Source organism: Delphinapterus leucas, chromosome 8 (assembly GCF_059928025.1).
Source record: "Delphinapterus leucas isolate spDelLeu-1000000601 "Yukka" chromosome 8, BTC_Dleu_Yukka2, whole genome shotgun sequence".
NCBI lineage: Eukaryota > Metazoa > Chordata > Mammalia > Artiodactyla > Monodontidae > Delphinapterus > Delphinapterus leucas.
The window spans coordinates 18,992,289-19,062,007 of record NC_143136.1 but is presented as its reverse complement, the minus strand read 5'-3'; the positions used below and the strand labels follow the sequence as shown (position 1 = coordinate 19,062,007).

Genomic DNA, 69,719 nt, shown 5'->3' with positions numbered 1-69,719 from the left:
TTTGGGGATAGAGGATAGGGTGGCTGAATGTCCCTCTGGGACTCCTTTGTCCCCCTGACATTTAAAGGCAGTGTGATGTGATGTACAGAACAAAAGACTAGGAGTCAGAGGTTTGAGTCCCTACTCTACATTTACTAGCTGTTGCTCTAAGACAGTTATTCAACCTCTCTGAATTTCAGTTTTCTCATCTTTCAGATGGAAACAAGAATCTCAGATTTGTGGTGTCTTATCAAATGGCTATAATAAGAATGACAATATTATTTTTGTTGGGGTAACTACCATTGCTATGGTAGTCAGACTATTAATAAATTTTGACAGAGGGATTAAGGGACCGAGACAAAGTCCAGAATGGAGCCCTGAGCTGCTCTGACCAGCTCTGCTGGCCCCTGAGGCAGTAGGGAGCCCTAGAGGTCTGGGTCTCCCATGAGCAATCTGTGACCTGGGTGACATGTGTTTACTCCTTGCTGCCAGGCCTCGGCCCTAGTGGGACCCACGTGCCTCTTTCTGGGATGCCAGCCAGGGGACTTGCTTCAGCTGCTGGTGGTAGATACTTATGCCAGCCCGGCCCAGCACAGCAGCATTCCTGAGTCTAGGCATTTGGGCCAGGAGACCAGTCCTCTCTTGGGACTCCCCACCCCAGGGATCCCCCTGCCCCATCAGGGAAGAACAGCTGAACTTGCCTCCTCATCTCACCTGCTTTGTGATGAAGGGTGGAGAAAGGTGCATCTTGGGGGCACCTTAGGACACTAGGCATGAAGAATCTTCAAACTGTGAGGACATGGAATAGCAGGCACGACATTATGCCAAAGCCTGTACTGACATCCATGCTACGATATGTAGTGGCAATATGCTGAGACTTGCAGCAAATCTGGGCCCTGCTCTTTCCTCACGGTGGGACCTTCAGACCTTTTTCCCTCGTCTGTCATATAGGAACTAAAGAGGCTGTTGTATATGGTGAAATCACATATAGGGATGTGCTTTGTAAACTGTAAAGCACAGTATACATATAAGGTGGTCCTGAATCTGGCCCTTAGGCACATGGTTACGGACATGGCCAATGGACAGATGTGTGTACAGGATGGACCCTAGAACTTGTCTATCTGCCTCTGTGTGTCAAAGGTAGAAAACCAAGGGGAAAGAGTTGGAGAATTGGGAAGGTGATCATAGGAAAGGAGAATGAAGCCCAGAGTTTACCATCAGAGCCTGGGACCCTTCCCTACTTTCCCCACTCATCTCCCCATCTAGTGTACCCCCAGATCTCTCCATGTTGCAGGATGATAAAGGATAGTCCTGCATGGAGCCTCCCTGACAACTTTTGCTGTGTTGCTAAGCAACTTGGCCTCCTCTTCCAGAAAAAGGAACCCAGGGTCTGGCCTTCCAGCCTCCCTCAGCTACTTCCTCCTTCCCCAACCTCACAGAATCTCAAGGAAGGAGCTTCTCCGACTCATGGAAGGAGAAGTGGGATGCAGTGTTGGGGGATTAGACTGGGGGAGGTGGTTTGAGCTCCCGGGGCAGGTCTCTGTTCTGGGCTGGTCAGTGCTGGGGGGATGACATTTTTGGAGTGGTCCTCCAAGCTGGAATCTTTAGGCACATACTCTGCCCTTGCAGCAAACCAACAAGGTGGGTATAATCAGCGTTTCCATTTTATAGATGAGGCCACTGAGGCTCAGAGAGAGTAAGTAGCCTTCTCATTCCTACAGGGAGTAGACAGAGGTTGGGTTGGAATCCATGTCCATCTGGGCTCCCTCTACTCCATCATGCTATCTGAGATAAATGCAAGGGTCACATTGGCCACAAGACTTCTAAAATGTATTTCTCACTCTGTTATTTGTCTGGAACCCAGGTGAGCACTGGAATTGGGAACCTAGCCTGGGAGTGGGCTGAGATTTGGGGAAATAGTCCTGCCACTTCCTGGGCTTCTCAGAATCTCAGAATCTGCTCATTCCTCCATGAGAGATGATCGAGGGAATAAGGGATGGGGAAGGGAGTGAAAACTGGGCTGCTGGGGTTGAATCACCTTGCTACCATTTAGCAGCACTGTGATTCCAACCAACTTATTTAATATGTTGTGCCTCAGTTTTCCTCATCTATAGAATGGGAATAATACTAGACCCAACTCCAAAAGGTTGTGAGGATTAAATGAATGTAAAGCTCTTCCAATAATGCCTGACACACAAGTGTTCAATAAGTATTAGCCTTTGTTATTACTTCTAGGACACTTTAATGTATAAAGCTCTTTCACATCCTTAGTGGTTAAGAGAACTCACTGCCTCTGAAATCAGACTGGGTTCAGACTCTGCTCTGCCCTTTCTCACCATGTGACTTTAGACTTAACCTCTCGGTGCCTCAGTTTTCTCATCATAAAATCAGGGAAATCATAATGTCTGTATCGGAGGATTGTTGTAAGGATTAAATGTGATTTGAGTATTAGTTATGGTAATGTTTGTTGCTGTTAAAAGGACACCTCCAAATTAAATGTAACAGTCCAATGCATGCGGTTGAGTGATTTCTCTCTCTATGATGGATCCTTTCATAATGGAGCTCTGCCATCTCTAAGGAACTAGTCGTCCTCTAAATCCAGGTGGCAGAAAGGGAATAAGAGGGTATGGAGAAGGCACATCCATTTCCAAATGTTTTGGCCTAGGAGCAACACATACTATCATTTTCATTCATATTCTGTTGGCAAAAACAAGGCACATGGCTCCTACCAAGATGCAAGGAGGGCTGGAAAATTAGTCCCTGGCTGGGCAATCACTTCCCAATGACAACTCCACTACATGAAGTGAGGAGCATGCGGCTTGGGGTGGGGAGGGGGGTTGAGCTAGCTGTGTCTGTCACTTTGAGAAAAATATTAGGATATTATTAAATGTGTTATAGAGTGTGAGAAGTGTGTTAAGTGCTATTGCTAATACTATTTTTATTTAATCCACATACTAACCATAGGAAGTAAGCATTACAATTATCCATATTTTAAAGGAGAAAATGAATTCTCTGAGTGGTGTGGCCATATTCCCAAAGTCACACAGCTGGTAACTAGCTGAGATCCTATCATTTTAAATTCAGTACATTCTCCAGTTACCCCATAAAGAAATGGAGGATGCACTGAGTATAGGAGGCTGGCCCATGTGATGGTTGTGGCCACATAACCAGTCAAGAGGCTTGTTCTTGGTGAAGCTCACCAGGTGGGTGACTGGCTTAGAAAAGTAGATGTAGCCACTCAAGATCCTTCCCAGGACGCGTGGAGGGCATCTGATTGGGACTGGAGGGGAAGAGGTAGGTGCTTGCTTTGTTTGGGGTTGTTTTACTTGTTTGTCTAATAATAGAAAACACTGATATGTGTACAAAGGTACTTACATAATCATGTATTCTTTCAACCCTATGAGGTAGGTTCTGTTATTATCATATCCATTTTATGGATGGAGTAATTGAGGCACAAAGAAGTAAGAGTAAATTGCTCGAAGTCACGCAGCTAGTAAGTAACAGAGCCAGCACTTGAACCTAGGATGTCCAGCCCCAGAGCCCTTGCACTTAACCATCATGCCTTTTGTTTACAAAGAAAGGAAAGGAGGAAATAGCAAAGAAGATCCAGTAGGAGAGAATTCTCAGAAATAGAAAAAGTTACAGTCAATGAGACATTGGGCCACTTGCCTCAAGACCCACCATCCCAGGAAAGAGGAGGGTCAGGGGAAAATGTTGCTGACCAAACTGATGTAGGAATTGCCACCAAAGTCAAGTTGTAGTCAGACCCTCAGCCACGCCCTAGAGTACAGTGATCTACTCAAAGGTTGTAGGAACACAGTTAGGAAAGTGAAGGCTTGCAAAAGACAGTGGGGCAACAGAACAGTCTGATTTTTTTTTTAAATCAGACAGAGGCACTAACTAACTAAAGACATGCGTAAGACAAGTCATCAATATGTCCATTATAACCTATCATTTTCTGCTACGACTAGACAATTAGATGGAGTATGTCTGCGATGGGTAGGCTGCAGGTCACATCCACACGAAGAAGCTTTCCAGGAATGCCCAGTGAGAGGGGATCTGGTGTGATGGGTGAGGACTTGAGCTCTGGGGTCACAGGCTGAACAAGTCACTTAACTTCTCCAAGCCTCAGTTTCCTCATCTGAAAGTGGAGGTAACCATCCCCACCTGGCAAGGTGTGGCCAAGTCAAAGGAGAGACCACAGGTAAAGCATTAGCATAGGGCAGAGCCTGGCGCAGAGTCAGGTTCAATGAATGGTAGGACACATTTTTATTATCAGCAGGTCTACTTGATGTGAATTATAAAAAGAGGTTGAGGAACAAGTTAAGTGCATTTCAAAGACACACTGAAGGGAAAATGAAGGCCAAAAAAGCAGAAGGCTCTGAGAAAAGCACGTCACAGTGAGATCTAATGCATTTTGATGTCTGTCTATGGTCACATGGGCTTATGTATGAGAAAATGCTTTGTAAGCCTCGGTGCCCTAGGTGATATCATTGCTCTGTGGCTGTGCAGGTCTAGGGCAGTGTGTGGGCATGGATGTCCTCACACAGCATGCTAGTTGGACTTCTGATTCCATCTGCAAATGACGGCAAGTGGAGCTTGGTCACAAGGAGCACGCATTACTGGAGGACACACGGGTCTGTGTAATCCCGGGAGGGCGGGGGAGTGATCCTACAAACACAGTGACCAAGGCCACTTGGGATGATGGAGAAACCACTCCGAGCACTGGGAAAAGGCCTGGTGAGGAACCAGAGGCACAGGTCCTAGAACAAGCCGTGAGACTTTGGCCAAGTTTTTTAACATCTTGGGCTTTGGTTTACTCATCCTCCAAGTGGATAAAGCAATCCCTGCCCTATCTTCCTCCATGACCCTAGAGGGGGATCAATAAAACAATGGATGTGAAAGTGTTTTGTAAACTCTGTAGTGCAAGCATGTGGCCAGGGGTGGGGAAATGAGCCACATTTTCACCAATGACATGAGTGAAGAGATAGAGAAAAGGCTCAGACCTTCAGGGAATGAGAGAGGGGCTGGACCCTGGATTGGGAGAGAGAAGCAATGGTGGGATCAATATCTTAGGGAGCCAAGGACCAAGAGGTTAAGGGTCAATGAGGACAGGCCTGGATCATAGGAAGCTGAGTGTGGTAAGAGTGTGGCTTCATCAGGAGTAGAGTCAACCCAAGACCACAGTAAATGGAATCCCAGAATTATCTGAAGGTTAACTAGTTAACTAGCAAGTCAGTTGACAATCTGGGACCAGAACTCGGGTTTTCCAATGCCCAGTCCTATATATCAGCTTCCCAAATTGGTTCTTCGTGCAGGAAAGAATAGAGGGGCAAGGTGAGCTTTAAGGATGTGATATCACAGGTAAGAAGACCCCCTAATCTAACAAGGCCTCCCCCAGCTTCCCAACGATGTCTAAATCCCTCCTTTACCAACTCACTCACAGGACTTCAAGTCCTAAGGTTGAAGTCACCTAGTACACCTCCCCTCTCAACCTCCAAGGAAGGGTCTACTGAACACTCCAGTGACAAAGCGCTCCTCATCATGGTCCATAGCAGAAGGTTCTCCATTAGATCAGGGTGACATATATGTCTCACTGTAGTTTTCTACCACGTGTCCCAGTACACGCATCCAGGTGCTCTGCCACAGGACATCCCTTTGAATGATTGAGGACAGCTCCCATGCCTCTTTCCCCACTATGATTTTCCAGACCACATCTCCCGTGGTTGGTTGTCCAGCATTGTTCCTCCTCACTTCCTGGGTCCACTATTCTGTCTATTTGGTCTTCTCCTGAAAGTGTTATCTAACACTGTGTACAATATGCTGGGGGCACAATCATTATAGCAAGTGGATCATTTCCTGCGTCCTAGGGTGCCATAGCTGCATCAATGTGTCCTCAGATCACAATGGTTTTTTCTGCATTTACCATACAGGCTCCCGTGTAACATTGTGTTAACTAAGACACCACTAATTTACACATAGGCTCTACAGAGCACCACCCTTGCATGTCTCACACTCTAGCCTTTAGAGATCTAAGTACAGGACCTCACACTTCTTGCCAGGAAATTTAACCTTTTTACATTCAACCCACAATTCTTAGCAGCCCAGATCTTTCTGGAACCTGGTTCTGTCTCCCCAGTGCATTCTTTCTCCCTCCCAGGTTCTGCCCCATGCAAAGAGGCCCTTTGCCTCTCCCTCTAAGTCCCTGAGGCCCTCACCAGGGTGGATTCCTCCCCTGGCCATCTGCTCCTTGGAATACATGATCCCACACCTTCTTACCCCATGAGGTCTAGAGAGCATAACAACGGCATGGACCATGCTGATACCAGAATGTTAAGGGACTAAAGCAAGGTACCATTCAATTCCAAAGGGCACAGAGAAAAAGGAGATTAAGACAAAGCGTTATAAATAGTGGCCTTTGTGTAATGAGACTGTACGTGACTTTTCCCCATGTTTCATTACATGCTTAATTCAACTAATATTTCATGGAGCCCTTATTGTGTATTTTCCAGATTTTCTATGCTGAGTGTGTTATTTGGAAAACCAGAAAAAAATAAAGTGAAGATGAAATGAAAAGAAGTAAAGACTCTTCCCCTAGGTGGACCTCGATGATTTCATTCCCTTTGGGAAGGGGCATTCAGACCCTCCCTGCACTTAGTTCTCCTGCCTTCCCCCTGCATTTTCCCTTCCAGCCCATGGGGCACAGGGAAATCTCAACTGCCTTGTGGGAACCCAGGCACTCTCCCACCAACTAGCGAGGAACCTTTGGTCCAGGAAGAGATATGGCTCCTGGGAAAGACACACTAGGACCATGGAGAAGGGGGAGCAATGGGCTTGCCTTGGTGTGCAGCTCAAAGTTCTGGCTATCACTTCAGGTACCTCCCCCGTGTTGTTTCCGCCTAAAGGAACGCGCTCAAGGCAGTTTTCCTGCCAACAGGTTTTGTAAAAGGCGTGGAGAAAGCATAAGAGCCATGGCCCCCGGTGGGCACAGTATTCAAACGGCCTCAGGTGGTGAGGAAAATGGCCCTGCCAGGAGGATGACCCACTTGACCCACTTCCCAGACTTCTCGAGGTCGGACCTGGGGTGCAGGGCTAGGGTTCCCCCCCTTTCGCCCTCCTCTCTGAAAGCCAAGTTTGGCCTGAAGTGTCGGGTTCTCAGTTTAGCTGCAAAACCTGGCCCTGGCTTACCCTCCTGAGACCAGCAGAGGGCGCGCGCCACCCTCGAGAAGGAGGCTGCAGCCGCAAGCCCGGAGGGGAGGGGCAGGCGCAGAAGGGGAGATTCCCTCCTCCTGAAAACGAGGAGGCAGATCCAGAGAAAAGATAGTGCTGGAGATAGGGGGACGGGGGAGGGGAGCGTTTGTGAGTGGGAGTGAGAGAGAAAGTCTGAGTGAAGGTTTGATGGGGAGGAGAGGAGAGGTGGGGAAGGGGATGAAATGGAGGGACTGAGGAAAGATTGAGATGGTGTGAAGATGAGACAAGGCGGGGTGGAGGTTGGGAGGAGGTGAGGAACTTGCGTAAGGATGGGTGGGAAGGTGGCATGCCGCTGCGCGTTGGGAGGGAAGTTGGGATGGGGTAGGGGGAAGGGGCAAGTGGAAGGCCGGATGAGGCAGGCTGGGCTCGACTGCCAGGTAGGAGGGGCGCTGCAGCAGGAGCCCATGCACTAGAGGCTCCGCGCTCCCCTCCAGTAGCACCCAAGGCTGCCTGCCGTCATTCTCTCGAGCTTTCCCTTGGCAGGCCTTTCTGCTCAGGCCTGAGCTGGGCGTCTCACTACCTTTTCCACCACCACCCCCACGCCCAGCCCCCGCCAAGGTTTTGGTGCAGCTAAGAACAGAGAGAAGAGGCAGTGGGGAGCTTGGGAGCTTTAATAGGTCTGGAAGGGAATAGAAACACAAGGCAGTCCTGTGGGAAGTTGGGGGCGGGGGGAAGGGGGCCCGGAAGCTACCTAGAAGTGTCAAGGGAGACGCGGCCCTTACCAAGCCCACTGAGGTGCCAGGGGAGGAGAAGGTGGACTCTGCTGGGCCTCGGCCATACTGGAATTGGGGCAGCTCCGTGGGGGACAAAAAAAAAGAGAGAGAGAGAGAGAAAATTTGGAATAAGAGAGGGGTCACAATTGAGGGGCTTCCAGGAGCCAGAGGGAAGTACAGATGGAGGGGAGGAAAAATCAGGGGAGACCCGAGAACCCCTTTCAGGGATCTGAGGTCTAGAAGAAGGTTAGAGGAAATGCAGGCACAGTCACCCTCCCTCGGGGGTTGCGGGATGAGGCGGGGGGGGGGCAAATCCGGTGTTAAAGGAAGATTGAGGCGACTACAGGCCCCTTCCCCCGGGGGGGTGCAGCGGGCGGAGTAAAATCTGAGGTTGAAGGAACGGCGGCGGAGGCGCCGGCCCCTCTCCGGGACGTGGATGGGATTGAGCGAGGCTCTGGGCGTCTGGGAGAGGCCACGGGGCATCAGGCCGCCCCGTCTAGTGGTAATGGCCCCCCAGGTGCGAGGCGGCGGCCACCGCGCCGAAGGGCCCGGACGGGGGCTGCAACCCGGGGCTGGGGTAGAGCGCGGCGGTGGCGGCGGCGGCGGCGGCGGCGGGACCCGGACCCGGCCAGTAGGAGAAGCCGGCGGGCGCGACGCCGGCCGAGGCGGCCATGAGGTTGAGTTTGGAGAGGCCGGGGAAGGGCAGTGGGGCCAGGCTGGGCTGCAGCTTGTAGAGCGCGCCTTCCTGGGCCGCGGCGGCCGCGGCGGCGGCGGCGGCGGCGGCGGCGGCGTGAGCGTGCGCGGGGGGCGGCTGGCAGGCCTGCGCCAGGCCCTGGAAGTCGAAGCGGTAGGCGTAGCGCTTGCCGTGCACCTTGCTCATGATGTTCTTGTCGTAGTAGTAGCGCAGCGCGCGGCTCAGCTTGTCGTAGTTCATGTTGGGCTTGCTCTTGCGCTCGCCCCAGCGCCGCGCCACCTCGTCTGGGTCCGTGAGCTTGAACTCGCCGTGGCCACCCTCCCACGCGATGCAGCCGGCGTTCGCGCGGTCAGCCAGCAGCTCCAGCAGAAACTGCCACAGCTGGATCTGGCCGCTGCCTGTGGGGAAGCGGGGCAGTCAGCCACCGGCGGGATGAGGGAGGCTAGCGGCGGGGAAGAGGTGAGGTGGGAGACGACCTCCCTCCCCGCCGAGTCGGGGGTGGGGACCGATATCAGGGAGGAAAAGGGCACGTCCAGCTGTGTAACTGGGCACAGCTGGAGCGGCTGGCCAGGGAGGGGCTGATCAGCAAAGCCGTCCCTAGCCAGTACCGCGCTTTTGCACAATGGAAACGAGTTTCCCACTAAGGAGGACGCAACCCCGCGGGCGCACAGCTTTATGAGAATTGGGGTGAGAAAGGGAAGCATCACCTCCTCTGTATAGAGGTAGAGGCGCTCCAAGGCACAGGGCTCTCGGAGGTGAGCAAAGGTGGGATATCAGCCCTTCGGCTTAGTGCTCTTACTCGGTGCAGAGCCTGCACAACCGCACAGGGTAGCCTACATAGGTGGTTAGACTGCCACATCCCAGCTGGACCACGTCCAGAGATCCAGAGGGAAGAAGCAGGCCTGCAGCAGGATCACCCCAGCCACCGGACAAGGCATACAGTTGGACCCCCTGCCCGAGGTGGAGACGAGGCGGTGGCTGGCTTCCTCGAGGTACCATATCAGACAAGAATGGGCACAGTGGCTCCCTAAGGGTGAGAGGAATGGCAGCCTCTGAAGTCTCCCCACCCTTGCCGGCGTCTGGTGCTGGGGCTACTCCGGTTCGGCCTCTTTTTTCGAAACAGGCGGGATTCCCAGGGTACCAAGGTGTCGTAGTTCCCTGGGGGCGTGATGCGCCGCTCTGAGAAGAGGAGAGGAGACCGGGAAGCCTCTCTGCTTGGCTCCCTTCCTCCTCCCATCTTTGGCTAATCTCCAGACTCTTCTGCCCCGTCTGGATTTGGGGAGTTGCTAAAAATGGCCAGGAGGCTTTCCTGGGTAAGTGGGTAGTGAGAGAGAACTCCTGCTTCTCTGTCTTGGAGCCTCAATCAGACAGTTGGAGAAAAATCTTGATAGCATTACCCGCCCTCCCCCCCCCCACACTCTTTCAGAATAAAGGATTTTCCTCGAAACTGTCTGATTGTTTTAAATTGAGCCTGCTGAAACTCTTCTTTTTTCAACAACTCGCTCAGGACCCAGATGCTGCCCTCCAACATCATTTTGATCCAAGTCCCTCCACACCAGCCCGGTGAGGAGCTGCCTGGCTCCAGGTCAGGAGTGTTGAATTTTAGGGTCAGAAGCAAGGGAAGATTTGGGTTAAAATGTGCATCTGGTACTGAGGGGCGTAGAGGCTTGGAAGCTCATTCCTGTTGGGTGTTGTGTTCCCTTTTGGATAAAGCAGTTGCCAACCTTGTTTTTCTGGTTACGGTAACTTGGTGAGATCTAGGGTACCGACTGGGTGGGGACCTGTGGGGAGGCTTGGCCTGGAAGGCCGGCCAGGTTCGGCTGCCAACATGGCAAAACCGAGGATAATTTAGCCACCAGCAGAGAGTGGGTGGCCAACCTGGGAATCAACTGCAACGGCCCAGAGCACTTGGCTCACAGAGCCTGGCATGGGCCAGTGGGGCAGGTGGGTGCTGGCCCTGGTGCTAATGGTGAGTCGGCCTGGAGTGGCCAGGGAATAATTCTCCGGGTCACCTTGCTGGGCGGTGCCGATGCCTTGGGCTCCCGCTGCCAGTAGGGAAATGACACCAAGCACCTCAGCCCCAGCCCCACAGCAGGAAAAACATTCCCAGCTGAAAAGGGGGTGGGGGCAGGATCTTCTTCTGCCCTGGCCATCGAGTTCAACCCTGGGTCTCAGAAGGTGCAGGAGCCAAAGGCCAAATGAATGTTCCCCCCACCCCGAGCCTCCCCACAATCATGCCCCGACCCTCTGCTTCCCAAAGCCCAGCATTGCATATCTCTCCCACCCTCTGTTCAGGTGGCAGTGGCGCCTGTCCGTATGTGGTGGGTACCCCGGACCCGATCCACTGTCTTCGCCTCCGCCCGTCCACCCCGCCGGCCAGCTCACCTTTTTGTACCGCGGGGCTCAGCGGCCCCCACCCCGGGCTCTTTCCTTCCTTGAAGAGACCGTCTCCGACGGGATCTGTGGCAGCAGGAGAAAACAATCAGGCGGATCGAGGCGGAGGTTGCCGACTTGTCCGAAAGGGCCCCAGGCCAAGGCTCAAGAGGGAACAGGAGGTGCCTTGGCTCCCCGGCGCGAGGCTGGGGTCCCGATCCGTCCGGCTCCTCCTCCCGGAGCCTGGCCCGGGCGCGCGCCGCGCGGAGCCCCTCCATAACGCCCAAGTCAGGAAACGCGTCCAGGAAAAAGGAAATCCGCTTTCTGAACGGGCCGGCGGGAGCCTTATAAAGCCGAGCGGGGTTTGCGCCAGCGAGCCGGAGCGCGCAGAGCCCACCGGAGAGGAGAGGGCGCCTGGAAAGCTGGGCTGGTGGGAACGCTCGGAGCACGGAGGTGAGGGGCCACGAGGGTGCACGGGAGACTCCCGGCTGACCACAACCTCCCAACACTGCACGCGCGCTGAGTCCCCTGCCACACTGTAGACCTCTGCTCCCCCTGCCAGGCTCTTTCAGCCGCTGAGCTGGCGCTCTTGGCTTCCCAGGCTCCCAATCTGCTCACTTCAGGTCCTTTAAATCTCACACTAAAACCCCAAAGCGCTCCATCTGCCTTTAAGGTCTCCCAGCGCCCTAGACTGCTCAGTTCTTCCAGAGATCCGATTCTCTGGACCGCGCCCCCTTCCCTTGGACCGCAGTATCCCCTTTCCAAGCCCCAGCCCAGACGTCCCGCCCCGGGTCCTGGTGCCTCCAGCCCCCGGCTGGTCCCTGGTACCTGGCAGGTACATGTTGATCAGCAGGGGCTGGGAGGCGCCGCTCTGTCTCATCGCCGCCAGGGCCTGGGCGGTGGGAGGTGGGGGTGGGGGGTGGGAGAGGGGGATCGCGTCAGGCTTTGCGCTCCGGGGCACCGATCCCCGCCCGAGGCGACAGCGGGTGACAGGGAGAAGGAGCTGGGTCCAGCAAGGCCTGGCGGGAGGGGGCTGCCCGGGTGTGGCGGGGGATGGAGGGGTCCTGGAGCGATGCTCCCAGCTACCAGGCTGCTCGGAACCCTCCGGGCCCCCGCGCGGGCAGGGGCCGCAATTTCCGTTTTAATTAAAGAGCTGCAGCCTCGGCCCCCCGGACCCCGCCCCCGCCCCTCTTATCGCCCCATCGCAATAAAGTCTCCGACTTGCCGCGCGGCAGCCAAGCGCACCCGGCAGCCCCCCGCACCTCGCAACCCGGGAGACGCGCGGGGGATGGGTCTGGGCCTCGCGCTCTGGCAGGGGTCAGGAGCCCATTTCTTTTCCGCCTCCCTGACTCTGAGCAAACAGGATTGGGGCGGGGTACCCGGCCCCACCTCGGACCCCCGGGGCCACAACGGGGTGGGGGGCTCCCTCCTTCTCACCCATCCCCCCCACACACCTCACCGCTCCACTCTCCTCCCCTCTCCCCACCCCACCCCCACCCGGGTTCCCGTCTCCAGGCTGCGTTATCTGCATCTTCACTTTTAAATTTCCGCTTCCCTCCCTCTCTCCAGTCGCTGCGCTCCGGGTCGGCAGCCGTTGCTCCCTTTATCTACCCCGCTTCCTCCATCCCCGCTACTCCTCCCTCCTCTCCTCTCCCACTCTCTGCTCTTCCCTGGAGACCCGATCTCCTTCCCTGTCTCCCTCTTGTTTTCCCCGGTTTCCTGCCTTTCCGGGGCTCCCAGGCCTCTGGGCCAGCGCTGGGGTGTCTCCCTCACAACTTTTAGTGGCTTGTCCTTCCTCCCCCTTTCTAGGTCTCTCCTTCTTCTTCCATCTAGTCCCTCCTCCTCCCATCTCCCTTCTGTCTCCTCTCTACCTCTCCATCCCATCTCTCTCTTTCCCTTCCTTTTCTCATTCGTTTGTTCTCACCAATTTATGGCAAATGGGTGACTCGTGATCCCCCTTCCATCCCCCTCAACCATTTCTCTTCTATCTTTCCCCATCCCTTGTCATCCCAGCTTACCATCTACCCTCACAACTATTCCCATCCTGATTATCCCAGAACTAGGCTGCAGTTGGCACCTTGCTCTAGCAGGAGTAGAGGAGTTAAAACAGGTGCGCCGTACAAGGTCCCCCAACCCAGAGGGAGTAGAAGTAAATACACTCCGAGAAAGGGGCAAAGGTGGGTATTAGCAAAGCTGATGTGGTTCCCAGGTGGCCTTGAGTCTCTGGGTACCTGTGGGGCTTCCTGGCTCTGGAGGGGCACACTAAGGAGGGATGCTGGCTGAAGATGAGTCTCTGAGACAGGAGCCCACCTGCAGCCATGCAGCACCCGGTGACTCTGGTCAGAATTGATAATCTCAAGGCCTTTCTCTCCCACTGCTTGACTTCAGGAGGTGAGGAGGCCTGGGACTTCAGGGCACTTGGATGGAAGTGGGCAGGTTTTCTGCAGGATCCCTGGTCCTGGGTTGCCTGACTGAGGATGGCTGGGAAGTCCAGCTGGGGGAGGGGTTTCTGTGGGGCCTCTTGCATTCTTCACTTGCTGTTAACTCCTGGGGTGTTCCTCCTTGCTGGTGGAGGGTACAAAAATCAGAAGGAACCAAGGAGGAGTTGAGTGGGAGGTGAGTCTAGGGGAAAATGGGGGGGGGGGAAATCCCAGGACCCTAGAGGATCCTAAAGGGACAGGGGTGGAGGCTTCAGGATGTGCAGGTGGAATCTGGTGGGGGAAAGATGAGAGGTTGGGATGCTCCCTAGGAACAAAACTCAGGGCTTTGAGGGAGCAGAGGGTCTTGAGGGTCCGGCCGAGGTCTCACTCCCTCTCCTTCATGCTTTCTTGTCACTTCCCCTGATAGAAAATGAGGAACAGGAGGCCAGAGTTGCAAGAATGGGGAGGCAGCAAGTTTCAGCACTAATGCTCTGAGTGGAAGGCAGAGGCAGAAGGGAGAGGCGCTTAGAGTGGGCATCTATCTGGACATCCCAGCTCCGAGCTGATGAAGGATCAACAGCTCAGGCTCTGCCCCCACCCCCACCTCACTGAGGACTCAGGGACTGAGGGGTAGGTGGGCTCTGCGAAGAGTTTGTGAGGGAGTGAGGGGCATACCCCTACTGTACCTGGGTCTTGGCTGCACCAATGGAAAGGATATGACCTCCTCTGTGCCCTTTGGCCTTTGGCTGAGTGCAGCCAATGAGCAAATCCAGGCAGCTTCCCTGCCATCATCCTCCCACCTGGCTGGGTGTGAGCCCCCCCGTGTTCTGCAGACCATCAGCCTGCCCAGAATAGAGGGATGGTAGGAAGGTGAAAACACTCAGGCCCAGCCTGGCCTCTGCGCACCCCCTCCTTATTTGCTAATGTTGGGAGCAGAGTTGGACCCGTGGGTCTAAGAAAACCTAGAAGGTCCATGCTGGCAAAGGCTGCAACAAATATTAGCTCCCCCAACTCCTTCATTGTACAGGTGGGGACACCTGTAGAGACAGGGCGTACCCTGGCAGGGTCACACTGCCCGTTCCTGAAAGCATCTTGCTGGGTGGTTCTAGTAACCATGGACATTCCTGGAGGGAGGGCAGCTCAGCTGATGGTAGATACCAGATCTCCCTATGCCCACTGCCTGCCCCCAATACAGGCAGTGCAGAGATGGGCTGCTGGGCTCTGAGGCCAGTTTGTCTGGGTCTGGGCTCAACTCCAGATCCCTCATTTCTTAGTTGCGTGGCTTTTGGAGAAGTTACATAACCTCTGTACCTTAGTCTCTTCATCTGTAAAATGGGGATTATAGTACCAACCATACAGAATTATTAGGCTTATATAACACACGCTGAGTGCTCAGACAAAGCTGCATATATTTAGCTGTTGTTACTATTATCATGCCCCCAAGGGGACAGTTAGGAGCCTGTGACCACACAGGAACCCCAGGCTCCTCTGGAGCCCACAAACGTTTGGGGCTCTGCTGAGGCCTGAGGCTTTTGGCCACAGCTCAGGTCAGCCTCCGGTTAACAGCCTGGATTTGGGGTCTGGAGCCCTGTGTTCAGGTCCTGGCTTTGTCACCAATTATGTGGATGACCTCATCAAGGCTTCTCCCTCTCAGAGGAGCTGCAGTTTCTTCATTGGTGAAATGGATGAAGAATGGAAGCTATTAGGAGGATCAAATGTGACAGGGGCGATGGACTTCAGAACCCATCTAGGTATGAAGCAGAATTCATACCCCACCTAGAACTCTGTCCTTGGTCCCCTGACCCAACCCTGAGATCCATGGGGAGAGGCAGGGAAGGGAGGTCCTATGGTAAGTGCCCTAGTTCTTTTCTGAACCACAAGCATTTTCAGGCAGTTCTCCTTGAATCCTCACAACAACCCTGTGAGAGAGACAAGGCAGGACTCATTAGCCCCAGTGTATAGGTGAGGGAATTGAGGCTGGGGGATGCTATGTGACTGGGTCCCGGGTGGTCCGACCTCTCGCCCGGGACTCTTCCCAAGGCAGCAGATGCCTGACTGTACACAGCTGGGCCCCTGGGAAATGCCCAGGTCCAAATCTGACTTTTCTCCAACATCGCTTTGACTCCCCTGGGCTGGGGCAATGATCTGGCCCACTCCTCCCCATGGATTGGTCCACCAGGGGCTTGTAAACTCAAGCATCCCTGAGAGACAGGATGAAGGGCCTCCCAAGGACCTTGAAGGCCCTGCCTACGTGGGTGAGATTATCATAAACTGAGCCAAAGAGGGAGCTGGAAAGAAGCCACATTGGTGCCACGGACTCTGATGGCTGCTGCCACATTCAACCCCACCATGGCTGTGGGCTTCTACCACCTGCCCCAGAACCCAGGCTCACTGTGGTCAGTGGCTCAGGGGTGGCCTCTCCAGCTCACTAGTCCTCTGAAGAGTGGGGAGGAAGAGGAAGAATGAAGAGGGAGTTTTGGAGACAGCTGAGAGGCAAGGTACGCAAATGCTTTGTACAATAAATGCTGGAGCTCAATACCACGAGGGATTGTTATTCAAAGGGTCTAGGGCTTGGCTCAGAGAGAGCACATCTCCTCTAGGAGGCAGTGGGACCTCCCAGTAATTACCCCTCTCACACCCTTGCTCCTCTATAAGGCGGAGATTCTACAAAGCTGGGAAATGGGTGCAAGTTTCCCTTAGGCTGGATAGGGAGCCAGGGTGAAGATAGAGGCTCGAAAAGGTAGGGGTGGGGGTCAGAGAGGAGCCCAGCAAGGCTGCTGCACAGAGCTAAGGAGGTCCTGCCCCGAATGCTGGTGCCTGGCCCAGGGGGTGTGTGAAGGTTGGAATTCAGCTATGAGCCCTGCCGTGGAGCTATGTGCGCCCAAACCAGAGGATGGCAAAGGAACTATCTGGGCTAGCGGTACCCCTGGTCCAAGCTGAGAGGCCTTTGCCAAGGAGAGGTGTGGGGCTGGTTGCATTTAACAGGATCCCCAGGATTCTTACCAGCATTTTCATCTTAGACCCATCAGCCACATACATCCTAAACCAGTGTGTGCTCCATAGTCAGGGTCCTGGAGCCAGACGGGAGGGGAGGGCTGGCAGAGGAGGACCCTCAGAAGGATAAGGATGGAGATTGCAAAGCAAGACACCAAAAAGGAGGCAAGAGGGGCAGGCAGGTTCAGGAGCCTTTATTGAGGGTCCTCATGGGAGGCGCCGGGGCTGTGGAGCCTAGTGCTGGACTCTCCGAATGGACTGCAGCTGCCCAGTGTGGGCCTGCGTGCCGAATTCACTGTAGTTACGGAACTCCCCGCTGTGGCGGTCCTGCTCCAATACATACTGGTAGCCCCGGTAGCCTGGGTACTGGTAGGCCACCCACCTAGGCCAGTGAAGGCACAGGGGTGGTAAGTAGGCTCTGCCCCCACCCCCCCATGTCCTCCACGGCTGGTCCTCCTTTCTCAGCTCCGAATCCCCAGCTCCAAAACTATGGCTTCTGTTTTCCCTACATGGATCTCTCCCTGCCCTGTTCACTGCTCCAGGTCTTCCTAACACCTTCTTCATCTTGTCTCCTATTCCCACCCTCCATTGCCCCCTCACCCATGTTTTCAATCCCTTCCTCTACCCCACGTTGCCCCCCTGACTCATTCTCCTATTACCTGCCCCATCCCTTCCAGTCTGTCTCCATCATCTCACTTCCCCTTGCCTCTCAGTCTCCCATAACCTCACTCCCCCTGTCCCCTAGCCCCCAATGTCTCTCTTAACTGTGTCTCTTAGCACCCCCATCACTTTTCCCCACCCTCCTCCCTGGTCCCCACCCTCCTTCCTGCTCTTCTTCCCTGTTCCAGTCCCAGGACTCACGCTCCAGAGCTGACTTTGAGGGAACCCACATCCTTGCTGGCCCAGCCCATGGAAGGCAGGGATGGGTAGTCATCATTGAGTTCAAACTTGCAGCCCTGGAAGTTTTCCCCCTCAAAAAGTGTCACACGGCTGTCACTGTGGTTCTGAGGCACAAGAAAGTAGGGGTGGACAGGTCAGGCCCTCCAAAGAGGATACATTCTCAGCCCGACTTCCCCAACACTCTGCCCAGCATAAGCTGTAATGACACAGGGTCAGTAAACACACCCAGAGTTCACTCCATCAGCTCCATATCAGTCTGGGAAGCTGGGATGCTCAGAGGTCCCCAGCCTGGTCCCTTCTATGGCTTTGGATTGAGGTGGTGAGACTGAGGGGGGTGTTCCCAGAGACACTTCCACATCAGGGGTAGAGAGCATCTTTTGACATATACATGTTTTGCAGGAGGAAAATCAGAGGTCCTGAGGGAAATCTGGTCCACTAAGCAAGACAGTTTCCCTAAGGAAGCATTGACTATCAATCCCCTGCCCCGCAGCCTGGGCATAGCCTCTCATAGGGTAGGACTCAGAGAAGGGTGGAGAGAAAAGTCGGAACGTACAGGCCGGGGCATCAGTGTTTGTTGAGTCTGGGCTCCCATTGTCCCAGGGCCTTCCCCCTGCAGGGCTCCTTGGTCTCCTGGGATGGAGAAACTGGGCTAAGTCAGCACCTGCTTTCTGTCCTCCACCACACAGCCCCAGGCCTCACCAGTAGGGTAGATAAATCGGCAGAAATGGGAAGTGAGATCCTCCCCTCCAGTGTATTTGATTCATTACCAACCCCTTCCCCCCAAACACACACACAGAGACTAACCCCTTCTCAGGCTTGATCCCTGATTGAGTTCTATTCTCATGTTAACCTTTGTGACCAGGGTCAAATCACTTTGCCCTCTGAGCCCCATTTCCACACCTATGTATGAGGTTAAGAGCAGTCACCCCACCTCACAGTGCTGTGTGACAACAGAAGCGCTCGCTGACATGTGCGGACCTGTGGACGACTGGGTGTGAGGAACGGGACTCAAGACTGGCACGGTCTCGGGGCTGTCCGTGGTGCTGATTTCCGATGCTTGGCTTAGGCCCACGTTCCAAAATTTCTGAGACCTCTCTGGTTCTGGGAAGTAATGCCACTCCTACCCATCTAGGAGTTGTGTTTACACCCCCCGTACAGTGAGTGGACAGTCTTTCCAGGTACTGTGGTGGGGCCAGGGCCTGGAGCTAGGAGCTAGGATGCAGAGGAGGAGGGGGAGGGCTGTGCTCACCGCGCAGAGCACTGGCCGGAAGGACAGCAGCTGGTCGCTGTGGTGGCCGCCACTGCCGCTCCAGGCACTCCAGCGAGGATAGTCGCCTTTCTCCAGAATGAACTGCTGTCCCTGGAAGTCGGGGTACTCGAAGGCCACCCAACTGGGGAAAGATAATGGAAGCTGCGAGGCATCTGCCCCAGCCTCATTCATTCCTCCCCCTCCCCCTTGCTTTTACAGAACCGATCTTTGTCTCCACCCAAGGCCTTTCCCTTAACACACCCATCACAAGGCAACCCAGCCCCTCTAGAGGCTAAAGACCCTAAACCGGCTGCTATCTGGGGTTTGAGGGGTCCAGGCTTCCAGCTCAGGGCCCCCAGGCTGCAAGGAATTTTCCAGTCCTCGAAGATCACCCGACCAAGCACTCCTACCGCAAGGATTTTGGCCCCTGCAAAGGTAGGTGTAGGAACCCCCCTAACCTGCGGTAGCAAACTGCAATAGCTCAGGGGCCTCAGCTTTCTTGAGGGCCCCAGTCTCTAGGAGACCGGGGTGGGGCGAGCGGAAGGGATTTGGCTTCTTTTGCTAAACGAAGCTTAGGGCCATCTAACTTTGGAAGGGACAGAATTACACTGGGAACCCCTTCAGGGTTCAGGCTGGCCCCACGGAGTCCCGCAAAGGGTCGCTTCTCGCCTTTATCCCTTTAGCTCACACGAGGATACAATCTGTCTCATGATTTGTTTTGGGGCAGGTGGGGAGTTTTGAGGACGGCTAGATATGTTCCACGTTGCTGGGTCTCTCTCAGCCAGGGCTTACATACGGTCTGGGGAATGGAGGACTGGGAGCCGAGGATCCCGTCTCGCAGCTTGCGCCAGGGGAGCCTGGCGCCCCCCAACCCAGCCCAACCGCGCCGGGGCATCACTCACGCGCCATTTTCCACCTTGACCGAGCGCACCCGGCGCAGGCCTACGCGCTCGCCGATGTTGGTGCAGTCGCTCAGCAGCCGGCTGCGGCGGCCCTGGAAGTCCTCCTCATCCCAAAGCGTGAGGCTGGCGGGCGCTGGGCCCTGCGCGGGGGCGCTGCTCATGCCGCTGCAGACAGGGACGGGACCGAGCGCTCAGCGTCTCGAGAGCCCATTCCCCGCCCAACCCCGCCCAACCCCGATGGGAGGTGAAGGACCGCGGGCTGGACCCTGGCCGCTAGCGGCTTTTCCCCATCTCTTCCTCCCCGGCCCGAAGAGACCGCGCCCCAGCACCGAGTATTCACCGGGTGGGTGAGCGCGGTACTGACGGAAGCGGAGAGGCTGCGCGCGAGCTGGGCGGGCGTGCGGGGCTTTATACTAGGCCTCGCCCCCTCTCCGCACCCTCTCCCGCTGCGGTGGGGGGGGAGCTGAGTCAGCGGGCAAGCTGCGGTCAGCTCTGGTGTCCCCGTGGCAGCCGCGGCCTCTCCCGCAACCGCTGACCTGGCCGCAGCCCTCGGGGATTACAATAGAAAGTGCTGAGACACATGTCCGGCGCTCGCCACAGCCGAGGCTGACTCCGCTTTTTCTTTTTGGGGGGCCTGAGCCAGGCCGAGACCTTCAGGGATAGAGGTACCAGGCCACCCGGTGGCCACCCCGCTAAAACCGCGCTTTCCTGGCTCGAGATGTGGAAGTTCTTCCCAGCGTCTAAACTCCTTTTCTTTAGAGGTCGAGGCCTCTCTTTGGGGCGACGCTAGGGAGGAAGTAGACAAGGCTCCCCATAAGAGACTTTCCTCACGACCCTCAGCCCTCTTTTCCCTGGAGGGTGGGCCATCGCGGCCCGTTTCTTCCCAAGATCGAGTCTCCGGACCCGGTGCTGAGCTCCCGATGTTTTCTTGCGCGGAGGTGCTGAGAAGAGGCGATGACCAGGACTCGCCGCAAGGCGGCGCTGAGTGCAGGAAACATAAAACGCCCAAGGGAAGGCACGGATTTGCAAAGCGTTCAGGGAGTGGCTCGCTACCGAACCTCTCAACCTCAGCGCAGCCGGAACCGTGGCGCTTCCAGCCACCCGACAGAGCTCCCAGTTTTGGGGCCTCCGGCCACGACGTCAGCCTGAGATCTAGGAGCTGATTATTGAGCGCCTAGTTCGGGCCAGACCCTCTACTCAGAGCTTTTACGTGCGTGATCTCAGCTAATTGTAACACCGACCAGCTGAGGCAGGCGGTGTTATTGCCTTGCATTTCACAGATGATCCTGCGGCCCAGAAGGGTACCGGAAGGCAGTCGGGGAGGTGTCACAGCTGAGAAGCGGCCCAGTTGAGGTGTGAACCTGGGTTTCTGTTTTGACTATAAGGCTTACTTAGGCTCTTACCCCCGATCCCACTGCCTTGTAAGGTCGGGGGAGGAGGGAAGGTTGGGTGTGGGGAGGGAGAAATTTAGGGGGAAAGGCTTGAGGCCCCAGGGAAGTTCTAGGGAGAAATTTCCTCACCACTTGCAACAGAATTTCCTAACCCTCATGGCTGTCAAGGAGACACAAAGGCTCCTGGCAGAATTGTGAGTGTTCCTTAATGGAGGGCGTATTCCAGCAGAAGCGGAGGGGTGAGTAAGAAGGAAACTAATATTTTGTTGTTCCCATGAACCAAGTGCTTCTCTTTTAGACTCAACAGTCCAAAGTGGTAAGTTTCGGTGAACAGATGTGGAAATTGAGGCTTGGGAGGTACAGGGCCTTTTCCAAGTCCACATGGCTAGCTAGTGTCAGAGCAAGATTAAAATTTAGACCTTTTGACTCCAAAGCCAGTGCTCTTGCCACCCAACCTCCTGTGACTAAAAGGGCTCACAGGCCAGATGCAGCTGCCCCAAATCCGGAAGTCTAGTTATGCTGGCTTCTATGGTTTCTCCCAACTGCCAAGCTCACTCCAGCCTCAGAGCCTTTGCATTTGTTTGCTCCTGTTACCTGGAGCATCTTAGTCTCAAGATCTTGGCATGCTGGCTCCTCTCTTTACCACCTGGATGATGCTGTTCCTGGTATTTACTGTCCATCACATCACCCTATTTTCTTTATAGCATTTATTACTCTGTAAAGTTGTCTTTTTCATCTTTTGTGTATGGCTGTACTGAGTGTTTCCTTTTGTACTAGACTGTAAGCTCCATTTAAAGGGGCAGGGGCTGTGTCAGTCTCATTTTCAGTTGTTATCCTCCAACCTAGCACAGTGCTGGACACATAGTAGGTGCTCAATAAAACTTCTCGAATGAGTGAGTGAACAGGGTGGTCAGGTTGGGCCAAATGTCCATGGGGGAAGGGGTGTAGAGGAAATTCTCCAGTGAGAGTGGGGGGTGACGGTTTGCCCATCCCACAGACCTCCCCACCCCTGAACAGGCACTGGGGGAAATTAGAGTCTCCATTGAGTCTCACTTTTCACTGGTGAGTAATTGCTGTCAAGGATCACAACGTGTGTGAAGGTGAATGCCAAAAGTACAAGGCCCTATAACATAGAGAGTAAAGCCCAGTTTGGAGGTTTTAAGTCAGAGCAGGGACAGCCACAACCAGGTTTGACTGCAGATGTGGTCAGAACCATGCGCAGTCCCCTGACTCCCTATGCTGGAGGGGGTTTGGACAAATAGGGTATAATTTTCCCCAAACCCCAAAAGGGGAAATACAAGCTATAGAGGGAGGCAAGAAACAGTCCTGGGCTGTTCGTGACCCGGCAGTTTGTCTCGGTTTCACAAGTTAGGGCTATCGCAGCGGTGAGAAGTGAGGGACCGAATCTCTTCCCTTCCTTCTCTCTTCCTCCCCCATCTCTATCTAGCAATTCTGGATTCTGCCACCAGGGGGGGCGCGCGGGCCGCTCTGGGTAGAACGCCGGAGCGTTGGGGACGGGGGGCGGGGAAAGGAAGGGGGAGTTGATCTGAGTCTGAGGTCGGGAGGGGCGCCCGTGGCGAGTGTGTCAGGCTGTGCGTCTGCGCTGGTCAGTGACGCGGTCACCCAGTCTAGTCCCGAGGGTGCGGGGGTGGCTGTCAGAGGGTGGACGCTGTGTTTTCGGGAGCTAGTGCTGGGAGGGCAGTTTCCGTGTTGGTGGGACCACCGTATTCCACAGGAGGAGTGTGTGTGTGTGTGTGTGTGTGTGTGTGTGTGTGTGTGTGTGTGTGTGTCATCGCTCCTCTCCTAGTCCTATATTCTGATCTTGGCTCTGCACTAAGTAGCTGTGTGGCACTAGCTGGCTTCTCCCCTCCTCTGACTCAGTTCCCTCATCGGGAAAATTGTGTGTAGGTCCCACTGCCAATACAGGAGAGTCCATGGCTTTCAGTTCTACCTGTCTTCACCAGCTCTCTCAGAAATGGGCACACCCACCGACACTGCCAATAGCCAGTTACCCAGATCTCTAGACTCTCTCAGGCTCCCCACATCCCTCCAGACCCCTCCCTGGCTCTGGGCCTCATAATCATCAAGAAAGGGAAGAATGAGCCACTGGGGGGAAGGGGCTGTCAGGCAGCCCTTACAGGTGTGCTAGAATGGGGCTCCGGGATCCCTGTCCCTTTTCTCTACTACGGACCCCCTTCTGGCCTCCTTTCTCTACCAGGCTGGTCCACCTCCAGCCCCCCTTCCATCCCCCAGCAGCTGGTCCTGTTTGTTTTCCCAGATCAGTTGTGCTCAGAGCTTCCTGAAGGATGGATGCACAGGTGGCTTTGTTTGCCGGCTCAGCACCCTCACCCCTTCCTTCTCCACATCCACAGCCTCAGCCTCCGGGCATGGGGAAGGGGGAGGAGTTAGACAAAAAAACAAGTGTCCCCAGGTCTACACATCCAAGAGACCTCACTCAAGATCTCGTAGGGAATCTCATTACCCGAAGAGAACTCCCCACCCCCACCCTGTCCAGGGCTTCATCTCATATAGGGACCTTTGGTCGCACTTAAGAATCCTCAGGACCCACCCCCCCATGATTCTGCCAAAGCACCCATCCCATAAGGTACACTAAGATCCCACAGAGAAGCCCTCAGACTCAGTCCTGTGTTCTCAGTGAGGCCCTGTATCCCACTCAGATCTCCATCCCATATGGGGAAATGTAGATCTGACAAAGAAACCCTTAAACCCAATCCTGGACTCTCATCCAGGTCTCCATCGCAGGTAGAATCCCCAGAGAAGTGACGTCTCCCTTGTATAGGACCCCATCCCTCGAGCAGCCCGACTTCACAGTACTGATGGGCAGCTTAGAGGGTCCCGGTGGCCAAAGTCTTCTCCTCAAGTCGGCCTGCTCCCACCCCTTTCCCTCATTTCACTGGGAAATCAGCCAGGGCTTTGGTGACTGAAGGTGCAAATCCTGTGAATGTGGTGCCTTCCCCCACCCTGTACCATCACCAGCCCCTCCTTTGCAGCCCTGCTCCTCCACTCCCCACCCCCACCCCAGCTCCTGGGAGCCAGGAACAGCAGTGAGTACCTTCCCTGGGGCTGTGAGGTCTGGTCTCCTGGGAGACAGAGATAACGCGGGTGAGAGACTAGCTCAGCTCAGGCTGGGTCCGACAGCTGGGCCTGAAAGAGGTGGGTCCTGACGGGGTGAGAGCCCCACCCACACAGACTCATTGTCGTGTCCCTCTATTAACAGAGCCCCTCTTCTCTGCCCCTCAGTGGGGATGGAGAACTGGCCCCCATCCAGGGAGATGGGAGGCAGCTTTCACCACCACCCACTCACCCAGGCACAAAGCCACAGGGCTTGCACAGGGCGGCAGGGAGAGGGCACACACGTGCGCAGGTTCACATGGGCGGAAGCTACATGCACCACATGTGAACAGTCTCCTTCTAGGATCCAGTAGACACCTCAGTGGTCAAACTCATTTATGGGCAGACATTTGTTCACTCACTTATTCCTTAAATATTTAATAAAGTGTACTATGTGCCAGGCACCGTGGTGAGTGCCTTGTGTACTTTCATGTGCACACAACCCACTCCACAGTTGCCTAGAGGAGATCATCTCAGTCACCCACTCAAGATCACACAGACACTGAAGGGTTAAGAGTGTGGGCTCTGGAGTCACACTGCTGCCTGGGTTCAAATCCAAGCTCCACTGCTTATAAATTGGATGAACTTGTACTCCACTACTCAGATTTTCCCCCTGAAAAATGGGAATGATAGTTTTTAAAACTGTTGTAAAGATTTAAATGCCTGTAAAACCCAGAACTAGCCTGCAGTAGGCATCAAATAAATGTTCGCTGTTACAGCTGTGGTTATAACTGGCTTTGCTGCCTAGTTCTTCCTATCCCCCTGGGGCTGGGCTGGGTTGTAGAGAGGAGTCGGGTAGCAGGCATAGCGGCATCTCCTGTCCCGAGAAGCCAGCCTAGCACTCAGGATGGGGAGCCTTCCTGCTTCACTCCATTAGAGCCGCTCTACTGACGAGCTCAGTTGGGGAGGGTCGGGGGATATCCCAATTTCCTTTGTTTTTGTTCAAATCTCTGCTGTCTGGGTGGAACCGGAGACCTGACTTCCGGTCCTGGTGCTTTTCCTGGCTCCATATGTGGCCTTGGGCAGGTCATTCCCCATCTTGGGGCCACAGTTTTGTACCTGAAAACTAAGCTAATTGCTGATCCTGGAAGGGCCTCCCAGCCCTGATTCCTGTGATCCTGTGATGCTTCGGGAAGGGAAGGCTCCCTTCCCTCCCCACCGAGCCTCTGCCTGCACCCCGACTCCCCACTCCCCACTTTTCTCACACACACCTGGCCTAGCCCGAATGAGGGGGTGAGTTGCCACTGTCGTCATGGGGACTAATCTCCGAGAAGGTCAGTGAGGCTCTGCTTCTGCCTCGGCTGGATTGGGGATTAGCGCCTGTGTGCAAGCCCTCCTGTCCCCCCAGTGCCTCCACTCCCAGGTCTCCACACTGTTACATAGACCCTGGGCAGCCTCCACACCCAGAAGTTCCACAGCTGGGCCAGAATCAGCAGGTGGGTAGTGGGGCCAGGGCAGCTGCCACAGCTGTCTGTCCAGCTGTGGCCAAGAGAGAAAGCGGGAGAGATCGAGTCAGATCCATGCCCCTCACTACTCACATGGCCTGAGCTGTGTCCCTCTTCACCTTCTGCCCTTTAATGGGGGGAGATGGGTCTCCCAAGATAGGGGTATCACCTCTACTTCCAGCCCTGGCTCACGTTTGCCGGTCACATAGAAGCCACCTCTTTCTCCTTCGTTGTGGGTAATTTCCCCATCCCGACGTGGGGTGGGATGGAGGCTGTTTTCACATAGCTTCCCCCTTCCCCCTCACATGCTGTCTCTTCCATCCCTGGTTACCCTGACCTCTGACCCAGCATCTTCAAATCCCATCTCTCTGGAGCGTACATCCCTTGTCACCTCACACTGCCTCTGTATCTCTGGTCTCTCTCTAACTCTCACTTTCACAGTCTGGGGTCGGGGGGAGGCGGTGTCTGCAGCCTCTCTGGACCCTGAAATCTTCCACACCTTCTGGGCTGCACCCTCTGTCTGTCCCTCTGTGCTTCTGCTTGGATTCTCCACTCTCTTGCTCATCCTTCTCCCCTCTCCATTTCTCATGGGCAGGTCCCTGGTCCCCCTATGGCCAGCCACACTCCAACTGCTCTTTCCCTTTTTCCGCTTCCTCCATTACCTGTCCCCTCCCCCGCTCAGGGTGCTGACAGGGATGACAGGAAGCAGGCTCCGGCTTCGGCTTCAAGCAGGAAGGGGGAGGGGGTGGGGGCCCGCCTCGAACACCAGCTGCTGAGCACCCCCTTCCCCAAGCCCTGCACCTGCAGGGCTGCCTGGCGCCTGGAGACTCCGCCCCTGGCCAGGCAGGGGAGGATGGACCTGGAGGAGAGGCCAGATCCTCGGCCACGTCCAGGAAATGCGGGTCTAGGGGATGGGGGGGGTGGAGGTCTGGGGAAATTGCTGCCCCCCCCCGCAGCGGGGGAAGAGGCAGTGGCTCTCTGTCACAAGGGCAGACCCCAGCCCACTGGTGGCCTCATTCTTCTCACCCCCGCCCCCAGGACTGCTGTGTGTGTGTGTGTGTGTGTGTGTGTGTGTGTTGGGGGGCGGTCATTCCAAGGGGAGGCCTTTTGTTGTGCAGCCCCAGAATCTGGAGTCCTAGCCAGAGGGGGAGTGCTCTAGCCACCTTCCATGTTTGGGGGAGGGGAGCGGAAGCCCTCAAAGACACAGGGAAGATGTGCCAGCACCAGGGCCAGGCGAATCAATCAGTGCCAGGCTGGGAGGCCAGGAGAGGGGCTGCACACACCCAGCCTGGGACCCATGGACTTCCCCTCGCCCTCACGGCCCAGGCTGCTGCACGGAGATTCAGCCTGCGGTCCACCCTCTCCCCGGACCTGCCTGGGATCTGTCAGAGCCATCTCATCCCCTCCCCCTCCCTTTCTCTGTGCCAAGGACTCAGCAGATCCTGTGGAGCCTGCGGGTAGTTGGGTGAGGGGTGGCAGTGGAGTGGGGGGAAAGTGGAGGGGGAAAGCCAGCACCCCCAGGAACATTCAAATTGGAGTCAGAAGGGACCAGTGACTCCTGACCCTCATTCCCATCTCCCTGGGGACTGCCTCGGCCTGGGTGTGTGGGGTACAGTCCCTCCCCATAAAGCTTCCTCACCCTTAGGGGAAACTGGGCTCCTTACTGCTGTCCAAGGAGCCTTCCTTCCACCCCTGACCTACAACTGGCCCTTCCCTCCAGGGCTGGCTCAGCATCACCGTCAGTTTTGGGAGGTGGAGTGGAGTACACCTGGAATCACAGGGCAGAGGCTCGACTGGGAGCTCAGACTGACCCCAGGCCTCGGTTCTAGGCTCTCCAAGCAGGAGGCCAGGGGTCTACGGCAATCTTCATCCTCCTCCCCCGTGTCAGATCTTAACACTTTGAGTCACTGAAAAGGCGGGTGGTCTGTCCTAGGTTTGGGTTGTGGCTAATGACCCATGGACTCCCACCTAATCTGAGGGCCACTCAGACCTACCCCACCTCCAGCTGACTGAAACAAGAGGCCTCGGGATTATGAAGTTTGGGAAAGGCAGTGAGCTGCAGTGCCTGGGAACCCCATCAGGCAAGGGCTACCGGACCCCGTGTTTGTCCTTTTCGATCAGTCTGTCTGTCTTGAACATGGGAAGACTGAAGGATGGGTCAAGGAGATGGCAGGGAGTGAACCCTCAGGATGTCAGCACCAAAGATATGTGGAGGAGCTGGACTTGATCCACCGTGATTCTAGCTCCCCCCACCCAGATTTTCCACACCTCATAGCTGTTGTTCCAACCCCTTGAGAGCCTCAAACTTCCCAGGTCAGGGGCCTCAAAAGTATTGCTAAAAGCCCAGAAACTAGGGTATGGGGACTGGTGGGACCCACGCGGGAGGCCAGACCAACCCCCCTCATTGCGCAAATGGGGGATGGGGGTTGGAGGAAAGCCCGAGGAGAGGCCATGAAATGACTTGCCCAAGGCCACAGAAGTCGCTGGGACAGAGCCGGACTAGAAGGCGGGTTTTCACCTCCGGAAGGGCTCCTGACCAGGCCCACAGCCCCCCATGCCACCCGGTGGAGCCTGCTCCGCCGGCCCGTATTATCCGGAATCGAGCCGGGCAGCCCAGGAGTTGCGGGCAGGACCAGGCAGTGCGGGCGGGGCCGGATGGGAGCCGGATCTCCCCGGGGAGCGGCGCACAGCCTCTCCGACCCTTATGGCGGCGGCGGCGGCGACAGGTGCTTGCGTGGCGATCGGGCCGGGCCCCCGGGCGGGTGCTGAGAGGCCGCCCCTGCCTCACGCGAGCCGAACGAACAAAACGCTCAGGTCCGGTTTGTGCGAGGGGCTCGTCGCGGGGCGGGAGCGGAGGGCCCGGGGCCAGGCTGTGGCCCTCGGTGGTCTCCTGGTCCTGGTCTTCGGCGAGCGCAGTGCGGCACAGCACTCCGCTAGCTGCCGCCCTCCCCTGCGCGCGTCTGCGGCTGACACGTCGGCGGCCGCAGTGGCCACTACAGGTGTGCACCTGGCCCGCCCCTCCCTTCCTGGCCACCCTCCACCCGGCCGGGCCCTGCCTGGCTTGGTCCCCAGCGCACGCCCCGGAGCTTGTGCCGGAGCCCCGGCTCAGCGCGCTTTATACGGCCTACTCAGTCCCCGCCCCTAGACACACACACACACACACACACACGCACACACACACTCACACCTGTCCGGGCGCCCGTTTGCTCGCGGCAAATATTGACTCAGAGGAGGCGGAGCGCCCCTCTCCCCGCCCCCGCCTAGGCTTTGGGGCCGGAGCTCCTCCGAGGCCTTGGCGGTGGCGGTGGAGGGGGGGGGTGTCGGGGACCTGGGCGCCTCTGGAACAACACCAGATGTCACTTTTCCACCCACCTGCCTCGGGGAGGGGGGGTGGAGCCGAGGACAGAGGCTGCCAGGCGGAGGTTAGGGGGAACCGGAGGTGGGTATCCTAGGGAAAGTGGGACATCTCCTGGTCTGGGGATTCAGATTCACGATGAGAGTCGTTTAGTAGGGTCTGTGGCCCGCTGTCTAGCGATGATCTCCACCCGCACCCCAGCTTCTAGTTCTTGGCCCTCCGCGAAGTGCCTCGATTTCCCAACCTCAGCAGAGTCCCGGGAGTCCGGCAGATGCTGAGAAAAAGCTAGAGGTGGAAGGGCCGAGCCTCAGAGCAAGCGCGGCGGGGAAAGGGTAGGGGTGGCAACCTTGCTCCGCGGCCACCTGCTGCGCAGACCAGGCCTGGCGCTCGGCTCCTGTCCACCCGGCTCTGCTGGGTCAAAGGCCAGCCAGGCCCCGCCCGAAGCGCCCCCCTTTGGCCAGACCAGGTCCAGCGCCTGGCAGCGAGCAGCGAGAACTCTTGCCCAGCTGCCGAGCGGAGTGGAGAGGCGCAACCTCCCAGGCCCTAAGTCTCCAATGAGTCGAGGCGGTCCACCTTGGCCGCTTCCACCATCTGTCCCTCTGAGACCGCGCGCGCGATTTCTTGTCGCGTCGGGGAAATAAAGTTAAGGCAGATATAGAAATAAAGCTATAGATGCTTTACTGGGGGGTGATGGAGAGGGGGGCGGGAGGAACCTAGAGCTGCAAGTCGGAGCGGGCGGGCGCTGGCGTCTGCAAACAGTTGGTGGGGGGCGGCTCAGTCGAGCCGGGCATCTCCGCTTGCTGCGGCCCCGGGGACGCCGCCGGCAGCGAGTCGGGAGTCAGAATCCTGGATGACAGAAAGCTCCAGGTAGGGGGGGGTCGGGGAGAGCCTTCCCGCCGAGCCTGCCCGTCCCTGCAGCCCCTCGCGCCCCTCCAGCGGCCGCTGGCCCGGGCCCCCCGACCTGGGAACGCTGAGCGGCGGCAGGGCGATGACGCGTGGCCGCGAAGTGAGCACCACCTCCCCGCGGCTCGCCTCCACCAGGATGTTCTGGATCATGTTCTCCAGCAGCGCCTCCTGCAGGCTAACGAAAGCCGGGAGCCTACGGGGCGGGAGGCGGGGGCGCCGGGGTCAGCGCCGCCACCGACCGCGCTCTGGTCCTCCGCTGGCCTCCTCTGGGCTGTATCGTTTGCCGCGTGCTCTACGTGGATTCTCATTTTAACTCCCCGCCCTCCCAACACTATGAGGCATCCTTGTTCCAATTTTACAGACGTTCAAACTAGGGCTTAAACAGACCAAGTTGCCAAACGTCACGCTGCTGGTACACGTGGTGGGATTCGAACCCAGGGAATCGGAGTCCCCATCCCAGGGCCAGGGTTGGGGAAAGGCATCGAGCGGTGAGACGGTGCAGAAGGGACTCCTGGGGAATCCCACCACGGACAGAAAACCCCAGAGCAGCCCCAGGGAAAGGCGGTGCAAGAAGAGGTGGTACTTTTCTCCTGGCTCTAAAAACTCATTTAAGAGACTTTGACGGCTATAATCACCCTCCTGAAAGTGGTGTGATGGTAAACGTTAATAGTCTGCTCTTGGAGAAGAAAATTAAAGCTTGGATCGCCATTTCGTAAATACTCCCACTGAGGCCTTAAGTGTCCAACAGTGATGTCAATGAACACTGAGTAGGAAAGAGAAGCTCACACAGGTAGAGCCCCAGCACACCATTGCCTCCTAGGATCCTTCTGCACTTGACCCCGCCATCCCCCCCCAAACCCTCACCGTGGTCTGGCTGCTTACCGGCTGATGGCCTCCTTCTCATCCTGCTCTTGCTTCTCCTTCAGTGAGACCTTCAGCTGTTGCTGCCACTGCCATTTCAGGGACTCCTGGGACGTGGGCTGCAGTGTGGGCTTCGTCTCCGTCCAGGGCAACTTCTCTTCCTCCTCCTCCAGCTCCTCCTCTCCCCCCTCTTCCTTCTTCCTCAGCCTCCGTTTGTCTTCCGCCTCCTCTTTGTCTTTGCTGACCTCAGAGCTGCTGGAGGACTGAGACGTGGCTGGAGCTAAGTGCAGGCTGCCGTTCTGGGATGTGAACCTTGCCGACTGCTCATTCCAGAACTGGCAGAAGTAAGGCATTTGCTCCACCAGGTTTCGGTCCACAGCCTCATGGAAGATCTTGTCCTCCAGCAGACCCCTGGGTGGCAGGGAGGAGGAGAAGGTCCTCACTGAGAGGCCTTGCAGCCCCCTGTGGGGGGCTCTGGCTTCAGGGGTTCCCCAAGGGGTGGTTCTTGGCTACTGTGTCCACAAACAGGTGCTAGGTGCGGGGAGGGGAGCCCCTGATCAGTTGCTCCCTCCCATTCCTTCTTTAGATAAAGGTATCTCTGGGCCCCGTGGATTCTTAAAGATGAACATTTTATGGTAGAGGAAGAGCCAGGATGTCAGAGTTACACAGATGAGGCCCGGAGCCCTGGAGAGACAGTGAACTGGCTCCAGACCACATCTACCAGCCATGACAAGGCAGAACTCGGGACCCAGCCCTGAGGATCCCTCCAGCCAGATCCATTAGAGCTGTACCATCCTCAAGGGCCTGGGACCACCAGTGGAAGGATCTTGTGAGGAAGTTCTATCTTTCAGGAAAGGAAGGGCTGGGATTTCAGGGGCTTTGGCTGGACCCAGAATTGACGAATGAACTAGGGAGATGGAGGGGTGAGCGTTTAGGGGGTGGGTGGTCACCTGATAATGGTGGTGAGACAGTCAGTCAGGAGCTGCTTCTCCTGCTTGGAGACAGGGGCCCACTTGTCCGTGGATACTTCCTCACCAGCCTCCGACTCCTCCCTGGGGTACTTCCTCTTTGGCAGCTCCCTGGGGCAGGCCGTGGCATTCTGAGTGGCCTGGGCAAGCCACCACGCTGGGGTTGGGGGCATGAGCAGTGATGGTGGCTGCCCAGTCATGAGGACATAGGTGAGTTTGGGGCTTCCCCAGCCTTAACCCAACATAGTGCTGCTGCATTTGGGGAACCAAGCCCGACTCTCAGAGTTGGCACAGGACCTGGAGAGGCTCCAATTTGGAAAGGGAAGGAAGGAGGGGAGGCAGGGAGGCCTAAGTGGGTTCCCCAGGGGCTCTGGCTCTTTGCCCCCTTCTCATAAGGGCCTAACAGTAATGGGGGCATTCTGGGCCCAGCAGTGCCCCAGAAGTCCCAGTGATACTGCACGTGCTTCAAGCCCTCAGCAAGGGTGAGGTCTGGGCAGTCCTGTTCTAGAGCGGGAGGGTGGCAGAGAGCAGAGCAAGCAGACCCCTCCCTCCCTGAGAGTTCACCGGTGCAAGAAGTGGCGGGGAAAGTCAGAGAAGAAGTTGGCCAGGAAGTAGTCGGTGGCATGGGCGCGGGCAGTGAGGCCTAAGCTGAGCATCCCTGGCGAGGGCGGCTGGGGGCATGGCCAGCGTGTCTCCTCCTTTGCGATCTTAAGGCTCCAGCTGGTTGGGCAGTTGAGACACCACTGGTTCTTGATGGGGGGCAGCGTCTTTGGGAAAGGGGAGGCATGGATGACAGGAGCTTAGGGACTGCACTCCCATCACTGATGGGTCCTTAGCCCCCCAACCAGGTCTTTTGTGACACCCCTGGCATTTCATCCGCACCCATTGGCACTTTCATCCCTCCCTTCCAGGAGACTAGACCAGAGGTTGGATGTCTCTCTGGAGAGGAAGCAAGGATCCTCTCAAGTTATCCCAAGGAGACAGGCCTGGGCTTATGTCCTCACCCTGTACTTGCTCACAGGTTCACAAGCTGTACAACACGCCCTTCTCTGTGGAAGCAAAGAGACCCCCTGCTTAGGACGCAAGAGGCCTAGAGGGACTCCCCTCTTCTTCCTCTTCCTGCTGACCCACGGAGGGCCTGAAATCAATGTCAGCACCTGCTGCCCCCTTGGTTCTGCCCAACTCCCAGCCACACCCTCTTCCAGAACCTTCCCTAGGGAAGTGCTGCCTGCAGACTTGGAAAATCTGGTTACCTAACTAAAGGAAAGAAATGGAGATGCCACCAAACAATGCAGGCTGCCCCAAGGGTACTTGTCTGGTGCCCTGGAGCTTTGTGGTTTGGCTTGATAAGGAAACAGCCTTCCTTATTAAGCCTTAATTCAGAAATCCCTTCTCCCATAGCCCTCAAGACATGATTTGCCTTCACAGTTGGGCCAGAGGTTCAGAGGGGAGTAGTGTCTCCCTGGGGGTTCAGTGTGGAGTACACAGGGGTGATCGAGGTGCAAGAATGCAACCGTGGGGACTTCCCTGCTGGCGCAGTGGTTAAGAATACGCCTGCCAATGCAAGGGTCACGGGTTTGAGCTCTGGTCGGGGAAGATGCCACGTGCCGGAGAGCAACTAAGCCCGTGCGCCACAACTACTGAGCCTGCGCGCCACAGCTACTGAGGCCCGCGTGCCTAGAGCCCGTGCTCCGCAACAAGAGAAGCCACTGCAATAAGAAGCAACACAACGAAGAGTAGACCCTGCTCACTGCAACTAGAGAAAGGCCGCGTGTAGCAATGAAGACCCAACGCAGACAAAAAAAAAAAAAAAAAAGAATGCAACTGTGGGGAGGAGGATCCAAGGTGGATACTTTGTATCAATTATTATCAGTCTCCCCTGCATAAATAGTAGTAGCCCATGTTTAGCGAGTGCTTACTGGGTGCCAGGCACTGTTGTAGGCACTTTACATGCATTAACTCATTTAATCCTCGCAGCAGTGCCACAAAGCAGATAACAATTTATTCACATTTTAAAATATTTTGGGGCTTCCATGGTGGTGCAGTGGTTAAGAATCCGTCTGCCAATGAAGGGGACACGGGTTTGAGCCCTGGTCTGGGAAGATCCCACATGCCACATAGCAACTAAGCCCGTGTGCCACAGCTACTGAGCTTGCGCTCTAGAGCCTGTGAACCACAACTACTGAGCCCGCGTGCCACAACTACTGAAGCCCTCACGCCTACAGCCGGTGCTCCTCAACAAGAGAAGCCACCGCAGTGAGAAGCCCGCGCACCGCAATGATGAGTAGCCCCTGCTCGCCGCAACTAGAGAAAGCCCGCATGCAGCAATGAAAACCCAATGCAGCCAAAAATAAATAAATAAAATAAATTTTAAAAAGAATAAAATAAAATATTTTAACAACTTTTCTTTTAACATTTTTTTTTGGGCCATGCTGCACAGCTTGTGGGATCTCAGTTCCCTGACCAGGGACTGAACCCGGGCCATGGCAGTGGAAGCCCAGAATCCTAACCACTAGGCCACCAGGGAACTCCCTTTTTAACCTTCTTAATATGGAAAATTTCAAAAGTATACAAAAGTGGAGAGAGTGCTACAAAGAATCTTCCATTACCCCCCACCCAGCTTCAGCAATTAGCAGTTCATGGCCAATTTTGTCTCATCTATAACCCATCTCTGGATTATCTTGAAGCCAGTCTCAGATGTCATATTACCCCCCATTATACAGTTGAGGGAACTAAGAGGTTAAATAACTTGACTAAGATCACAGAGCTAGAAATCATCAAAGTCAGGAAACAAACCCGGGCAATTTGTTTCCAGAGCCTGTACCTGAAACCACTACGCCACACTCTCTTCCATCAGAAGGTGAGCTCTGCCTGGTTTCCCCTGGGTCCCCAGTGCCCAGCACCGGGTGGGTATTCATTAAATACAGGCTACATGAAGCAGGGAGTGGTCAGCCAGCTTTCAGTATCTAGAGAGTCTCTTGGGGATGTGCTATGCTTAGCCTAATGAAAGAAATCTAATCTCTTAAGTCAGGCTGACCAGTTTTTTAGGACCACCTCGGATCACCACCTCTGTCCCCTCTGGCAAGGCCAATCGGAAAGCTCTGTGGTGTTCAAAGCCCACCCTGCCCTCATCACCTTTGCTTTCCTATCTGTGATGGTGAACTCCACTCCCTGCCGCACCTTCTCGTCCTCCCAGTCCTGCAGTTCCTTATGGTACTGAGTCAGGAGTTTCTGCCGGTACACCTGTGGCTCAGGACAAGGAGAGAGAAGACCAAGGTCTGGAGGGCCTTGGCCTGGGTCTGTGCTGTGGGCCCGCCACTCTTCCAGACGTTGGCCTTTGCCTCTCTCTGGGGGTCTGGGGATATCACAGACCACCCCACACCTCAAGACTGGGAGCTGCGCACCATCCCAGCTTCTCGCTAAGGCTGATCCTACCTTGCATACCAGGTCCATGCTATAGAAGCTGGCATGCACTGAGGCCTTCAGGGTCACCACAAACGGGATCGCCTCTTCGGGAGCCACCTTTCCTCTCATAGGACTCACAGACACCTATTTGTTTTGGGAAGGAGTCTCTGGAGCTTCACAGGGATTGTATGGGACAAGATGGGATAGGGGGTGGGATGGGGTGGGATGGGGTAGGATGGGATGGGGTGAGTCTAGAGCCCCTCTGGAGGTTCTCATTCTGCAAACACAGGGAACTCTCACCTCCCCAAAGTCTAGAGCCTTCCGCTGCCAGACAAAGACAATTGTCTCATTCTTGGAGATGTTGTTGAGGAACAGCAGGCGGCTGCACTTGCTCTGCACAGGAATGTTTCCCAGGGAGATATGAGATTGGGACAGGAAGACGTCCTGTTGGTGGGGACAACACAACAGCAACTTTGGGAGGTGAAGAAATACTAAGCATAGCAACCACTACCAGTCACTGAGTGCTTTCAACAGGCCAGGTACCACTGTAGGCAACTGACATGCATTTGGTCCTTACAGTGGCCCAATATATAGGCTACTACTATATATAGGTACTACTATAAACCATCTTCACTTTATAGATGTGCTGCTAAGGTCCAGAGAGCATAGATAATTTTCCAAAGGTCTCTCACAGGCACAGCTGGGATAAACCCTGACAGTCTCACTCTAAAGCCTATGATTTTGACCATTAAAATAGGCTTGGAAGGGCTGAGAAATCAGAATTCGCTTAGAGAAGGCAGAAGTAAAGCCGACAAAATTTGTCTCTGAAGGATGGTTGTAAATAAGTAGGTGATCAGCTGTTGGCACCTTCACTGGGCACACAGCAGGAGCTGTGTTGTAGGGGTATCTGGAAAGATTGAGGCCATGAGAGGGGCACTTTCTCTCTGTCTAGACCCTGAGTGCCTCCAGAGCTGAGACTTTGTCTGGCTCTTCTCTGTGACCCCACAGTGCTCATCCTTCAGTAAGAGTCCAAAGAGGGTAGGAGTGGAAGAGCGGACAGGCAGTTGTGTTGGTGGATAGTAACTGGATGAGTGCATGGATGGGTGGATGGAGAGAAACATGGATGAATAAATAGGCATGTGGATCAGTGGGGAAATGGATGGATGTGTCAAACCTCCCAACAGTGAGGAGTGTGTGAACGAAAGGCAGTGTTACTGACCCTAGATATTTCAGCAAAATCCATCTACGTCCAGGGGAGAGACTGTTCTATATGAAGATAATATCTCAGTGCCCTAGAATGGCAGAGCTTCTTTTTACTCCTTTCAATACCTCCATCCCAATGCCCAGAGGCAAGGGGTGGGTGGAGGGCCCTGCCGCAGGTGGAGTGGCTGGAGCAGGAACACCTGTGGGCACTAGGTGGCAGGGTAAGCCTCTCATGGAGCTGGTGCTGCCTCCTAAATCTGGAGGAGGGCTGGTTCCAGGTTCACCTCTGTATCCCTCCCTTCTCAACTCCATCTCTTCTTTCGCAGCCTCCCCACCCCTCCGCAGTGGACACCCTGGACCCTCAGTCTCCTCCTAGGCCTCAGGCCTTCCCAGATCCCTTCCCCCTACCTGTCCAGGAACCATCAGCCTCGAGTGGATGGAGCTATTGTCCCATGAGGAGATGTTGTGGAATGGGGCTGTGTCGCCCATGATGTGAGGGTCATAGCCCACTCCCTGGAAACGGATGATGGCTGAGTTCCATCCCAGGATGTGTATGGGCACATCCACCTGGGAAGTTAGGAAGGTGGGGGAAGGCACTGGTCAGAGGAAGGCCTGCTGGGGAGGCCACCTCCAACCCCCGCCCCAAGCCCGTGTTAGCCCAGGCTGCTGCTCACCATGTAGGTCTTGGCCTCAATAGGTGAGAAGATCCAGAAGACGCGAGCAGTTGTGCCTGGCTGGATCTCCCCTTTGGGGTTGAGGCAGCAGAAGACGGGGTGATCAAAATTTTTTTCCTGAACCTGCGACAGGATGCTGGTCTGGATCTCATATGTCACGGGCACCGAGCCACCGTTATACAGCTCATAAATCTGCAGGGGGAAGGAACAGGGAAATCTCCACACCAGCTCTGGGCTGCAATGCAGAGAGCCTGGGATTCTGTGTCCACTGTAGGAGGGCAGGTTGATCCCCATGATGTCACCCTTACAGTCCCAGAGCTCCCTTAAATACCTCTGATTTCCCGTATGGCTTGATCACCCAAGAAGTATATAACTATATTTTCAACCTGTGACATTTAAGTATAATCTGTAATTCTTATTTTATTTGCTCTCAACTTACCTTAGTCAAGGTATAAGGGGACACTAATGCTTGTGTCCCTAGTGTTGGAATTTAGGGGGATGTCCATGCATACACCATCCAGACCCTGCATCATTTTCTAAGCTATCATTCTAATTACCTGTGAGGCTGCCACTCCATGTCTGCCATTAGAGGTCGTTGTGCTTACGGGCAGATAAGGGAGCAGAAGGAAGATATGAGGTCCCCCAAGACTAACTCCACAGTTGGGGAATCACAGAACGGCCTGCCTGAAACCAGAGATCTGGTCCAAGCCTCCATGTTAGAGATGAGAAAACGGAAGACAGTGAGAATAAAGAGTTTGTCTGGATTTAGGTCCAGCCCCTCATCTTTCTCAGCACCCACCCCTGAATGCGCTGATGCTCTTTCTCTAGCTTGGACCACCCTCTGAGCTTCAGACCTGGTATCCAACTACTACTAAACAACTCCTCCTGGTTGTCTCATAGGCCTCTTAAATTCAGCCAAAACCCAACTCTTCACTCTAAAACCTATTCCTCCCCCTAGTGTATCTTGTTTCAGCAAATGGTACTACATATTTCCAGTGGCTCAAACTAGGAATCCAATACATTTTTCATCCATCCCTTTCTCTTACTTCCCAGATCCAATCCCCAGCAAGTCCCAGGGATTCTGTCTTCAAAATGTAAATTAAATCTGTTCACTTCTCTCTGTTTCCTCTGCTCTCTTGCAGGTCCAGGCCACCATCTGTCATCATCTTATGAACGAAAAAGGAAGCTTGGCTGCAGTTGTGGAGTTTGGCTGGAGGTACAACTGGGTCTTCTCCAGATCTGGGGGCCTTTTCCATTGTCTATGTTCAGGGCCATGGGGGAGTGGTCTGATCTCTCTGGAAAGCTTTCCAGGAGGCATGTGAGTCTTTGCCTTCTCTTTTGAGGGTCTGGGTTTCTGGGTGGGGCTTCTGGGAAGCCAGTGGCGTAAAGGGTGGTGTAAGGCAGTGGGCAGAGCTCGGGACTATGAGATCCCCTCTCAGGTCTAGGAAGCCCATTCCTGTGCCTCTCGGCTGAGTGGCTAGAGGCCCCTGCCCAGAAACACAAGGGCTTCTCGATTGTTAGAAATTTCAGAGTGATGAAGTGTTTGTGAAAATACTATATCCTCTCTTGGAGATTTCCAATGTACATTTTCAGAACAAAGGAAACTGATTCCTTCCAATTAATAAATAAAATTCTATAGCTTTGAGGATTTACATTCTAGCTTTTCATGCTCCAGACAGATGCCCTTTTTGGGGCAGTGATTTTCAAACTGTGACTGAGACCCATTAGTAAGCAGGTCATGAAACCAATTTATCAGGTCATGTCCAGCATTTAAAAAATGGAACAGGGCTTCCCTGGTGGTGCAGTGGTTAAGAACACGCCTGCCAATGCAGGGGACACGGGTTCGAGCCCTGGTCCGGGAAGATCCCACGTGCCACGGAGCAACTAAGCCCGTGCGCCACAACTACTGAGCCTGCGCTCTAGAGCCCGTGAGCCACAACTAATGAGCCCGCACGCCACAACTACTGAAGCCCGTGCGCCTAGAGCCCGTGCTCCGCAACAAGAGAAGCCACCGCAATGAGAAGCCTGCGCACCGCAACGAACAGCAGCCCCTGCTCACCGCAACTAGAAGGAAGCCCGCGCGCAGCAATGAAGACCCAACACAGCCAAAAATAAAAATAAGTAAAATAAAATAAATAAAACATTAAAAAAAATGGAACAGAATAAAATAAAAAAGAAAACATCAGAGTACTTAGCATGTAGTGGTGCACGTATTGATTTGTTTTGTTTCAGTTGTATGTGTATGTATGTATTGGGTTTTCCAAAATATATTAGTGTGGCTCATGGTCAAAGAAGTTTGAAAAACCCTGTGTTAGAGGAAGGAACTCCCTGCTTTTGCATGGGAATGAGTCCTGGCAAAAGGTTTAGAACCAGTGCCAAGAAGCTGAAGCCTCTCGCCTTGGGTCTCTCCCAGTTGCCCAGTCTTGGGGTTCAACCTGTCACCCCACCTCTTAGAGTGAGGGCAGGGTCCTTGTCATCCTGTCAAGGGCTGATACAGATACACAGAGATCAATACTGAAGCCTCCTGGTGACCAGGACAATGTACCACTGACCTGCCTTGGGGGCAGTGTGTCGCCAATGGGGACGGGGATGAACTGATGGCTGGTGGAGGTGAAGTGCACGTACTTCTGCTCCAGCTTCACTGTCACACCTATGAAATTTAGCTGGAAATAGAAAGCCTGTGAGTAGCATCCTTCCCTGGGAGGAACTGAAGTACCCAGCAGAGAGATCTGGACCCCATCTCTCTGGGGAGCACGGCTCCCTGTGCCTCTCTCTTGGTTTTCCAGGACAGGACCAGGGCTGGGCCTCACCAGGATCTCCCGGCCATGGGACACCTTGAAGAGCACCGGGAGGCGATCAGTGCCAATGAACAGGTGGCTGGAAGGGAGGAGAGAGTCTGGGATGAGTTACTGAGCCCTGGTACGAGTGGAAGAACAAGCGGTCATGGCACACCTATGGCTTTGGGGCAGCTATGTGGAAACCCTTGAGCTGGGATGGGGCAAGAGGAAAATTAAACTTCCCCTGCAGGTGGGAAGGCGGGGCCTTCTCAGGGTGGTGGCCACTCAGGATACCCTGGAGTCACACAGTGCAAGGCCAGCGTCCTCCAGGAGTCGGGGGAAGGGGGTCTCCAGGACTGGAAGTGCAGGGCGGGCGGTGGGGGCAGCACCTGTATTTGAACTCCACCATCTGCTCTTGCCCAGGACTCAGGCTCCCAGCCTTGGGGCTGATGGAGAATATGCAATTGTCCTGCACGCACATTTGGTGCAGTTCAGTGCAGTCAAAGTCCACCTGCTCTGCCCACAGCTCCAGGTCGATCTGCTGGTCACTTGGGAAGAGGAAGGCCCTGGGAAAGGGGTGCAAAGCAGAAGGGGTGGAGCCGCTCAGTCAGAGCAGAGGCAGGAGCTCTGAGCCCCAGGCAGGATGGATGGAGGCCTTTTCTTCATCCCCCAGTAGGCAAGCTGTCCCATGCATGGCCGGGCAAATGCAGCAGTTGTGGATCCTCATTTCATAATGGCCCCCGAACCCAGGAGCAGAAGCAGGGTCCTGGTGACTAAGTGGAAAGCGGAGATTGGGGCTCGCATTGTGGGTGCCAGGGGTCAGGGTGCTGCTTGTATATGTGGGCCACTTTGAGCTGGGCACTGACCCTGGAGGGGTTTGTGTGACAAGCTGTTAGGAAGGGCCATTTGAGCCACCTAGAAATGCCAGCAGCACCAACCAAGGGTCCCCAAGAGGGCTGGTAGTCTTGAACCCAAAGCAAGGCTGGGCATAGAATGAGTGCCCCTGTAATGCCTGGTGCTGTATAAAGCAGATACTGCACTCTAAATGGTGACCAAATAAGTGACCAAGGGGTCCCAAGCTCACAATCTGAAAAGAAGGATCCCTGCGCTCTCAGAGGGATGACACAGAACTGTCCTCAAAACGGGCAGAGGTTATGAAGAGGGAACGGCCAGAAGGGGGAAAGAAAACAGCCAACACATCTGAAAAGGCTCAAGGGGAGTTGGGAAATGCAAATCAAAACTCCCTTGGGGCTTCCCTGGTGGCGCAGTGGTTGAGAGTCCGCCTGCCGATGCAGGGGACACGGGTTCGAGCCCTGGTTCGGGAAGATCCCACATGCCACGGAGCGGCTGGGCCCGTGAGCCACAACTACTGAGCCTGCGCATCCGGAGCCTGTGCTCCGCAACAAGAGAGGCCACGACAGTGAGAGGCCCGCACACCACGATGAAGAGTGGCCCCCGCTTGCCGCAACTGGAGAAAGCCCTCGCACAGAAACGAAGACCCAACACAGCCAAATACATAAATAAATAATAATTAAAAATGAACATCTGGTAAAAAAAAAAAAAAAAACTCCCTTGAATCAATCTTAAATATTTTCACATCTGAATCGTGACAAATAGTTATATCCAATGCTGGTAAGTTTAGAAGGAACGACATCTTCGAACACCGGTTGGGAGAGAAGAAATTGCTACCACCTTTTGTTGTAGGAATTATGACAGCATCTTTTAGAATAAAAAGTGCATAGAATAAAAAATGCCCTTTGGCTCAGAAATAATTTGGGGGAGCTAAGCTGCAGGAATAAACGTAAGTGTGCAGGCAGGCAGGCACGCACACACGCACACACACAGACACACATACTCACGCAAAGATGTTTATTACAACTTTGTTAGTGATGGCAAAAAATATTAAAAAGCACTGGGGAAGAAAAAAGCACTGGGAACAACTAATGTCATCTAATAAAGGAGTGGTTTTAAAACGTAAGGGCCATTCATATTACGGAATACTATGCAACTATTAAAAAGAATGAGTTAGATCTATATGCCTTTTTTTTTAATTAATTAATTTATTTATTTATTTTTGCGGTACGCGGGCCTCTCACTGCTGTGGCCTCTCCCGTTGCGGAGCACAGGCTCCGGACGCGCAGGCTCAGCGGCCATGGCTCATGGGCCCAGCCGCTCCGCGGCATGTGGGATCTTCCCGGACCGGGGCACGAACCCGCGTCCCCTGCATCGGCAGGTGGACTCTCAACCACTGCGCCACCAGGGAAGCCCTATATGTCTTGATCTTTATTGATCTATAGGGAATGTTATTGACATAATGCTGAGGGAAAAGGTTATTGCTATAACGCTGAGCAGAGAGTAATACGTGTAACATCATGCCATTATGGTAAAAGAAATGAAAGGGTAGCGGCGTCCCTGTGTCTGTGCCTTGTACCAGTGCTGAGAGTGGAAGCTCATGCCAAACCCTCCAGGGCAGACTAGAGAGGGAGCTGGGGTGTTTCTTACTTTCCTTCCATCACCCTTGTATTGTTTGACTTGCTACAGGCGAATAAACTGTTTGGTCATTTTATTTGCGGGATATTGATCAGCGGCAGAACTGGTGACCTTGATACTTCGGGGATGTCTGGATGGTTTCCCTCTTGGCCCTCACCCAGTCTCCCTCCAAATGATCACAGCCCCCTTTTCCCTGCCAGTCCTCTGGTGTGGGCCCCCATGTTGGGACTGTGGAAGCCTGCCAACCTGTCCCCCTGCCTCAATCCACGAATCCTTCTCAGAAGGAGAAGGAGTCCAAGGCCCTGCCTGTCCCCCTATCAACGTTGCAGCCACTCTGTGGCCTCTTCTCTTACCCATGTCCGCCCTACACCCTCCGTCTGGGAGGCTCATCGCAGCCTCTCTTGCCTCCGCTCCCTGGGTTGCAGGTCTAGCTTGGCTGTAGCTTTCTCCAGGAAGCCTTTCTCATGTGCCCACCCCCACCTACCACTTCCAAAACTGAGGCAAGTGGCTGCACAAGCCTCTTTCACAGCACTTGTCACCCTGCACGGAAAGGCCGGCCCGCCCCACCTGGAGGGCAGGGCCTGGGCTCATCTGCATCGCTATGCTGAGCTCTGGGCCTGGAGCCCACACCTGGGAAGCCCCAGTCAACATTTAGCCGATGACTTAACAAATGAGTGAGGGAACAGATGATGTTAACCCGTGTATCTGATGCCTGTGAGGGATCACCCCTTAAATGCACGGCAGCTTTTCTGTCCTGCCTGCTGCTGCCTGCAGGCCAAGTCCACACTCCCCATTTCTTACTGGTCTTGGCAGGAATAAAACCTTCAGTCTGTTCCTTATGAGTTTAGCAGAGACCCGGCTAGAATTTTCAAAAATAGCCTTCTAAGAAATTGAAAGGAAACACAACAACACAGAAAGCCTAGGAGAGTCAAGCCTTCCAAGGAAGGTTCCCTGCGTTTGGAATCCGGGAACAAGCACGGACTGCCTTCCTGAACCTCCAATGATGTCCCAATGGACGGCCCAGCTCGGTGGGCACTCTGCCCGGCTTTCCTCCCGCCCCAGTTTCCAACAACCTGGACCCTCTCCATAGAGAGTGTGAGCTGGCTTGCTCCTACACAAATACACACGCATGCACAATCCACCAAAATACCCTGCTCCACACCAGGACACAGGCCAGCGCCGCTTTTCCTGCCCCCACTCCTGAGCCCTGCAGGGCCTGGCTCCCAGCCACTCAAACAACCCAGGGAATGGCAGATCCAGAGCTCCAGGCGGGCCCTGGGCCTTCCCCACCAGCCTGCCAAGCTTCCCAGTCACTCAGGGCCAGGAGCCCTGAGTTACTCACAGTCCCGGCCCTTCTCAGACAGGAGCCGCCTAATAAATCAGCTCCCCCGGCATCCTCCACCACCGGGAGGGGCAGGACAACCCGGAGAGTACAGGGTGGCCACTGCACCCCGGATGATGCAGCCCCCCACCAGCCTCATCCACGCGCACCCCATGGCTCGGCTCAGGCAGGAAGGTTCCTGAGATCACAGATGCCCACCCCCTGCATATGTTCACCCTTATCCACTCACTGCCATGCCCAGGCTGGGCCCCTGGCTCTCTCCCCCAGGCCTGACCCAGATGGGGACACTTCTTTCTCACCTCCATCTAGCCAAGCAAAGTTGGAAGTCATCAAAAGGAAGTTTACTAGGAAATCAAAGCGCGTGGCAGAGGAAGGGTGGGAAAAAAAGAAATGGCGCTGGCATGGAAACAGGATGCTTACTGGGCACCAGTTTGGGGCCCAAGTGGGAGGAAAGCCAAGCACAGGAAGGGCCCAGCTTGGCGGGCTCAGGTCTCCAGGCCTGGGCCCCCTGTGATTGGGGAAGTGCAGCCTGCCCCGTGGCCAGCCTCGACCCTTCCTGCAGCTCACCTGGCTTTGCTTAGCCCTGTCATCTCCCTGACAACGGCGCTGTGGCCGCAGAGCACTGTCCTTCCCTGCCAGAGACCCTCAACTCGCCCCCGTGCAGGCCCGGCCCCATTGGCCTGGGGCTCTGTCGGGGCTGCCCCAGCGCCTAGCACAATGCCTGGGACGCAGGAGCGCCTCGCAGCTTCTTGCTGACTAACCAGTGTAGGCGGGGATTCTGGAGTTGGACAAATCTGGGCTTGAACTTGGCTCTGCCTCTAATGGCTGAATGCTCTTGGTTGAGTCCTTAGCCTCCCATCTGTGAAAGAGTCAGCAGAGGGGGATTTTTTTCACAGGGTCGGTGTGAGGCTCGGAGGAGAAGAGGCTCATAAAGGCCAGTGGCTAGCATGCAGCAGATGCGGGACGGTTACATCCCATTTCTTAAGCTCTGAAGATGACCCTGTCAGTCTCCATAGGGTGATTCGACCATTTCTGAGCCTGTGAACCCGACTCAGCCAGTGACAGGTCTGGTGTCCTGCTGGGCGACCCTAGTCCCACCCTGGCCTCTACATCCTTCAGTGGGGGCGGGGGGCACACTTCACAGACACCAGGCATCCAGGGCTACCACCAGCAAGAGAAGGCCTCCAAGCCCCTGTCCCCCGGGCCCCCCCTCTGTACCAGTCCAGGGGCACCACTCCACTGTTCTTCAGGGCCAGGAGCACCACAGAGGGTGGGGCATCTATTGGTGCTGCCCCAAAATTGAAGTTGAGCTTCAGAGGGGTGAAGACAGAGGGGATCTGGCTGGTGCTGTGTGGAGCAGAGAAATGGTCTCAGAAACAGGGCTGGGGACAGGATGAGGCCCTTCCAGGGGTGGCTGGCTTGGCACCCATCTCCCCACAGGTGGGAATTGGAGAATCTGGGGCTCAGGGGCAGGGGTGGGTCAGCACTTTAGACCTCAGGCCCATCCCTGCCTTCTCCATGCTCCTCCGGGGATGGGCAGGAATTGGGGAGGAGATAGGGAGCCCCTTCTTGGACAGGGCCTGGGGCTGAGGGCATGGACGGAAAGCTCCAAGAACATCCCCAGACAGGCCCTGCCTCTCCCCCAGGCCCACCTCACCTGTGCCGGGTGGGCACTTTGTAGGTGAGTTCCCAGGGGGTGGGGTCGCGCTCCAAGTAACTGTTGAGCAGGTCTAGGGAGAAGAGGCGCCACAGGTGCTTCCGGGTGATGCCCTCGGCGCTGCCCATGGAGCAGATATCCAGGATGGAGAGTAGGGGGTACACGGCCATCAGGGACACGCGACACAGCTCCTGCTTCTCCCCAACCTTGTTATCTGGGGGAAAGCGGTGCGGGAGAGAGGGGTGGGCTCACCTCCCAGCTCCCCTGGGGCAGGGCGTACAGGCTGAGGATGCAGGGGTCCCGGGAAACCTGTCCTAGGACCCTTGTCAGGAGCAGACTCTGGGATGCTTCCAACAGTAGCCAAACTTTATCTGATACTTTCTATGGACCAGGCACTGTCCTAAGAGCTTTGCAAACACCACTGTGCACTGTTTTCAAACTACTGATAATACTTACTAATGGCTTTATCGAGATATAATCTATATGCCATAAAATTAACCCTTTTAACACATACAATTCAGTGATGTTTTTTGTATATTCAGAGTTGTGCAACCATCACTACAAATTTTAGAACGTTCTCAGGCTTTCCCAAAGAAACCCAGTACCAAGTAGCTGCCACTCTCCGCTCAGCCCTGGCAACCACTAGTCTGCTTTCTGTCTCTGTAGATTTGCCTATTCTGGGTGTTTCACATAAATGGAATCATACAATGTGTAGCCTTTTGTGACTGGCTCCTTTCACTTGGCGTAATGTTTTCAAGGTTTGCCCGTGTGGTAACATGTACTTTATTTTTTTGCCTGTGCACCATTATTATCCCCATTTTACAGATGTGGAAACTGAGGCATAGGGAGGTTAAACAAGTCACTAAGATTACATGGCTAATAAGTGATGAGGCCAGGATACAATTCCAGGGAGTCCAACACTCCTGTGCTGGACTCCTGTCAGGCAGCCCCGGGGCAGGATGGTAACAACTTCGTTTTACGAAGGAGGAAACTGAGGCCCAGGGCAGCTGAGGATTTGCTTGCTTAAGATCCCACAGTAAATCAGCACAGCGCCCAGCCCTTCACGTTGAGTCCTCCACAGCTCAGGCACACACAAACGGACACCCACACATACAGATGTGGTTGGTATGAGGCATGTACACCAGACACCCAAAGGCACACCCTGGCACACTCACACCCACTCTGCCAGCTCTGAACCCTCGGCATCCTCCCACCCCAAGTCCTGCTCACACAGTCCTCCCCCTTTCCTCCCTGGTCCTGACTCTCCATGCCAGATGCCCCAGGTACCTCTGTGGGAGAGGAGAGAGTAGTTGATGGTCCAGGAGTACTGGGAACGGTGTTTGGGACAGGCGGTCAGGCAGACGGTGTCCTGGGACCGGGGCGGCATGCTCCCCTCTGTGCGGTCCAGCTGCAGAGCTGCTCAGGAATGACCGGGTGGGGTCAAGGGCAGAGGAGGCCCTCAGTGCAGCCCAGGGAGGTCCAGCCTTTCCTCTTGCTCCACCCCAGATACTCTCCCCTGGACCAGCATTGCTCTGGTTAGAGAGCAGGCCCTGAGCCAGGAAATGGGGAGCAGAGTGCTTCCTCCAGATCAAGACAGTGTGAGGACGTGTCTTGGTGTCACTGGCATGCTGAGCACTTTGCGCCACCTAGCTGCCCGGTGAGGCAGGCTCCACCAGCAGCCCCATTTTACAGATGAGGGAGTGGAGGCTCAGAGAGGACAATCACCTGGCAACGCCACGCATCTAGGAAGTGGAAGCACCACGTTTTAAGCCCTGCTCTGCCTGCCCCTGAACCATGGTCTGGTTAACCAGTCTTAACCAGCGCCCCTCATTGCCTGCCTCCCAGCCCAGTCCCGCCCAGGCCTGAGTACCGAGGGGGCCATTGCCGACAGCCTCAGGGCTGCACTGCTCCAGGAACAGGCGGTAATAGAGGGTGCAGTTGCCGTCATTCAGGAGCACCAGCATCCTGGTCTGCTCACTGTTCACCAGCACATTCCCAAAGTCCAGCTCCTTTTCCTTTGCCTGAGGGCCAGAGTCAGCCAGGCCGGGGTGGGGGGCTCCCCCAGGTCCACGGCCCCGTCTTTCCCAACCCTGGCCTCAGAGAATCCCCAAGGAAGGGCAGGTTCATGCACCCTGGGGCCTTCCCTCCCGCAGGTGCCCTGGTCCCCTGCCCCTTCCCTTTCCCCACCGGGGTCCTCCCACTCACGGACAGGTTGCTGCTGAGGCCCGTGCCCACCAGCCGGAGCATGTAGTGGGTGGTGGCGGAGGGCTTGGTGTTTGGGGGCAGGCCAGCTTCCCAGACCCACATCCCCACTCGGAACAGGTACTTGATCTCCTCCAGAGGGCTGAAGGTCCACGTCAGCGTCTGGGGTCACAAAGATTAGCCCTGCATGGGGGTCTCTGGGAACCCCTGCCCAGGCTCTTGGACCGCTAAGGTCCTGCTGCAGGATATCAGGCTACGGTAACCCATCCTGAGTGTCTCCCCGTGCCAGGCGCTTACACACATCATGTGCTATGTTATCTCGCTCCCTTAGCCCCACGAGGTAGGCGGTGTTCTTTTAGTGCCTCATTGTCTGATGAGAGGCTGGAGACTCAGAGGACTGGGGTGACTTGCCCAAGGTCACACAGCTGATGAGGGCGCTTAGCAGGAGCTGGGGTGTGCACTCTTGAGGTTGACTCCCAAGTCTGTGTGGTCTCTTGCCTTGCAGGTTACTACCCCCGGCTTCTAACAGACACCATGTGTTGGTGGTTCTTGGCTCAAGTTTGGCCTCCCCAACTAAGAGGCCCTAGACCAGGGATGGGAGCCTGCTAGTTTGGGCCCCCCCATGCCCCCCCCAGGGACCCGCCACTTTGACGTCCGCGAGCCCTCTTCCTCACTCCTTAATGGTAGCCACCCATTTGTCTCCACACCGTCTTCCAGTGATCCCTCCACCGTGGGGACCAGGGATGGAGAGTGGACTCGTTTCTGGGCACTGACATCAGAAACCCTGCTTCAAGTCCCAGCTTTGCACCTCCTAGCTCACAGTCTCAGTAAATGGCTATTTTTCGCCTCTAAGCCTCAATTCTTCTTTGTAAAATGGGGGTGTGGTAACAATCATACCGACGCATAAGGCTGGAAGAAATGACTGTGGATTGAATGGGAGGGTAAGCCTGCCCCCTGATAGGCATGAGTAAGAGATGCTGGTGAAGGTGAGGATGACGGGCCCCTTCCCTCTGGCCCTCGGCAGTGTGGCAGGGCACTCACAAGGCTCTCATTGGGCTGGATAATCCCCCTGGGGGGCTGCACAGCCAGCATCTTCCGGTGCTGCTGGGAGACCCTCCACTCAAACTCCAGAGGTAGACGCGATGGGTTTTGGAAGGTGAAGAGGCTGGTGGAGGAGCAACCCACCCAGGTGGGCTTGAAGAAGACGCTTTTACAGGTGTCCAGCTTCAGCTGCAGCGGCTCCTCCCGGCTCTGCATGCATACCTCCTGGGGCCAGTGAAGGGAGGACAGTGCCCTGACATCACCCTGAAGCCCTGGCTCCCCCAAAAGTCACGGGCGGGCAGCTTTTCCCCCCTCGGAGAGGGCAGCAAAAGGCCCTCCACCAGCCTGCGCACGGGCAGCTTCTGTCAAAGGCAGAGTATGTAGTGACTGACCCAGGAGATAAGGAAAAGAGCTCAGGGACTGAAAGAGGATGTACAGACCATTTCATGGGCCAGACATGGGTCCAACACCCTGGACCCTTTCCCTGCCCTGGTCCCAAACACCCTTCTACCACCTGCAGATATGAGTCTTGGGTTGCCCCCAGTCCTTCCTTGAGGACCTCTGTACCCCTTTTCTTGTCCCGACCCCATAAGGTGGACAGAAAGGGTCCTGAGGATAGCTGTTCCCAGATGTGGCCGAGGGGTCCTCTCCCTGCCGTGCCACTTCCTGGAGGAGGAATAGCCCCTGAGCTACTTTAGGGGAGCTTTAGAGGCCAGCCCCAGAATATGGCTTTGAAAAGGGAAGCCCCAGACTATGGCCCCCTCCCGAGGACCCAGTCCTTACCCCTGCCTCCTACCTTGAGATACTGGGGGCAGAAATTGAACTGCAAGTAGAAAACATGCTGCTTCCAGGAGGTGCCCTTGGGGTAGGTAGAGATGAGGAAGATCTGGTGGGCCCCAGGGGGCACGAGGCCCGAGCTGGGCCGTAGGGAGACGTCCGAGCTGCTTCTGGGGGCCAGGTTGAAGGTCAGCAGCATGGGGCCTGTGTTGATCAGGAGCAGGCTGCGGTAGGAGGGTTCACTGGGGGACACTGCAGGAAATAGCTGGGGTGCGAGAGAAGAGGGACCCACGCTCAGATCTACATGCCCTGCCCATCCCCACCTCACACACACACACACACTCAGGGAAGTCTGTGTGGGCTTGGGTAGAGACATCTCTCAGGAGATCCAAGATGCCTCTACACAACCCAGTCAGTGCCCTGGGGGCGGGGAATGGAGGAACACAGCTTGGCACCAAAAAATGCTTCTGTCCTCCAGAGACCTCCAGGCAGAGAGATGGGGTGGCCACAGGAACAGGCTCCGGGAAACTCAGGCCCCTGAGACCCCCCCACCCCAAGTTTCTTCCATCTTAGGGCACCCTCAAATCATCCTTTGGAGAACCCAGTTTCCAAGATCTTGGTCCAGAAGCTCTGGGGGTAAGCAGCCCCTTCTAGAGGATTCTCATGCTGGTAGCTGAGGGGAACCCCACTCTGGGAAAGGGAAAGCCCCAGCAATCCCAGCTTCCAAACATTCCTTAAGCATTTAGGGTGTGGCCAGCACCAGGCAAAGAGCTGGGCCGGGTACCAAACACAAGGCTGAAATCACTGCCCTGGGTGCCGCATGCAGCTGGGGTGATGAGCACCGTGCGTGAGGCAGTGGGGGTAGGGGGCAACACGGGCCCAGAATCTGCTGGATTTTAGTGAAGGCCACACACTGCTACGAGGAACTGGCCGAGGGAAAGGGGTGGGAGTCAGGGTCAGCGAGGGGGCCCCTGTGCCGTCAGAAGGGCTTTGGGAAGGGGTGCCCTTGAGCAGAAGTATAACTAGTGGGGGGGTGCAAGACCACCCCAAGTACATTGTCCAAAAGTGGCACCTTTCTAGCAACATGAGGCGTGGGGGAAGTGCAGACGGATGAAAAGACTGACGATGGAAATGGAAGCTGGGAAGAGGCATTGAAGGAGAAGCCAGGATTAGAACTTGACCGCCTGGCTCTAGAATCTATGTTTCTCAGCCTTGTGGCATCCTGGGGCTCAGGTCAGACGGGGCCTCCAAGGGCCCTTCTGAGAGACCTGGGAATGATGACTCCCTGAGGGTGGGGTTAAACCGAGGGGCGGGCTCTGTGACCCCTCCAGAGCTGGATGATCCCCACGGGCAGGGGCTCATGACGTGGGTGGTCATATCCCTAGCAGGCACTCAGTAAACACAGCGAACGGAGGAGCTGGAGACTTTTAAACCTGAGTGAGAGGACCGGGGAGTATTTCAGACGGGGCAGGCCGGAGCCATAGGTCTAAGCCCCAGCCTCTTCCCGGTCCCCGTGCTGCGGTCCAGGAGAGAGTCCTTGATGGGCGCAGAGCCCCAGGGGCTGGCAGTGGGGAGGTTGGGACGGCCAGGGAGGGTGCTTGACATGTTTCTGAGGCCATCAGAGACAGGAGAGGGATCTGCAGGCCACGGCAGAAGCCAGGCTCCCCTGTTCCACCTCCCACCGCTGCTGGGGCCACGCTCACCTTGGGGGCATCCAGGGTATACTGAGGGATGTGGTGCTCCAAGTCAGCACAATAACTGTGGCCTCGTGCCCGGAGCCTCAGGCACCAGGACGGGCACACAGTGCAGTCCTCTTCGATATTGTTGTAGCTCCGCAGGACCTGCAGGAGGGCCGGACGCATGGATAGGCTGAGTCCTGTGTCTGACCCTGTGGGGCACCCCAGCTTGCCTGCCCTGTACTGCAGGAGCCCTACATGGGGCCCAGCGGGAGGGGCCCTCTGGGAAGACAGCACGGAGAACAGCAGTCATAGCAGCCCCTCCCGCTGTGCGCCAGGCCCTGCCCTGAGCACTCAGCAAACGTGCTCTTTGATCCTCCCAGCCAGACGAGGGTGGGGCTGGGATGTGAAAGCAGCATTCACCCTGCAGGAATGTGCCCAGAGAGCACTGGCCAACAGAAATATAATGCAAGCCACAAGTGTGAGCCGCAAACGGCATTTTAAATGTTCTAGTCCCAGCAATCCCACTACTGGGCATATACCCTGAGAAAACCAGAATTCAAAAAGAGTCATGTACCACAATGTTCATTGCAGCTCTATTTACAATAGCCAGGGCACAGAAGCAACCTAAGTGTCCATCGACAGATGAATGGATAAAGAAGATGTGGCACATATATGCAATGGAATATTACTCAGCCATAAAAGGAAACGAAATTGAGTTATTTGCAGTGAGGTGGATGGACCTAGAGTCTGTTATACAGAGTGAACTAAGTCAGAAAGAGAAAAACAAATACCGCATGCTAACACATATATATGGAATATTAAAAAAAAAATGGTTCTGAAGAACCTAGGGGCAGGACAGGAATAAAGACGCAGATGTAGTGAATGGACTTGAGGACACTGGGAGGGGGAAGGGTAAGCTGGGATGAAGTGAGAGAGTGGCATGGACATACATACACTACCAAACGTAAAATAGATAGCTAGTGGGAAGCAGCTGCACGGGGAGATCTGCTCGGTGCTTTGTGACCACCTAGAGGGATGGGATAGGGAGGGTGGGAGGGAGAGGCAAGAGGGAGGAGATATGGGGATATATGTATACGCATAGCTGATTCACTTTGTTATACAGCAGAAACACACCATTGTAAAGCAATTATACTCCAATAAAGATGTTAAAAGATAAATAAATAAAAAGTAAATGTTCTAGTAGCCACATCAACAAGGTGAAACGCATAAAATTTATTCAACAATACATTTTATTTAACCCAGCTGATCCAAAATCTTTTCATTTCAACGTATAATCGATATATAAGTGATGCAGGAGGCATTTTGCATTCTTTTGTGCTAAGTCTTAGAAATCAGTGTGTCTCCCCCCTTTACAGCATATCTGTTTGGACTAGACACAGTACAAGTACTCAGCAGCCACATGTGGCTGGCGATTGGCATATCGGACAGCGCAGCCTAAAAGTCTGACAGGCTCAGCAAAGCCAGGTGTCCACAGCCTTATTCCTACGAACTTCCGAGTCCCGCCACTGCCAAGATATTAGAACAGAGACAACTAAAGACTCAGCTTTGAAAAAACTTCTCAGAAGTTTGGATATGCTCCCAAGTTCATAGATGAAAAGACCAGGGCTCAGAGGCATTAAGGGACGTGCCCAAGGTCACAGAGCTGGTAAGGGATTCTGATCTTGACTGCACAGCTCTCCTCTTCCCTGAGCCCCAGCACCCAGCCACTGGGAGAGAACAGCAGGGTGGGTAGAGCAGAGAAAGGAGGGAAAGGGCAGGATGGACTGGAGATGAGGAGGGAGCGACACGTCTGGGGCTAAGAGACGTGGCTGGGACAGCCTGGTCAAGGGAAGTTGGACTAGAAGCCGCTCCCTACACGCACCTAATCACCAGGTGCCCCTGACTCCGCCCCCCAGGCCCTAGTTCCTGCCCACAGCTCTTTTAGAGGGAGGCCAGGAGCCACCCCGCCACACCAGCCAGGAGCCCCAGGAAACTATGTGCACCAAAATTTTCCAAAGGGCTTGAGCCCCACTGAGTTCTCTCTCTGGAGGGGTGGGGGGCACATGTGAGTGAGACATAATCAGCTGGGTCAAGAAGCCCCTCGGCCAAGGCAGGCCATGAGCCTGGGAAAACACAGACCGCTAAGGCTGCAGTCCAGGCAAGGAGACAAGAAGAGGGAGCAGAGCCTGGCACAGAGAAGATGGATCCTACATCACCCCGTCACCCCCTCCGACCCCATACCCTGCCGTTCAGCCTCCAGGGCAGAGAACCCACCTTCCCCCTCTCATCTGCCCACACACCTTATAGACAGCAAAGGCTTCAAGCTCCACGGCGTACAGGCAGTTGGGGTGAGGCGGCTGGAAGTGCAAGCGCATGGCTGTGGACTTGAGAGGGGGCACATCGCAGGGGTTTGGAGTCACCCAGAAGGGGCAATCAGCCCTGCGTGTCCAGGCCACAGTGATTTTGCCTTTGGTGTAGTTCATCAGGCACAGGGGGACAGGGTTGGGGTCCTTGGGCCTGGGGCAGGCACCAAAATCCACCTCGACAGGCTCAATGCTGACGGGCGGGGGAAAGATGGTCATGTCGTTGGTGCCGTCGAAGAAGTACTCGGTCATGGGGGGGATGAGGGGATACTGCGGGGCTGGTATGTCCTCCAGGTCCTGTGTGGGGAGAGCCGGTTGCCGGGGGCCCAGCTGCCATTCCTCCTGCCGCTGCCCCTCATCTGCATGCTCCTTTCTGGAAAAGGCTACAAGAGCTCCACACACGTCACCCCCGACTACTAAGGGTACCCACAGGGCTATGGAGCACAGGACTGCCCAAGAATTGAGAAGGGGGCATGAACCTGGGGAGGGTAGCTAGCCCCCGGGGCCCCAGAGGGGTCCATCGAACCTCAGTGGGAATCATCAGGGCACCGTTCTTATCCTGCTCCAGCTTCTTCTCCCTCAGCATGATGTCCAGGATGTCAGGCGGGTAGAGAGTCAGGCCCCGCACCAGGTGTGTGCGGTACCAAGCGAGGTGCTGAGGCCTGAGGATGGCTGGCTTTGTGCTGTCCGAGTGACACGTCCCAATCAGGTCGAGGAACAGTGGGTCCTGCGACATTTGTCTGTGTGAGGCTAGATTTGAGCCTCCACTTGCCACCTTGGCCAGAGGCCAGCTGGTCAGGGCACAGTTTGTACCACCTTGTCCAGGGGCCTGGGTTGGGGTCGTCACTTCAAGGCTCTCTGCTCTGCACATGCTGCATGGGGCGAGGTCCAGTCCCCCCTACACCAGCCCATTAGCAGCATCAGCAGCAAAGTCCTTGGCCTGGCAGCAGTCCCAGCAAGACTGGCCTACCCACCCGGCTCGGAGCGAGCGTTCACATGCCCCTGGCCAAACTCTGGCTCCAAAAGCCAGACTGGGGCTCTGGAGGTGATGATCCAGGCAGACAGCCCTGGAAGTTCCAGAATACAGGGGACTGAGCACCAAGCACTGTCTTCATTACTAGGACTCGGATCGGCCCCTCCAGCTTCCCGGGGAGCCCCTCCTCACCCCCTCCCCCATAGCTCACCTGGTGGTGGATGAAACAGGCCACCCTCCGAAAGTAGATGATGGGGTGAGTGGGCTGGAAGGCACAGTACAGGGTCACGCGGGCCTTGCCCACCAGGGTCCCAAAGGCAGGTCTGATGCTGAAGACGCTCTCCTGACAGTCGATGTCAAACTGGAAGTGGGCCGTGCAGTCCGACTTGTTCTCAATCCACAGGGACTGCTCCGAGCGCTTCCCGAGGTTGACCCAGCTGAAGTCGACACAGTAGTACTGCAGGGACACATCAGGACCTGGGCGGAGGAGATGGGGGCTCTGTGAGTGGGCCCAGCCACCTGAGTGGGGCTGGGGTATCAGCCCCCCTGAGGCTATGTCAAAGGGTACCACTGATGGGAGGTGGTGCTGCCTGGAGACAGAAGGTTGGGTTGGAAAGGCCTGAGCGGACCACCAGGTCACCAGGGGTGAGCATGGGAACAATATCTCCAGGTGTCTTCAACTGGTTCCTCACTGATTCCACCAGGGGGCAGCAGACACCCAGGCTGAGGGCAAGGAGGCCCTGGGCGACCAGGAGCGGGCACTTGCCAATCCTAAGCATGGGTTGCTCCTGTCTCCAGAGGGAGTGCAGTGACCTGGGGCTGCCAGTACCTCTACAGAAACCAACGACTTTGAGCAGGGTTTGGGAGGCACAGCCAGAGGGCATGACGGACAAGTAGTCCATAGTCCTGACGTCCAAGGTCTTGGGGTGGAAGAACACTGACACGCATTTCTTCTCTCCCGGGGGCACGATGCCATGGGCCGTGGGGCACGAGAAGGCCTCGTCTTTGGCCAGCATGTCTGGGGCCACTTCAATCCTGAAGGGGGCGCTCACCTACGGGGCCAGGTGGGGACAGGAGGTGGTCAGGTCACAGGGTGGCTCGTCTGTTATTACCAAGGTGCCCCGCCGAGGGGGTGAGGGCAGCTGAAGCCCCACCTGTGCCTCAATCATCAGCTTTGACGGTGGAGCAAGGCTGCCTCTGCCGGGAGGAAGGAATGGGCCGAGCCGTGTGCCCTACACTGGGACCACCCAGAGGGGGCACCTTTTCCTTTTCTCAAAGGTACCACAAAGGCTGGCTGTGGTCCTGGCATCAGGACACCTTAGGACTTCTCTTGGAGTTGCTCTGGGGCAGGTCAAGGGATACCCCAGCCCAGCCCCAAGCTGACAGGAGAGTGGGACCCCTTTTGACATGAGTGTGTCAGCAGACATGGGTAAGTGAGGTTGCAACATTCTGTACAGGGGCTGAGTATTAGGAGCACCTGGCCCTGTGGTCCCTGAGTCCTGCCCCCACTCCCCCTATGTGCACAGGACGCATACCACCGATGGGTTATACAGCTTGATCTGCCTCTCAGCGGTGCAGCCCACGGCAACAGAGCCAAAGTGCAACACTTTCTGGATGCCCTCGGCATCCTGGTCCTCCGGGCGCTTCTGCCTTATGCTCACCAGCAGTTGGGCGCATTTGGCTGTGCAGAGAGGGGGGAGTCTTGGGGAGAAATCCACCAGGGCCTCTGTGGCCCCAGCTGAACAGCCCTTCAGAGAAGACGGGGGTCCCCAGGGAAACACTGGTCTGCGACACCAAGGAAGACAGAGAAAAGGCAAAGCCTGCAGGGCTCAGGGGAGGGCAGGAGGCTGGAGGAGGTCCCGTGGAGGCCAGAGCAGGGCAGGGTGGGGGGGGAAGGGGGGAGGGGCACACTGCGGCTTCGATCCTTGCAGAGGACGGTTGAGAGGTCGGGCCTCACCCACAGCCTGCAGCTGGATGCTGCTCTTCTGCTTCCTCCCCTCCCCGTACCAGCACGTGGCCTGAACGTCAGAGATGACAGCCATAAGGGGCTGAAAGGTCACCGTGATCCGGCAGGCCTGGCCTGGCTCCAGCAGCCCCGTGGTCGGCAACATCTGGAATGGGCTGGGGGACTCCCAGGTGAAGAAGGTGGGCAGGTCCCTGGAGGGGGTGGGCAGGTTAGAGCCACTGGGCTCACTGACCACTGCCCCTGCTTTAGAAAGGCTGGGATGCCCCCTTTACTCCCCCTATCCCCTTACACCATCACACAGGCCAGTCTCTCCTGCTCCCAGGAACCCTCCTCACAGTTCTCACTCTTCCCACTTCTGAGCCTCAGCCACGGCCCTCACCCCGCATTGTCCAGACAGAACCAGGCCTCGGCCATGTCCCCCATGGCACACATGGGCAACTGCAGGGACGGTGGGCAGATCAGATTGTGGCAGGGCAGGGTGGCTCTCAGGTCCACACAGAACATCCCCTCTGCTTTCTCAAACCACAGCTGGTCCACGTACTCCTTCTGCAGTGTGGGGGCAGGGAGGCAGAGGCCCTGGTTGATCAGCGGTACCCGGGTGGTACTCAAGGACCACTCACCTGAGCCCAGCCCTTGGCCATCCCCTCAACACAACTGCTGAGGGCTGGGCTGGGCTATGGCCCTCCATCTCAGTCTCTGAAGAGAGGGTCAGTTACTTGTGTTCCAGTACCATCTTGGTCTCAGGGATGTAGGGCTTCTTTTGTGAGGAACAAAGTATTTGGGGAAACATTTTGAGAGTAGGAAGAGCCCAAGGAATATAGGGCTTTCTGATGGCCAACACAGTAGCACAGCCTTTTCCCCCAACAACATCCAACTGGGAAGCCCCCTCTATCTAATGAGTTTTGGCTCCAGCTGGTGGGATGTGGGTGTGGTGGGAGAGCTCCTCGCTGCTCTGCCCTACATCCTGCTCTGAGGTCACTGTGCCTGTGTCCCTCCCTGCCCTCCGCTCACCATGGCAGACCTTACCTCCTCCAGGGGCCGGAAGATGATTGGGAGAGAGAGGGTTATGCCTGGGCTCAGGAAGATGGGCTGGGGGATGACCGTGAAGAAGAATTTGGTCTTGGGGGGCCTGTGGGAAGGAGCCAGAGGATAAGCACTTCAGGATCAGAAAACTAGGAGAGGCAGAAAGATTAGGGAAGATTCTGGAAAGCCAAGCAGACTTGAATCTGTGGGACCATGGAAGGAGAAACACAGGTGTTCTGTCATAGGAGGAACTGTCTCCCTCATCCTACCACTTCTCTTGCAGACCTTCACTCTAGGATGTCAGAGCACTGAATGAAAAGATACAGGGTCAAGGGAGCAGCACTTGTACCTCAGATGCACATGGTGGTCAGTGGGGTCTGGGATGGGGAAGGCTGCCCTGATTTAACCAAATCCCTGAGCACTTAGCTGGGGGAAACCAAAGCTGAGAACAGATGTGCCAGGGATGCATTTCCAAGCAGAGATCTTGGCACAGCTGTAGAGTTCCACAGTGGGTCAAAACTATAGATTCTGCAAACTTCAAAAATACTAATAGGGGACTTCCCTGGTGGTGTAGTGGTTAAGAACCTGCCTGCCAATGCAGGGGACACGGGTTCGAGGCTGGTCTGGGAAGATCCCACATGCTGTGGAGCAACTAAGCCCGTGTGCCACAACTACACGCCTGCGCTCTAGAGCCCGTAAGCCACAACTACTGAGCCTGTGTGCCACAACTACTTAGCCCATGTGCCACAACTACTGAAGCCTGCACACCTACAGCCTGTGCTCTGCAACAAGAGAAGCCATGAGAAGCACGCGCACCACAATCAAGAGTAGCCCCCGCTCGTCCCAACTAGAGAAAGCCCACGCGCAGCAACAAAGACCCAATGCAGCCAAAAATAAATAAATAAATTTATTTATTTTTAAAAATATATTAATAAGAGGCCAATATTATCAAAAAATCTATAGCAATAAGTTCAGATAAAATAAACATATTCTTAGGAATGTATAATTGACCAAAACTGTCTCAAGAATTATACATTTTATGGCCACCCTTTCTAAAAGTATCCAAAAAATTGAATAAATAGTCAAAAATCTTCCCACAAAGAAAACACCAGGCCAGATGGCTTCCCAGCAAGTAGTACCAAGCGTCTGATAATCCTTGTCTTCTCTTCCCAACAGCAGAAAACAAGGAAACCCTCCCCACCATATTCTATGAATCCATCATAACGTTGTTATCAAACCCTGACAGTTATGAGAAGAAAGGAAAATTACAGGCTAATATCACCCATAAACAAAATATTGGCAGAAAGAATTTAGCAATCTGTATAAAAAGAATACTCAATCATGACCAAGTTGGGCTTATTCTAGGAATACACAGTTGGTGTAACATTAAAAAAATCAGTTAATGTAATTCACCATATTAACAAATTAAGAGAGAAAAAAATCAAATGATCGTCTCAATAAAGAAAAATATTAAACTTCAATATATGTTTATGACAAAAAGTCTCAGCAACCTAGAAATAGAAGGAAACTTCCTTAACCTGATAAAGTCTAAAAAAAAAAAGAAAGAAAAAACCACAGGAACCATCCAAATTAATGGTGAAACACTGGAATCTTTCATGCTGAGATCATGAACAAAACAATGATGCCTTCTATAACAGCTTCTGTTCAACACTTTCCTTTTCAACAGTGCAGTAAGGAAAGACAAAGAAAGAAAGGAGATAGGGTTGGAAAGGAAGGAAAAATGCCATTTTCATATAAGATATGAATGTGTATGTGGAAAAAAGAATTAACAAATACATTATTATAGTTAACGAGAGAACTTACCAAGGTTTCTGGGCACAAGATTATGCACAAAACATCCATATTTTTTAAAAATGACTTTCTATAAAGCCAGGAACAAGCAGAAAATGAAACAACTTTAAAAGAGATCATACTCAGCATCATCAAAAATATAAAACACTTAGGGATAAATCTAACTAAAGATGTGTAAGATATCTACAGAGAAAAATCTATATTTTATTGAGAGACATGAAAGAAGACCTAAAGAAATATAAAGATAAACCATGAGTCATGAAAGATAAAAACTGTCATGAAAGACTCAGTTTGGAATGACATCAAGTCTCCCCAAATTAACCTATAGTTTCAAATAAATCCCAATCAAAATCTCAAAAAGTAGTTTATGTGTGTGTGATAAGCTGATTTGAAGACATATATGAAAGTTCAACAGCCCAAGGATAGCCAAGACAATCCTGAATAAGAATGAAGTTGGAAGACTTACACTACAAGATATTCAAGATTTATTATAAGCTCTAATAATTAATTCAGGATGATATTTATTGGCCCAGGGAAAGACAAATAGAGCAAGGGAACAAAACAGAGTTCAGAAATGGATCCATACATATATGGACACGATATACATCAGTGGTGAGGGAGATCATCAGGGAAGGTATGAACTTTTCAGTGAATGGTGTTGGGACAATTGGACATTTGGTTGAGGAAAAAAAATGTCATTGGATCGCTGCTTGAAACCATTCACAAAAATCAATTCCATATAGATAAAAGACAAATATTAAAGGCAAAATTATAGTCTTTAGAAGATACTATAAGAGAATATCTTCATGACCTAGGTAAGGGTAGAGAAAAACTTCTTAAACAAGATACAAAAAAGCGTCAACCATAAAAGAAAAATATTGGTACATTTGATTCCTTTGAAATTAAGAAATTCTTTTCTTCAAAAGACATGATAGAGTAAAAGACAAGTCACAAAGTGGGAGAAGATATTCACAACACAGAACTGACAAAGGATTAGTATCCTCAACAAGAATTTCTATTTAAAAAAGACATTATAAGGGCAGACAGCAGAAGCAAGAAGAACTACAATCCTGCAGCCTGTGGAACAAAAACCATATTCACAGAAAGATAGACAAGATGAAAAGGCAGAGAGCTATGAACCAGATGAAGGAACAAAATAAAACCCCAGAAAAACAACTAAATGAAGTGGAGATAGGCAACCTTCCAGAAAAAGAATTCAGAATAATGATAGTGAAGATGATCCAGGACCTCGGAAAAAGAATGGAGACAAAGATCAAGAAGATGCAAGAAATGTTTATCAAAGACCTAGAAGAATTACAGAACAAACAAACAGAGATGAACAATACAATAACTGAAATGAAAACTACACTAGAAGGAAACAATAGCAGAATAACTGAGGCAGAAGAATGGATAAGTGACCTGGATGACAGAATGGTGGGATTCACTGCTGCAGAACGGAATAAAGAAACAAGAATGAAAAGAAATGAAGACAGCCTGAGACCTGTGGGACAACATTAAACGCAACAACATTTGCATTATAGGAGTCCCAGAAGGAGAAGAGAGAGAGAAAGGACCCGAGAAAATATTTGAAGAGATTATAGTCGAAAACTTTCCTAACATGGGAAAAGAAATAGCCACCCGAGTCCAGGAAGTGCAGAGAGTCCCATACAGGTTAAACCCAAGGAGAAACACTCTGAGACACATAGTAATCAAACTGGCAAAAATTAAAGACAAAGAAAAAGTATTGAAAGCAGCAAGGGCAAACGACAAATAACATACAAGGGAACTCCCATAAGGTTAACAGCTGATTTCTCAGCAGAAACTCTGCAAGCCAGAAGGGAGTGGCACGATATACTTAAAGTGATGAAAGGGAAGAACCTACAACCAAGATTACTCTAGCCAGCAAGGATCTCATCCAGATTTGATGGAGAAATCAAAAGCTTTACAGACAAGCAAAAGCTAAGAGAATTCAGCACCACCAAACCAGCTCTACAACAAATGCTAAAGGAACTTCTCTAACTGGGAAACACAAGAGAAGAAAAGAACCTAAAAAAAAAAACCAACCCAAAACAATTAAGAAAATGGTCATAGGAACATACATATTGATAATTACCGTAAACGTGAATGGATTAAATGCTCCAACCAAAAGACACAGGCTTGCTGAATGGATACAAATAAAAGACCCGTATATATGCTGTCTACAAGAGACCCACTTCAGACCTAGGGACACATACAGACTGAAAGTGAGGGGACGGAAAAAGATATTCCATGAAAATGGAAATCAAAAGAGAGCTGGAGTAGCAATACTCATATCAGATAAAATAGACTTTAAAATAAAGAATGTTTCAAGAGACAAGGAAGGACACTACATAATGATCAAGGGATCAATCCAAGAAGAAGATATAACAATTATAAATATATATGCACCCAACATAGGAGCATCTCAATACATAAGGCAACTGCTAACAGCTATAAAAGAGGAAATCGACGGTAATACAATAATAGTGGGGGACTTTAACACCTCACTTACACCAATGGACAGATCAACCAAAATGAAAATAAATAAGGAAACAGAAGCTTTAAATGACACAATAGACCAGATAGATTTAACTGATATTTATAGGACATTCCATCGAAAAACAGCAGATTACACTTTCTTCTCAAGTGCGCACGGAATATTCTCTAGGATAAATCACATCTTGGGTCACAAAACAAGCCTCAGTAAATTTAAGAAAATTGAAATCGTATCAAGTATCTTTTCTGACCACAACGCTATGAGATTAGAAATCAATTACAGGGAAAAAAATGTAAAAAACACAAACATATGGAGGCTAAACAATACGTTATTAAATAACCAAGAGATCACTGAAGAAATCAAAGAGGAAATCAAAAAATACCTAGAGACAAATGACAATGAAAACACAATGATCCAAAACCTATGGGATGCGGCAAAAGCAGTTCTAAGAGGGAAGTTTACAGCTATACAAGCTTACCTCAAGAACCAACAAAAATCTCAAATAAACAATCTAATCTTACACCTAAAGGAACTAGAGAAAGAAGAATAAACAAAACCCAAAGTTAGCGGAAGGAAAGAAATCATAAAGATCAGAGCAGAAATAAATGAAATAGAAACAAAGAAAACAATAGCCAAGATCAATAAAACTAAAAGCTGGTTCTTTGAGAAGATAAACAAAGTTGATAAAACATTAGCCAGATTCATCAAGAAAAAGAGGGAGAGGACTCAAATCAATAAAATTAGGAATGAAAACGGAGAAGTTACAACAGACACCGCAGAAATATAAAGCATCCTAAGAGACCACAGCAACCAACTCTATGCCAATAAAATGGACAACATGGAAGAAATAGACAAATTCTTAGAAAGTTATAACCTTCCAAGACTGAACCAAGAAGAAATAGAAAATATGAACAGACCAATCACAAGTAATGAAATTGAAACTGTGATTAAAAATCTTGCAACAAACAAAAGTCCAGGACCAGATGCCTTCACAGGTGAATTCTATCAAACATTTAGAGAAGAGATAACACCCATCCTTCTCAAACTCTTCCAAAAAATTGCAGAGGAAGGAACACTCCCAAACACATTCTATGAGGCCACCATCACCCTGATACCAAAATCAGACAAAGATACTACCAAGAAAGAAAATTACAGAGCAATATCACCAATAAATATAGATGAAAAAATCCTCAACAAAATACTAGCAAACAGAATCCAACAACACTTTAAAAGGATCGTACACCATGATCAAGTGGGATTTATCCCAGGGATGCAAGGATTCTTCAATATATGCAAATCAATCAATGTGATACACCATATTAACAAATTGAAGAAGAAAAACCATATGATCATCTCAATAGATGCAGAAAAAGCTTTTGACAAAATTCAACACCCATTTATGATAAAAACTCTCCAGAAAGTGGGCATAGAGGGAACCTACCTCAACATAATAAACGTCATAAATGACAAACCCACAGCAAACATCATTCTCAATGGTGAAAAACTGAAAGCATTTCCTCTAAGATCAGGAACAAGACAAGGATGTCCACTCTCACCACTATTACTCAACATAGTCTTGGAAGTCCTAGCCACAGCAATCAGAGAAGAAAAAGAAATAAAATGAATACAAATTGGAAAAGAAAAAGTAGAACTGTCACTGTTTGCAGGTGACATGATATTGTACATAGAGAATCCTAAAGATGCCACCAGAAAACTACTAGAGCTAATCAATGAATTTGGTAAAGTTGCAGGATACAAAATTAATGCACAGAAATATCTTGCATTCCTATATACTAATGATGAAAAAATCTGAAAGAGAAATTAAGGAAACACTCCTATTTATCACTGCAACAAAAAGAATAAAATACCTAGGAATAAACCTACCTAGGGAAGCAAAAGACCTGTATGCAGAAAAGTATAAGACACTGATGAAAGAAATTAAAGACGATACCAACAGATGGAGAGATATACCATGTTCTTGGATTGGAAGAATCAATATTGTGAAAATGACTATACTACCCAAAGCAATCTACAGATTCAATGCAATCCCTATCAAATTACCAATGGCATCTTTTATGGAACTAGAACAAAAAAAAATCTTAAAATTTGTATGGAGACACAAAAGACCCCAAATAGCAAAAGCAGTCTTGAGGGAAAAAAACAGAGCTGGAGGAATTAGACTCCCTGACTTCAGACTATACTACAAAGCTAGAGTAATCAAGAAAATATGGTACTGGCACAAAAACAAAAACATAGATCAAAGGAACAAGATAAAAAGCCCAGAGATAAACCCACGCACCTATGGTCAACTAATCTATGACAAAGGAGGCAAGGATATACAATGGAGAAAAGACAGTCTCTTTAATAAGTGGTGCTGGGAAAACTGGAGAGTTACATGTAAAAGAATGAAATTAGAATACTCCGTAACACCATACACAAAAATAAACTCAAAATGGATTAGAGACCTAAATGTAAGACTGGACACTATAAAACTCTTAGAGGAAAACATAGGAAGAACACTCTTTGACATAAATCACAGCAACATCTTTTTTGATCCACATCCTAGAGTAATGGAAATAAAAACAAAAATAAACAAATGGGACCTAATGAAACTTAAAAGCTTTTGCACAGCAAAGGAAACCATAAACAAGACGAAAAGACAACCCTCAGAATGGGAGAAAATATTTGCAAACGAATCAACAGACAAACGATTAATCTCCAAAATATATAAACAGCTCATGCAGCTCAATATTAAAAAAACAAACAACCCAATCCAAAGAAGACATACAGATGGCCAAGATGCACATGAAAAGCTGCTCAACATCACTAATTATTAGAGAAATGCAAATCAAAACTACAATGAGGTATCACCTCACGCCAGTTACAATGGGCATCATCAGAAAATCTACAAACAACAAATGCTGGAGAGGGTGTGGAGAAAAGGGAACCCTCTTGCACTGTTGGTGGGAATGTAAATTGATACAGCCACTATGGAGGACAGTATGGAGGTTCCTTAAAAAACTACAAATAGAACTACCATACGACCCAGCAATCCCACTACTGGGCATATACCCTGAGAAAACCATAAATCAAAAAGAGTCATGTACCAAAATGTTCATTGCAGCTCTGTTTACAATAGCCAGGACATGGAAGCAACCTAAGTGTCCATCAACAGATGAATGGATAAAGAAGATGTGGCACATATATACAATGGAATATTACTCAGCCATAAAAAGGAACGAAATTGGGTCATTTGTTGAGACGTGGATGGATCTAGAGACTGTCATACAGAGTGAAGTAAGTCAGAAAGAGAAAAACAAATATCGTATATTAACGCATGTATGTGGAACCTAGAAAAATGGTACAGATGAACCGGTTTGCAGGGCAGAAGTTGAGACACAGACGTAGAGAACAAACGTATGGACACCAAGGGTTGGGAAAGCCGCAGCGGGGGGGGGATTGTGGTGTGCTGAATTGGGCGATTGGGATTGACATGTATACACTGATGTGTATAAAATTGATGACTAATAAGAACCTGCTGTATAAAAAAATAAATAAAATTAAATTTAAAAAAAAGGAAAAGACAATCTAGCACAGCAAAGGAAACCATAAAGAAAATGAAAAAACAACCCACAGAATGGGAGAAAATATTTGCAAATGAACTGACCGACAAGGGATTAATCTCCCAAATATACAAAAGGCTCATGCGGCTCAATATTGAAAAAGCAAACATCCAATCAAAAAATGGGCAGAAGATCTAAAAAGACATTTCTCCAAGGAAGACATACAGATGGCCAAGAGGCACATGAAAAGATGCTCAACATCACTAATTATTAGAGAAATGCAAATCAAAACTACAGTGAGGTATCACCTCACACCAGTCAGAATGGCCATCATCAAAAAATCTGCAAACAATACATGCTGGGGAGGGTGCGGAGAAAAGGGAACCTTCCTATACTGTTGGTGGGAATGTAAACTGATACAACCATTATGGAGAACAGTATGGAGTTTCCTTAAAAAACTAAAAATAGAGCTGCCGTATGATCAAGCAATCTCACTCTTGTGCATATATCCGGAGAAAACCATAATGCGAAAAGATACATACACCCCAATGTTCATTGCAGCACTATTTACAATAGCCAGGACATGGAAGCAACCTAAATGTCCATTGACAGAGAAATGGATAAAGAAGATGTGGTACACATATATACAATGGAATATTACTCAGCCATAAAAAAGAATGAAATAACGCCATTTGCAGCAACATGGATGGACCTAGAGAATATAATGCTTAGTGAAATAAGTCAGACAGAGAAAGACAAATTCTTTATGATATCACTTATATGTGCAATCTAAAAAATAAAACAAATGAATGTATATAGCAAAACAGAAACAAACTCACAGATATAGAAAACAAACCAGTGGTTACCAGTGGGGAGAGGGAAGTGGGGAGGGGCAAGATAGGGACATGGGAGACATATACAGTCCCAAACTGGAAACAACCCAAACGTCCCTTAACAGAAGAATGGGTGAATATGGAGAAGCATACATTGGACTATTATACTGTGATGAAAAAGGATGAACTATATCTGCATGTGGATGAGTCTTACGAACATAACTGAGCAAAATAAAAGTGTAACGGGGCCTTCCCTGGTGGCGCAGTGGTTGAGAGTCCGCCTGCCGATGCAGGGGATACGGGTTCGTGCCCCAGTCCGGGAAGATCCCACATGCCGCGGAGCAGCTGGGCCCATGAGCCATGGCTGCTAAGCCTGTGCGTCCGGAGCCTGTGCTCCGCAATGGGAGAGGCCACAACAGTGAGAGGCCCGTGTACCGCAAAAAAAAAAAAAAAAAATGTGTAACAAAATATACCATGTTATCCCACTTATATAAAGTTCATAAGAAGGAAAAATTAAACTATAACATTTAGGGATACAAACATAAGTGGTAAAACCTTTTGAGAAAAACAAGAAAATCATTATCATGAAAGACAAGGTATTGGTTGCCTTTATGGGTAGGGAAGGTGTTCCAATGCGGGGGACACATAGTGGGAGAAGGTGAGCTTCAGACACTGTTAGTATTCCATTATTTAATCTGGTCACAATTATTCAACAATTATTCAAATTGTACTCTCAACAATTATTCAAGCTGTACATATTTTATATACTCTTCTGGTTTTATATGACATTTTAAAGTGTGTTTTTTAAGAGTGGCTGCTTTGGGGGCTTGAAGGCTCAGGGGCTTAGTCTCTGATCGCTCATACTGGTACCTGTACTTTATCTTCTGGATTTTCAAGGATAGATTTTTCAGAACTAGGTTCTTGGTGATCTCCTTCCCCAACTCCCAGCGTTTCCACTGAAGCTCCTCAGCCACCTCAATGCCCCAGATGACCCTCTTCTTCACTTTGTCCTGCTTCTTTGGGAAGCACTTCTGAGTATCCATGGAACTGGCAGGCTGTCTGGTCGGCAGGGAGAAAGGGGAGAAGCAAGTGGGATAGGATTCAAAGACCCAGAGAATGGGCAAAGATCTCCCCACCTCCAGAAAGTAATGAATCACACCACTCTTCACCCCTGGGGGATGGTCTGGAGAGAGAAGGTGAGGGGCGGGTAGGCGAGTCAGATATTACCTCTTCTGAGGTCACTGGAATGGTTTTCCAACTAGATTCCCAGAGACCCTGCCCATGAAGCCTTCCCTGGCCACCGCACGGGCCATTCCACCTGGCACGCTCAGCAGCCTTAGCCTCCCTGTTGTGCTCCTCAGTGTGCCCTCAGATCCCGGCCTGTTCAGATGCTGCCTCCTCCTCCTCTGCCTGCCATCCTACCCCTTCGCCACAGAAGCCTCTCCTAGTTGGAGTGGTCTATCCCCGGCACTTTTCCAGAGCACAGGGATACACCGCCATTCCCTCTTCCAACCCTCACCTAGCTGGTAGAGCAGAAGAAAGAGCCAATTTGCCTGCGACCAACCCGCACCCCGTGCCTTGACTTCGAGACCACCCCCAGCACTTCTCCTAATGATGCTAGAGGTTCGCTACGCCAACGCTTCTTGTCTGCAATGGAAAATCCTTTCATAGGTGAATCCCTAGCCCCTATCTATCCGAGGAGGGAGGGAGATGGAAAAATCCCTGGGGTGGCAAGATGGCAGAAGGATGAAACAGGTGCCTCTTCCTACCAGTCATCGCTCTGAAAGTAAATTCACTGCCATTTAACTTTATCTTTGACCAAGTATTGTTTTTATGTCATTACATAACATAAGGATATATTTATCTATTCGACAGATATTTGTTGACTACCTATGATGCAATGGACATTGTATTAGGTGCCAGGACTATAAAAGTGAACAGGACTGGCAAATCCCTTCTTTCTTGGAACTATATCTCAGTTTATAGAGAGTGTCGGATGGCCTGATCTGCCCATGGAGGAAAGGTGACTTGGGTGAGCAAGGATCATTTATTATAAATATCAATTGGTGCATCAGTTAGGGTCCAACCAGGAAAACAGAAGCCACTCCGGGTGTTTAAAATAAGGAATTTAATGCACAACCAGGGGACAGTGAAGTAACCCCAAAGTTAACAACATCAAGAAGCTGCCACCACACGTAGGTTAGGGGAAGTGGTGGGGTTCTCAGAGCCCAGAGGCCTGTCTGGTGGGGACTGGAGTCACAGGGAGATGCAGCTGCTGATGCAGACACTGTCAAAAGCAGAGAGGGGAGAAGATAAATAGCCTGGCTTCTCCCTTCTTCCCAACTTCCAATCTCCTGCCAGCTCAGAGCAGAGCGGGGAAGGGCAGTGAGTGAACCTGTGAGCAAACTGGGCCAGAATGGTACAGATGGAGGGGTGAGATGACCCTGGTCCACACAGAGGCAAATGCAACCACCATCACATCTAAGGAGACATGAGAATTCACAAATGATACAGACACATGCTGCACAAATGCAGTGAGACCCCGTAGTTACATCCCTAGACAAGCACCCCCCCTGCCCTGGTCCTGCGCTATCACAGAGAGAGACCCCCGAGAGCTGCGAGAAGTAAACAACATCCATCCACTGGACAAACACAAAGCCCTAGGGCTCAAGACCAGAAGAGCTTTTTGAAGGAAGAGAGAACTACTGGCTACTCTATCGCCCCCAGCTGGCATCTCTCCAGCGTTCTCCCCACTCCACCATCACGCTTACAGCTGCCACCACTCCAGTTAGCATAGGGCTCAATGTATGTAGGGTCTAGTACTGGAGTTTAGACAGGAGAGTGGGGTCGTCTCAGATTCCTACCCCCGCTGCCCTGCTGCCCATCTACCCTGCTTGGCCCTGCTCCACCCACTCCACCCGCCCCACACATGTCCTCACACAGGCACTAGCATTGCTGCTGCTGTAGGCACTCATGGCCACGCTGCTGCCAGTGATGGTGGGAAAGGCCACTGTGCTGGCACTCAGGCATGATCCGGAGTTCATGGTGTAGTCCCTGCTGTCCTCATGAGGAGGCTTAGGGCTGCCCCGATGAGCATCCGGTGCCTGGAACACAAGTCCAAGGGAAGCTCTCTGGCTAAGACAGGAGTTCCTGCCAGTTGGGAGCTGGGAAGAGACCAGAGGGGAGGCAGGAGGGGCATGAAAAAGAGGAGTCAATGAAGAAGACTCACCATAGCCATCATTTTCATAGAGGGGTGTCTGCTTCCTAGCTCTGGCAACAGGTGTGAAGTAGCACCGTGAGGAACAAGACTGAATGCAAGATCCAGGGCTTTGTCTGGGAGCCTAGGGACTCACCATTCAGGAAAGGCCATTTGGAAAAGGGCACTGGGGATGAGGCCCAGGCAGCCCTGCTCTCCAAGGCTGCACTTGGCATTTCTCAGCAAGCCCCCAGTGAGTGCTACTGAAGCATTTGCATTACCTTTACTTGGCTTTTACTCTCTACTTCTTTCCTCTGAACGTGGCTTTCCTCCTGTGGGAAAAGGAATGAGAGTCAAAGAAGAAGCAAATGAGACTGGAGAATTCTTGGGCTTCTGGGTTTCCTCTATTAGTACACGACATGTAGTCCAGGTTTAAAGGAAGCATTCACTAAACTAATGACTCAGTCCAAATATAAATGAATCAACCTCTAAAACAGAGGGATCCATCGATAGACTGCGGCTGGAAGTTATATGCAAATACATGCAAATGTTATAGACAAATTATATGCAAAATGTCATGGGTTTGGGCATGTGCTCTTTTCCAGGGAGAGTGTCCACAGCTTTCACCAAATGCTCAAAAGGGTGCTTGGCCCTGCTCTAGGGGACACAGAAGTGTCCCAAACTGGCTCTGGCTC

At 52.9% G+C, this 69,719-nt stretch overlaps 3 protein-coding genes across 3 annotated transcripts; all 3 read right to left on the bottom strand.

Moving 5' to 3' along the window:
- Positions 1 to 7,455: 7,455 nt before the first annotated feature.
- FEV (FEV transcription factor, ETS family member) lies at positions 7,456 to 11,890 on the bottom strand. Its single transcript, XM_089915905.1, has 3 exons — positions 11,839 to 11,890; positions 11,023 to 11,115; positions 7,456 to 9,035 (listed from the first exon to the last, which is right to left on the bottom strand). Exons 1-3 carry the CDS (start codon positions 11,888 to 11,890, stop codon positions 8,440 to 8,442), a joined length of 741 nt encoding a protein of 246 aa, XP_089772031.1. The 3' UTR covers positions 7,456 to 8,439.
- A 4,650-nt stretch (positions 11,891 to 16,540) lies between these two features.
- On the bottom strand, positions 16,541 to 19,636 carry CRYBA2 (crystallin beta A2). Its single transcript, XM_022568312.2, has 4 exons — positions 19,476 to 19,636; positions 18,574 to 18,715; positions 17,286 to 17,428; positions 16,541 to 16,806 (listed from the first exon to the last, which is right to left on the bottom strand). Exons 1-4 carry the CDS (start codon positions 19,634 to 19,636, stop codon positions 16,659 to 16,661), a joined length of 594 nt encoding a protein of 197 aa, XP_022424020.1. The 3' UTR covers positions 16,541 to 16,658.
- A 9,875-nt stretch (positions 19,637 to 29,511) lies between these two features.
- Positions 29,512 to 68,925, bottom strand: CFAP65 (cilia and flagella associated protein 65). Its single transcript, XM_089916355.1, is given in 33 exon segments — positions 29,512 to 29,644; positions 29,760 to 29,897; positions 30,587 to 30,976; positions 31,516 to 31,644; positions 32,098 to 32,300; positions 32,538 to 32,582; positions 34,669 to 34,776; positions 34,969 to 35,082; positions 35,239 to 35,382; positions 36,550 to 36,708; positions 36,816 to 37,007; positions 39,368 to 39,478; positions 39,626 to 39,692; positions 39,982 to 40,158; positions 44,643 to 44,771; positions 45,082 to 45,295; positions 46,369 to 46,497; positions 46,952 to 47,102; positions 47,287 to 47,445; positions 48,325 to 48,549; positions 49,121 to 49,366; positions 50,805 to 50,942; positions 53,081 to 53,440; positions 53,670 to 53,870; positions 54,328 to 54,593; positions 54,946 to 55,168; positions 55,652 to 55,797; positions 56,074 to 56,273; positions 56,462 to 56,628; positions 57,109 to 57,211; positions 66,699 to 66,883; positions 68,768 to 68,883; positions 68,886 to 68,925. Coding segments are annotated over 33 exon segments (5,508 nt in total).
- Between the last annotated feature and the right edge of the window lie 794 nt (positions 68,926 to 69,719).

Bases quoted from the DNA above. Each gene is read 5' to 3' on its own strand.
- FEV (XM_089915905.1), bottom strand. From the start codon at position 11,890: ATGAGACAGAGCGGCGCCTCCCAGCCCCTGCTGATCAACATGTACCTG. The intron at 11,116-11,838 runs GTACCAGGGACC...CCGCCTGATTGT, and splicing joins GATCAACATGTACCTGCCAG to TTTCTCCTGCTGCCACAGAT. The intron at 9,036-11,022 runs GTGAGCTGGCCG...GCTTCCCCACAG, and splicing joins GAGCCCCGCGGTACAAAAAG to GCAGCGGCCAGATCCAGCTG.
- CRYBA2 (XM_022568312.2), bottom strand. From the start codon at position 19,636: ATGAGCAGCGCCCCCGCGCAGGGCCCAGCGCCCGCCAGCCTCACGCTT. The intron at 17,429-18,573 runs GTGAGCACAGCC...CTTGTGCCTCAG, and splicing joins TCCGGCCAGTGCTCTGCGCG to AACCACAGTGACAGCCGTGT. The intron at 16,807-17,285 runs GTGAGTCCTGGG...TCACTGGCCTAG, and splicing joins CTCAAAGTCAGCTCTGGAGC to GTGGGTGGCCTACCAGTACC.